Below are 60,948 nucleotides of genomic sequence, written 5' to 3' on the forward strand. Positions count from 1 at the left end.
CTTGTCCTTATGAATCTCTTACACCAAGAAAATCATTGAACGTGTTTAAAGTTTCAGCATTTTATCATTGAAGATTTGAAGGTACCTGGAGTATATGTTGGCTAACATATCCCAAATTTTTTTGCTACAATGTCATTTTTAAATTTTAAAGGTGATGGGTCATAGGGACACCTAAAAAAACTTGACTAAAATCTATTCTCGCTCTTCAATTATGGAGTATATATGTTCTTCCCTCATTCCTATATTTGACAAAAGAATCACTATTAAGGCTTTGTTTAGTTCATTATATTTTACTTATTTCAAATCATATTAGAAAAAATAATTTCAAATAATATCATATTAAATAAGTTAAGATCATTTTAGAAAAAATAACTTCAGACATTAATTTTGTAATTAAAAAAGTTATAAAAATTACATAAAAATAAAATATACATTATTTCGAGTCTAACAAGATGCAACTTGATACAAGTATATTTTTTCATGATAGACTATTGTACACATAAAGTCAAAGTTTGGTCAAATTAAACAATTAGTTCATACCAGATTGGATCACATCAGATTAGATCAGGTAAGTTTAGATCAGATCATATAAGTAAAAATAAGGTGAAATGTACCGAGTACATCTAATGAAATTTCATTTTATCTATATGGATTATATTCTTAAATTCCTCTTTTTAAACAAAAAATATATAAATAAATAAAAAACCCTTAAATATAAGAAAAATATGAAGTGAGAAGTTTTCTTGTTTAATATTATATAATGTCAAGCAGAGAGGACGAAAAAAAAAGAGGTTGGAGAAAAACCATTCTATAGTAATAATAATAATAATAATAATAATAATAATAATAATAATATTATTACTATTATTATTATTATTATTATTATTATTATTATTTGAAAGAAATCATTCTATTATTTTTAGGGCATGTTCACATTTATTGAACTGATTGGAGCTGAATTGAACTGAACAAAGTAGAACTAAAATGAATATTTTACGAGAGAAGGAAATTATGAGCTGAATTGAATTGAACTGAACTGAATTGAACTGATTGGAGCTGAACTGAACTAAAAGAAATTAAGGTGAAGTGAACAGACCCTTAATACTACATAAATTTCCACCGTACACCTAATAAAATGTTCTATGCATTCAATATATAAAATATTTCTTTTACCTAAAAAAATATAGTATAATCAATACATCATATAATATCATAATATATATATATATATATATATATATATATATATATATATATAAATCACATACTACATTGATAAAATGAATTTTACAACCATTTTATAATTGAAATTGAACCTAAAAAAGGGCCCTAGTTGTCTAATATCTAAAATGCACAAAAAAGGCCACCATTAATATGCATGAATTGTAACTATTAACCTAATTAACTATTAAGTTGCCTCTCTCCCACGTGACATACAAGCTCATGTCCTAAAAATAGTTCAATAGTATTAGTTGCACAGTTTATTAACATGGAAATGATTGGTCCATATTTTAGATGGCGATGTTATTAATTAGTCTAATCAACAATTAGTGAGAAAAGTCGTTTTCTAATCCTTTTACGCAACAAATAAAGTCAGGAACACGTGAAGATCACAATTTTATGATCTCAAACACAGGGTGCTTATATTAATTTGTCCCTATGAAAGACATAGGTCAAGCGTAAATGTTTATGGGTGTGGACCACACCTTGTATGAATTATCAGATATGCATAAATAATAATTAGGCGAGTTACAAACGATCCGAGTCGAGTTCTAGCCTGTTCAATTTAGACTAAGTTTGATAAGAAATACAAGTATTAGTATTTGAACTATCTCGAGCTTTTGAAAAATCATATTCGAGTTTGGCTCATTAAGGATTTAGCTTGTTCGAGCTTTTTTCACAAATGTGCATGTTTGTATTTCGAGTTTAAGCTAACGACTAATTTAACATTATACTATATTAAAAAGTGATTTAAGTTTGAATTCATCCATTTTATTTTCATATAGAAAAGGGTAAATTCGGAATTTTCATGCCTATATAGGATGAAATAATTTGTAGTTTTTACAAACATGCAAGAGTAAAATATTATGAATATGCTAAAGTATTTTTAATAATAGATATTTTTCGAGCTAGAGCAAGCTTTGGCTGAGTTATAATTGAGCGTGAACAAACTTATAAATGAACTTAAACAAGTTGTTCGAGAGCATTATAGAGTTGAAGATGTTGTTCGAGCTTTGGTCATTTATTTGGTGAGCTTAAGACTTTTATTTAAGCTTGTTTGTTACTTAACAAGCGAGTATTTTTCGAGTTTGTTCACAAGAGTATCGGTTCATTTACAACCCTATGCATAATGAATGAAGATTTTGTTTGCCACTCATTTAGGTTGTTCACCGGCCCAAGACTGGATTGGAATAAAAGTTCGACATGGAAAACTAAGTTTAAGATCCGTAAAAATAATACCGATTGTGCTAGGGTTGGACCAATTTGGAACAATTTTAGATTTTTTTTCTATGTTTCTAAAATTCTTACAATAATATATATATATATATATATATATATATATATATATATATATATATATATATATATATATATATATATATATATATAATAAATGTAGAAGAAAAAGATGGAAACGGTTTCCTATGAAGTTAACTAAAAGTTGGAAAAAAATGCTTAATACTACTTTTGTCAACAACTTTTATTAAATCTGGATCAACATTATGGTTGGTCCACTAGGTTAGAGAAATTAATTCAATATTGTAAAAGCTTTTCAAATAAGGTAATGAAGCAAGTATTTAAAAACGGTTGAAAAAAGAAAGTGGAGCAAGTATTTAAAAATGGAGAGTATTAAGTAAAAATAATTCCAGTTCAGTAAAAAATAAGTTCAGTTCAGTAAAAATAATTTCATATTAGTAAAAATAAGTTCGGTTCAATGAAAATAATTTCAGTTCAGTTCAGTAAAATTCAGTAACTATAAAGATGAAATATAATTGAAAATCAGTAAAAATAATTTCAGTTCAGCAAAAATAATTTCACTTAGTAAAATTAATTTCAGTTCAGTAAAGTTAATTTCAGTTCAGTAAAAATAATTTAATTTTAGCAAAAATAATTTTATTTTAGTAAAAATAAGGTGAAGTGAACGGAGCCTAAATAAATGAGTCCGCCAGGCTTCTCTAAAAACAAAATAAAGTTATTTATTTTATTTTTTATTTATTTATTTTTTAATTTTTTTTTCAAGGAATTAGATACGTTACTAAATTAGTGGCCTAGTGGCGTGTACGCTATGCAACGGTATGATTCTTGTACTAATCTTTAATTCTTTACCATGAAAAATAAATTTGTGGTAAATTAGAAAAGTTTGATTCAAAAAAAAGAAAAGAAAAGTCTGCTTCATGTAATTATTAGCACTCTCAACTCTCTCATCTTCATTATCTTGTTTAACTTCAAGGTACTGTTTTTCTATTTTCTTTCTGCAATAAATGATTTTTTTTTTTTTTTTGAAGACTGCAATAATGGATTGATACTGTATTTTTTCTTGTTAAAATTATTTATTTATTTACTCCTGTTATTTTGTTGTAAATTATTTCACCCCAAAAAATGTTGTAGTTTATTTAACCCACTAGCTGTATGTATCAATTATATTCTGGGTATATTAAAAATTGAAAAGTTATTATATTTGAGTACCAATTCAATATTTGCTGTAGTTGGTTGATTAATTATATGGACGATTGCAATTTTTCTACTAATTTTTGCTACTAATTATTGGTTTTAGCTTTAAAATCATGGAATGTTACCCACTTAAATTAGTTTGTAGCAGTGATTTGTTAATGGGCATGTGAAAAATTCTTGCTTTTTTTGAGTTAAGATTGATTCTCTTACACTCTTTCTAAATGAATTTTAGCATCAATTGGTAATTTGTTGGGTAATTAGGTTTTGCTTTGTACCTGTAATTTTTTGATTTTTTGCATGGAAAAAACAATACTGATGTTAAGAAATTGGTTCTTTGATAGACTTGAAACACAAACTAGTGATTTTTTTTCCACCAAAAAAAATTAGTTATTTTTGATTTAAATTGGCAGTTTGTTTTAGTATAAGGCCAAAAAAAAAAAAAAAAAAAAATGTTTAAGCTCAGATTGGTTATTTGATACACTTACTAAGTGAATTTTAGCACCAATTGGTAGATTGTTGGGTAAATGGGTTTGGCTAGAATTGGGGGTTAGGGAGCGATCACCGGGATATAGTTCATCATTCTAATTGATCAGTAACCATAAATTCATAGATTAGCTCCTACTTGATGGGAAATCAGGCATCTGTTATATAAGATAGTGAGGATACGTTTTTCCAATTTAATCCCCTTCTTGTGCAGGAATTTCTATGTCCATCACTCACAGCCTCAAAGGCAAGCAACTGCCTACGTTTATAGCTGACAACTTCAACTCTCTGGATGAGGTTTATATTGTTTTTCTTTGATAATTCTTCATATTTGGCCTCCCTTTTTTTTTTCCTGGTATTATATCCAAGTAATTTTATCCTACCTTTTAAGTTCTAAGAGCACTTGGCCACTTGTGCTTCATAGCATGTTCACCATATTTAGTAGGTTGAATGCCTTCTATTATGAAATCACGTACTTCCTCCAATTTATATTAGTTGACAGTTGACACGTTCATTTAAATATGTTTGTCAACACATAAATTCAAATACGCAAAACCTATAAATATGCAAAAATTATAAAAACATTGGTATTTTAAAATAAACGTTGAGAAGAATCTGACAATACCCCACATGACCTTTTTTTTTTCTTAATTATAAATCGCAAAAGTAAGTCAAGTAACTTATGTGAATAGTGCACAAAGTCACAATATGTCAACTAAAAAGAAACGGAGGATGTATAATCATAGTGTTGCTAGTAGCATTAACATATGATTCCTCTTTTAATTTGATTTTCTAACATGTCTTATATAATATGCTTCTAGAATGAAATGAGATGTCATGCTCTGATTTCCAGGTCACAGCGGCTCTGAGAGAAGCTGGCCTCGAGTCATCAAATTTGATACTTGGTATTGATTTCACAAAGAGCAACGAATGGTCGGGTAATTGTCTTATTTAGCACAATGCTTTAATAAGTTACTATTTCAATTTATGTACTGCTAAATGACATATTAATCTTGAACAACTCAAGGAAAGTATTCATTCAACCGAAGAAGCCTTCACGCAGTTGGTCGTGATCCAAATCCCTATGAGAAAGCTATTTCTGTAATTGGCCGAACTTTATCTCCTTTTGACGATGACAACTTGATACCTTGTTTTGGATTTGGTGACGGTTGGTTTTCATCAGAGTTGCTATATTAGTTCTTCTATCTTTTTATCATATTAATATGTTTGATTGCTAACTGCTGCTTTTCCTCTAAATTCTTGGTGTTTTCAGCAACAACCCGTGACAGAAGTGTTTTTAGCTTCTATCCTAATCATCGTCCTTGCAATGGTTTTGAGGAGGTGCTTGCACGATACAAAGAGATTGTTCCGTACATCAGGTTATCAGGTTTGTCAGAATCTTAGTTTATTCCCATTGCCATCTAATGGTAGTATAAACATGAGACCTGTGCAAATTAATTAGAAGATAAAACACATAATTTCCTTCCTGACCAAGTTCTCATTGTGCCCCTTTGTCTGATCAACCTTCTAGAATTGTATCCATTACAGCAAAGCCAATTTGAATTATAATTTTTTTTAAAGTTGAAAAGAGTTTTCACTGCCATCCTCTTCCTCTGGCCAAGCTGACTGTTGAACAATAAAGAATTTGTGGTGTTTCCTCCCTCCTGTCCCATGCTCTCCAGAAAACCCCTCTAAATTAAGTTTTTGTGGGCCGAGGAAACAATTCAATGAGAATGGCAGTGTTGGATATGAAAATTTTGCAGAGTCATAGGTTTTGTCTTTCTAATAATAATTGTTTGAGTTGATCTCCTACACCAAACGAGCTCTAACCATGATGTAGGAAGAGAAGAGAGGGGTCTTAGGGTGTCTTAAATATTTCTCTAGCATAGCTGTAAAAGATCTCTAACATAGCCAGCCTAGACCACATTTGACTTGTTAACATATTTTACTAAATAATTAATATCGTGTTGTGAAAGTGGTGATTATCAAGTGAGAGAATGAAATAAATGCTATTAAGCAGAGTCAAGTAGAGCGATATTATTCACCTTTAAAGAATTGGTTCTTACTTACAAGTCCTGGTAAGGTTAGTAAGCTCAATTCACACTCTAAAGTTGGTTTGGATATGTTCAGAGAAGGAACTAATAAGTTATATATGAGTTTAGATTAGACCTATAAATTCTGAGAAGTTCAGTTCACTTCAGATTAGTCTCAGGTGTACTGTTGCCTATATGTAGGACAGAGAGCAAGGAAAATAACATGTTCCCTACCAATCTCACTCTTATACCATCTTATGCAACTTATCTAAGGATTGATATGCATTTTGACACACATTTTGACATATTAGAATATGTATAGCAGTTAGTTCCCACTGCATGTGATTTCCAGAAGTTTACCTCTTTATCTGCTCTTGAACTTTTATTTCTTAGGCTTTCTTGGAACTTGCAAGGACTGGATGATATTTAGACTATGAGCTTATTTCTCATACAAATTCTTTTTCTTTGCAGGACCTACCTCATTTTCCCCTATCGTAGATGCGGCAATTGACATAGTGCAAAGCAGCAATATGCAATATCATGTCCTGGTGATCATCGCAGATGGGCAGGTCTTTACAATACTTATCATTCCTTGAATAGTTAACTTAGAGAACAAATTTGCCATCATGTTTTATTTTATTTTATTTTATTTATTTATTTTTTAATCATAATCCATATAGGTAACCAGTACTCCTGATTTACAACCTGGAAAGCTTAGTCCCCAAGAACAAGCAACAGTCAATTCTATTGTTCTTGCCAGGTAAAAATGTGACATCTTCCCACAACCACTAAACCCATAACTACTACCTTGTAACTCTTCTGTTGTCATCGTGATCAGCAATTATCCACTTTCCATTGTTCTGGTTGGTGTTGGTGATGGACCCTGGGATGCCATGCAAAAGTTTGATGACAATATTCCTCATCGGGCATTTGACAATTTTCAGGTATCCAAATGCTGCATTTCTATGCAGTTTTTTTTTTTCTTTGTCTTTTTTTACTTACTTCTTACTCGGATAGTCGGATGAACTGAAGACCAATTTAGGTTTCCTTGACAAACTGGCTATGGGTTGTTTCAAACTCTTCTCTATCCCTCTTTTGGGAGCTTAGGTGTGTGTGTTTGTGTGTGTGTGTTGCGATTGTCTCTGATGTCCTTTTCCTTGTGATTTATATCTTTGATATGAGCAGTTAAAACAATGGTTGATATATGGCCAGCAACAATAATTTAAGTATGCCCAACTGTAGAAGCACAATATATCTAGTATTGTAACAGTGGTTGATTTATGTATTTGGTTTTTGTATACTAGTCATAATTTGACTCTCTTATTGCTACCTGCCTGTTAATTCATTTTGATGGAAAGGATGTATGTGCTTACCTCAGTCTTGTGAAGAAAGAATGGGATGGAACTAGGTGTGTTGCATCATGTGATGGAGCTTCTTTGCCATTGCATCAACTATTAGCTTTGTGGGAGGATGATCATTATTGATTCGTTTGAGATAACTTTTTTTTAAGAAAAAATAAATACAAACACTGTAATTCATTGATTTCCAGAACCTTCCCTAAGAGCTGTGACTTTTTGTTATGTAGTTTGTGAATTTCACTAAGATAATGTCGGAGAAGAAGGATATGTCAAAGAAAGAAGCAGCATTTGCTCTTGCTGCATTAATGGAAATCCCATTTCAGTACAGAGCCACCCAACAGCTTGAATTTAACAAGAGGTATGACTTGAATTTTATCTTCTAAAATTTGGTAACAACTGACAAAAACATACCCCAAATCTGAAATTTTGTTTGCAGTAAGCATTTGAATGATGGTCCTCGAAATAAGCCGCTTCCTCCTCCGCATGAAGTGATAGATCATGATAATTCGATCAAACAGGCTGCTCACACTTCTTCCTCTGCAGAACCAGTGGATTTTAATGTTCCTTTGGAGCAGGTAGTGTTCTCATAAATCTTCATAAGAGTCTATATGTTTGTATGCAAAGTTTACTCAGACCTGACTTTTTTCTCTTAGTGCTGCCCAATTTGCCTGACAAATCCGAGAAACATGGCGTTTGGATGTGGTCATTTGGTATGCTTTTCTTCTGCCTCATTAATAGCATTTTCCCCCCCTTTTTCTTGCTTGGAAGTATCATTGACTTATTAATTTTATCACTATTTCAAGACATGCAAGGATTGTGGTGAAACACTTTCGACATGTCCACTGTGTAAGCAGCCCATCACAACACGCGTGAGACTGTATAGTTGAAAATTTCATCGATGTAGCAGAATCCATCACAATAATAATGTGAAGCGTAGTATGGTTTGTATCTGTAATATTTGTTTTATTTATAGTAATTGGAAATTATGTTATTTGTTGTGATCATTGAAATTCTTGATATGTCAATACCAGACATTGTAAATTTGTAATACTGTGTGAGCTTTATGCAGCTTATAATGATTCCCAAATATATATATCACACTATGCGTCGTTCTGAATTAAATTTCTCTCTGAACAGCTTTGAATGGTACTCGTATTTAGTGTATGATGCTAAAAATGTACTATTCCGAAACTTGAAAATCTTGGCTCACTTGTACCCGACAAACCATAATAACACAAACTTAAAAACATGACTTCATGAGCATTTTATTTTACACTGAAGACAGCCAGCCTTACAAAGATTGCGATAAAACATACGGACTGGACAACAGAGTACTTCATTTCATTAACTGCCCTTGTACATTTAGTTACAGTGCTACACAACTCTAATGATCCAAAATAAAAATACATCATGTACAAAAAGAAAACAGCAGTTTCCTTGAAGCATTATACTAATTCTATGGATAATTAAAATGGTGGTCGGTACCGCAACCATATACTAAACATCAAACTTAAAATCTGTCCAACTCAGAAAAAAACCCTACTGCTATTTGATGTTACAACGTAAGGTATCTCACCCCTTTTGTAACACTGGCACAATGCAGAAGCATGTAGACTCCTTTATCCTTTCTTCTTGTAGATCCTAATTCTGAACAGGCACTGCAGGATACCAAAACAAGCGCTTGACATTTTCTCAGGGGCCATAGAACTTTAAGTCATACTTAAGCGACCATTGAGATATCCAGCATTCTGAACAATTTGATCAATTTCCACTCGTTGCAAAGCAATCTTCATTTAAACTGCTCCAACAAACATTTGTCGTGTTCTTCCAGTGCGCAGCCATAAACACAATACATTAAGGTAACTGTACAGTGTAGCAACACTCTTATTCAGAAGCTCCACCTATCTAGCTGAAGCTTGGCTTCACCCATGTCTTTTTGCGCTTTCTTTCTTCGATAAAATATCGGGCAATCACGACTGAAAGAAAAGGAAAAGACAATATGAGGATGCTATAATATATACAAGTCAGTCAAGAGAAGCATCAGAGCTACATGACAATGATAACTTGAAAAGGACCCATGTACATCAGGTTAGTGTTTGACAAGTGATGAGCTAAAAAGGTCAGAATAACCAAGTGGTTAGAGGAGGGGTGGGGGGTGGAGAAAGCCAAAAGCATCAGAGGCATAACAGCTCATATACCTTGTACAAAGCACATCCTGGTGAAGGGAACCCTGGCACTCCTGGCATTGTGTCCATAGCTTCCCAAAAAGGGTTTCAAAATCGGACACTGTAAGGAAACAACATTTTCTGACAGTAAGCACCCTAAAGTTAAAAGAACATGCTAAAAGGATATATGAGATATTTTACACACCATTAGCTACAGTCTTGCAATAAAGTTCAGCTTCTCTTCCCTTGCAATGTGAGCAAAGGGTTTTGTTGGAGCCACTAGTTCAAAATCAAAGTAAATATGTCAAAAAAGGAATCAAAATACTGAAGTTGCTCACACACCCACACACCCAAAAAAAAAAAAAAAAAAAAAAGAAAAAGAGAGAGAGAAAGAGAAAGAGCACATAGTCAGAAACAAAAGTAAAGTAAGGGTCAAATTTTGGAATAGGATGTGTGATGGGGTAAAACAACTTAAAAAAGATGCAAATTTGATGATCATGCAGTATGGCATAGCCAAGCCAATTAAGGAGAAAAAAAAAAAAAGTTGAAGCTATAGTAAGCATGTTTGCACTAGCAATTATCAGCCTACACAGAAGACAGAACCACTAAAATTTTCCTGGGTTCACTGCTCATCTTGCAGACTAATAGGACGAATTGAGATTCCAGTCAGTACCAGCCTACCAGGTATCCTAATGCCTCTCTTCATCCAGACTGAAAATAAATCGCAGTACAATAAATTCACCAATAAAATCACTGCCACACAATACATTTGGTGCACTTAGCTCCACATAGTCCATACTATCCTTCCCAGCATCTGACCCACATCACATCAAATACAGGGAATCCTTTTTTTCCACCCATGGGACTATGGGAGTGAGGGAGGTCACCCAGGAGACATTTTAAACAGAGTCTGATTTTAAAAAGGGAAAACAGGATGTGGCAAAACACTACCTAATCACTGCTTTGCAGCCAATGCACGTGAGTTGTTTCTTGGCAAATTTCATGATGCCACTATTTGAAGGAGTAGATATGGAAATAGATCTAGTGTGACTTCCATGAAGCAACTCTCTGCTTGCATTTTTCAAAATCGGTTCAAAGATCCTCAATATGGGCTACAAAATAAGCAAATCCATCAGAAGCAAGATCATGGAAGATATAAGATTTGACAATAAAAAAGAATCAAGCTAAAGCATGACTTACTTTGGTAATTTGATTTTCAAGGTAGTATTGAGGGTCTATCGGTATATTATTTTCCAGCACATAGATTGGATCCTCTGATTTTTCATATGCCTGAAAATAATATTCAGCAATTTGAAAACCTGCAATTTAGAGCCTACATTCTTTATAAACAACAGAGGAGCTACCAATTACCTTGGCACCTTTGGCAGCTTTTACAATGACATAAGGTACTCTATCACCAACATTGGGAGCAGTGGCAGCATCTCGCTGTCAAATTTAAGAGAAAAAGAGATTAGATATTTCATATATTTTTTATTTTGGAAGTCTAATACTAAGAAGATGAACCACCTCAGCCGACTTGTATCTGCATTCAGAAGAAATGAACATGACTGATAAAATGTCAATGATTCAGAAGTGTATGTGTTTCATATAGAAGGCACTCAATAGAGTAAAAGCTTAGCAAAAGATTAACATGGACAAATGGTAATGTGATGTGCAGACTGAATCACAGAACTCTCATATATTCCCTAGCTGATAAATCTCAATCTGATTTCCATTTATAAAGTCAACCAAAACACAAAAAAAAATTGAACTTGTTCAGTTGTTCTAGATAATGAAGTGTAAAATAATTAACATGACATCACCTTTCTCTTCAAAATCTATGTATATCAGTATATGATATTTTGATACTTCCTCTGTTTAACTTAAATTAGAAAGATGTGTGCTTCTAATAAGAGTATACCAAGATGGAAAAATTCAAAATTTAGTGATTTACGAGGCAGGCTTGTCAACTATAAAAAGAGGGGAAGATGTAAGGTGATAATCATGATACTTAAATGGTCACAACAGAAATAAGGAATTAGATGCCCTAATGATGAGGTGGGAAGAAATTAGAAGGGGAAATAAGAAGGCCTACGGGATGGACTTGAATCCATACACTTTCCAGAAGCTCCTCCTATCAGTATCCGTCACATGAGAGAGTTCATTTTTCTTGATATTTATACATCTCAACAGCCAAGGGAAGACCCAAACCAGATCTTGTTGTTATCAACTATTATCATTAGCTATTATCAATGTAAGAGATAACTTGCTAGGATGCTAAGTCACTAAAACTCTACAGCACCACCGAGGACAAGATCATAATATAATAAAAAGATTACACACCTTGCGCATACGTTCAGCAAGTTCAACATGAGCTGCTTTTACTTCATAATTTTCTCCTGTTTTTGTCAGGCCCTATAAGAAACAGATATTAGCTTCAGCAGACAGAAAGATTAAGAGAACTTTCAGAAAACACTAAAATAAAATAATAGAGTAGGCAAGCTTCATGAAAATATCATAGCATATTACAGTTAAATTTTTCCCACCTTAGTAATGACCAATAATGACAGATCCAGACGATTCATTAACAGATCTGAGATAGTATTCTTCACAAACTGGACAGCTCCGGGGACATCTCTATCTATAAGTATCTTATGCAGGCATTCATTAACCAAGTTTTTAACCAGCAAGCAATTGTCTCTCCTTACTGTCTCAATACCTGTCAATGACAATAGATAAATGGGGCAACAAGAATAAGTAATTCAACTAAATTGCAACCACATGTAGGAAACTTCAAGAAAGACTAAACAGGAAATCCCAGATTTCACCTTTAGTATCCATCTTATCATATTTGTCAGGGTTTGTCCAGTAAAGGCCAGCATACCTCTTCTTGCTAATCAGCAAATATGGAAAATAAACCTTCTCAAACTCTAGTTTGATGGGCTGCATATGACATACACAAAAATCCCTAAGAACAAACAGCAGTACAAGAGAGACAACAGAAAGAAATCACGGTAATATAGTATTTTTGTAGCATAGTATTCAGCTACTCAGCTTTCAACAAACCACTGAAAATATGAAGTTTTAACTTTATCACTCCATTTTATGCTATTAGTTAAACACATCATTAAAATGAGAGTATTGGCATATATTCTGGATCATCAGTGATATTCTATAAAATTGTTTCAGTCCCATTAACTTTGACAAGTTTGGTTCATTGGTTGTGCGCTTGAGTCTTTAAGGCTGCTTTTGATGAATATAACAAGTTATATTAAATATATATATATATATATATATATATATATATATATATATATATATATATATATATATATATAAGAAAACAGAAAGAAAAGTACAACTAGACTAAACTTTATAAACAGATATGCCTCACACTTGCAGCAATTTCTCTAGTCAGTCAATGACTCTACCAGAAAGCAAATGAGAATTTGGCTCAGTAACTTTCTTTGTAAAAGAAGTGAGTTCTGGAGATGCTTCCAGTTGATAAAAAAATTCTCAATATTTTCTTCCTATAGTTGTTTTAGGGTAGAGATAGGATAAAGGAGAGCCCTGTAGAAAATTAAAAAAGATAAAGCCTCTAAAAATTAGATATTAACGTTTTTTTTTCCCCAGTTTTGCTATACATAGCCCTACATTAAATAAATTTCCTAAAATGTTATTAATTTAGAAGTTCATGAAAAAATCATGCATTGATCAATGTTATTTAAGTTTAATTATTGCTTGATGTTTCTACTTTTAGCAAATTTCTAGCATTATACACGAAGTGAGCAAACGCAAAATTGAAAGTTTCATAGTGTCAAGTCTCTTTTTGCAGGGAAACCTTTCAATGTGTATGTAGTTTATTCAGTCAGGACCAAGATCGTGTGAATGAAGGGGCTTATCAATTCTAAAACCAAGGAACTTGCCTACCACAATACAGAATCACAAATGTGAGTGTTTAAAAATAATCAAGTGCATATACAAACTAAAATACTACTTTAGTTTTAAGAGTCAAAATCATAACGATGTCTCTGACTCCAAATATCTTCTTGTAAGCTTTTGGCATGGAGATCAAGAAAGTGATTAAATTTGAATTCAAATCATGCAGGTGGATGCAGAAAAAGTAATTAAAAAACTGTTGGAACTGTGAAAGAAAAATGCGTTGGTGTGATGGAGAGAAAAGGTTATAAGTGAAATTTGGGACCATTTTTCTCCTTTCATTTAAACAAAAAAAAAATAATTAATAGAAAATTAAGGTCACTAAAAGATCTTTTGAGGATATCCCAAAAATGATGACAGATCTTAGGGAAAGAGGGAGACAGGGAGTGCAACATGTAAATTATCATGATTTCCAAATATCCAAAAAAATATCTAGGAACTGTTCTTGACACTATACATGGAAAATTATTAATAATACCTTTGTGAAAGTGCCACTTATAAAGTCAGCAGCTTCCCTTCCTAATTTCATTGCTTTTTCAACAGTAGAAGCACCAAATTGTACCATAACTGAATCTGTGTCTCCATAGATAATCTGAGTTGACAAGATGCAACTATATAAGATTGCATATTAGAAAGAGAAAGAAGTCCAATGAACAATTACAAGCTCGAAAAATTTTGTTAATCACAAGAAAAAACATTTTATTGAACATAAGACCCGAAATTTCAAAAAAAATAAAATTGTAGCATAATCTGTGACATCAATTCAGAAAGTAATTAATTCCCCTACTTCAAGATATAGGGTGTTTAAGGTTCTAGTCTATGTTACATGAACACGGGTACGAGTATGATATGGGTATGGAGCCGAAAGTCCAATACATCATTTTCAAAATGTTAGGACACGGGGACACTGTCTTAACTTTGGGTTAGAGGGTAAGTAAATGCCACATAATGTCAAAATATTATAACTTAACACGAACCTAAGCCTCTTCACTAAACATGTTGAACATACAAATGTACATACACCTCACATATTTTTACTCCCATGACAGTGTTCACAGAAAATGACTTCAAGAAGAGCTGTAATTAGACTAATTACCTCAGCATTATGCTCATAACCTCCAACAACAGTAAATTTGTCTTCCACAAGCTTTTTTGTATGTTCAATCATTTGGCGACCTATATAATGGAAGAAACGTCATAATCACAGATAAGCAAAAAATAATCTCATACACAGTACATATTGAAAAGAAGAAAATCAACAGAAACACAACCAAATGCCTAATTTAAAAATAAAATCCAGAAGAATAATAGAATCCACAAGCAATATGGCTCTGCACCATAACCCTATGTCTTTTGAGTCCAACACTTGGGTCCTGTCACCAATATTTTATAGCTTCAACATCTAGAAAAAGTCAGAGGAAGCAAACAAAAAAAAAAAAAAACACCAAAAAAAAAAAAAGTAGTCAAGAGGAGAGTTCTAATAATATTGGAAATAAATTTTATTAGCATGGAAGCCAACAAAAACGCCATCCGACCATTGGTACATTCTCAAAATAGCTAAAAGTTTTGCTACCGGGCATCTTGCTCAGGTTCTACTAAAAAATTAAATATTGACCTATTGTCCTCCAATAGTCCCATTAGTTGTTGTGGGGTAGCAAAAGTGTATGCATCTCCAAACTCCAATATCATCCAATTGGAACAAACTCTATGCAATTACAAGGGTAAGGCGCAAGACTGAGTATATTTCCAAACATTCCATACCATTCTTAGGTTGCCCCCTATAAGAAGTTCAAACCACTCAATACCATGCTTAGGTTCCCCCCTAAAAGAAGCACTTGGGTCACAATATGGTATGCTATTACATTCAAGAAAAATTATTACAAAACCATCTTCACCACTTCCCCTTAAAAGTCGTAATTCTAATCATTTCTCTGACCCTGCATTTCCATTTCTCATCTGAAAACCTAAATGAAATTGCAAGAAAATGTTAAACACAAATTCATGCATAAATAATTTATTACCATAGCTTGTGACACTCGAAGAAATCTCTAAACATGGTAACTGGCCAACAGAGGCTCCTGTAAACCCATAAACTGAATTTGCGCTTATCTGAAAGAGGGGAAAAATATTAAGAAGCTTAAAATGACCAATACTAAGAGCCATAAATTCTCTATCAAGATATAAGGACTGAAAACTGCAAAAACTCTGAAAGACATTATTCAAAAATTATAATAATTTATTAATATATAAACAACCAGCAGCAGTTCGCAGCAGCTAATCCTACATAGCATAGATTAGAAGGAAAAGCATACCTTCAAGGCCAGCTGACGACCATCGAGGACAGCCTTCACCAGAGGATCTTTAGCTTCCTGTGGTCGAACAACATGATCATTAGTGAATAAAAAGAATACTGCATAAGCATTTAACAGGGACAATAAACAATCAAAGGATTTTAATCAAGTTTAGAGAACAGGGACACCTTTAAATCTGCTTTAGCCCTTTTCCGAGCAGTTATGAGCTCTTCAAGAATTTCTGGAAGTATTCCCTAATATAATGAATATATATATATATCAGATTTTTACAATGCCTATAGTCTGATATATTTCAGGTCAAGGTTAAAAACAGACCCAAAGACATTAAACACACAAGGAAACAAGATTACCTTCTGGAGTTCTGGCTTGACAAAGGTTTCGCCAGAAGGAGTTTTGTTAACACATTCTGGAGGTATGTTGAGTTTACGAATGTCTTCTGGTGTAACCTTAACAATCAAAAGTACAAGTTCAAGAAGCAAGTTGAATTCTATGTACTACGACTTAATTTTTTTTTAAAAACAAATTGAAGATATATGGGTGTAAGGAAAAGGTGGATGGGTATTAAAATAAGGTAGATAAAGTAGAGAGATAGTGTAACGGTATAATATTGTGCGGTAAGAGGGTAAGATAGTAAAGGGTAAAGAAGAAGTGAGTAGGACCACCAAAAAAAGGATATATATGATCACAAGATTTATGATGCCTGATTTTCAACTAATCAAATTTACCAGTGTACAATAGCACAAATTATATGCCATCATAATAGATGGATAAAGAGAAGCAAAATCCAGTGTTGCAATTGGCTTCTCATAAAACCCTGCTCTGGCCTCTAGCACCTGCATCACATAGAACAAAAGAAAAAGGAATATTTCAAAACTAACAGTTGAAAGAAAATTTGTCGAGTAAAACATCAAAAGCAATGTTTTCAGTAGTATTTTTCACAAATCTAATCAAGTAGCAGCCTAATCACAAGATCATAGCTGACAAAAGAAAAAAACATATTCAAAAACTACGCATTCTGACAAAATTTGTGATTTCCCTGAAATTCACCCAAATTCCATTGTCAAATTCAAAGGTGCAAAAAGATATTTGTCCATTTGTTGTTTATCCATATAAAGAACTTATCTTAAATGTATGAATTAGCCTGTCCAATCAGACCAAAGAACATTCATATAATCACATGGATCAAACAAAGAAAATCTTACAGTTGCTCCTTCATAAGTTCCTTGCTCAGATCCAGCATGTTTGGCATTCGGTATAACAAGATTCTTCTGTTTGGATTTCCTCAGAAGTTGAGAAAGAACCTGCAGTATAGTAACACAAAGAATTAACTCTAGCATGAGATTGGACAAAATTATTTTGGCATATATCTATAAACATATAACCTTAATACTTTGTCCCCTGGAGAGGAGAAAAGATATAGGAACTCCTGTCACTCTGGCCATTTCAACATAATTGTAAATGAACATCAGCTTGTCCATCAATCGCTGAGGAAGGTATGCATCCTGAAAATCATCAAAGACACCATATCCACCATGTTAATGAATGTGTTGCCAGTACTCCCTCATAATAACTAAACTGACAAATCAAGAACTTGAGGACAGATTTGTGCATAAGGAGCGAGGAAAATTGAAAAACTTTGTACAAATATATTAAATAGTTGTGTTTGGGAATCAAACTTAGTTTTTAAGTCAGTTGTTGGAAAGAAAAATCACTGGAAAAATTGAATAATATGAGCAAACCATATTCTCAACGATTTAAAACCCTATTTTCCCTATAAGAACAAATCAAACAAGTGATTTCTATAAAATACTATAAATTTAATTTTCTGCAGATTTATAAAGTTTTAATGCTTTTACATTTCATCATATTACAGGCAAAACCCTAATTCTAATAATTTTAAAGACACCTTATGCAAACAAACCTTCCCAACAAATGTCTGTCTGCGTATATGAACACAGGCACAGAGACGTACCTTTAAACAGTAAACAGCAAGACGCCTCCTGGTTTCTGCATTCCCATTTTGTAGGTCAGATATTATTGAATGGTGAACATCCTCTTTCTGCAAAAGATAATGATACCGGATGCATTATTTGAAAATACAGTGGTAAATAGAATAATTTTGCAATTCAACCAAGAAAGATCAATGTATAAATCAGTACAAGATGTCAAGTTTCCGAAGTACATATGCAATTTTTTTAATATAGGGCAATTGCGAAATGTAGCCTTAAGGGGCTATGAATAAGAAGCTAAAAGTAGATACACTAAATAATTTATAACACCAAACTAATCATAATAAATAAAAATTTTACAACTAAATAATCCATAGTGCTTAACACATTGAAACACAATGCATCATTAAGTCCATAATCACAGTAAATTAACACAATAACGTGGATATTACTAATATAAATATGTGAACTGTATAAATAAAAAATAACATGAACAAGATTTTTTTTTCATATATATATATATATATATATATATATATATATATATATATATATATATATATATATATATATATAAACATTTACCTGCTCGCCAAGAAAATGCGCTGATACAGAATTTAAAGAATATGAACTTAATTTGTAGTCTCTTTGCATAGCCTGCAGCAGAAGATTTTAACAAGATTATACAACCAAAGCAAGTGTCAAGTTTAGCAGACAAGGACAAAGCAGTACCTGAAGCAAATCAAATTGTAGTCTCCCCTCAATCGCGACTTCCTTGCTTTCCCTTATTCCGTACTGCCTGTAAAACAACAAAATGTCTATAGTCATTTATTTCATTCAAATTTGAAGTCCTAAAAAAAAGGCAAATAATCAGAATAAGAGCAGATGATATGCCAATTGGGCCACCCAATGATCCTCAAAGTCGCAAACTAACAAACTAAAGGTGCCTCGACAATATCTTCACTGGCAAAAAAGCTAATTTAACTTATCCGCACAAGGATTACATAGTCAGTATATCTTCCACTACCATAAGATATAGAATGAACAAGCCAGACTCTTGTTCTCCAGATCATTTTTACTACCCCACTTACCCTGATATTAAATTATTCTAGCCATATTTATTTTTATCCAGCTAGAGACCAAAGAAAACTTCTCTCAAGCCAAAGCTTACACCTAGAATAGTTGTAACGCTTATAAAAAATTTTCTGGCCCTGCTTTAGTTTTTCAAAAGGACGGATATTGAAACATAGCTTTTAAGTGACCAAGGCCCTAAAAAAGAGGAGGGGGGAAGGGGATCTACACTTTTGTACTAATAATTATCCTGCAAATCTCTGTGCTTTTCAACATACAAAGTATAATGCAACGAGAAGCACAATTATGAACCAATGCCCCCTATGTGATAAGGAGAGTAGGAGACAAATGACAAGATGGTTTGCAAGTAAAGGCATCAAAGAGTGTATAAACACAATTACAAACACAAACTTCAAGAGCTGTTTATATCCGGTGGTTTCAAATAGATAATATCCTGAGTACTATACCATAGTGAATGCTGAAAATATTTGTTAGTTGCTGGAAACACAGAGGTCAGTACTAAAATAATCTCTGTAGCCATGCACTTCTTAGAATGTTTGGTGAATGTAGGACATGTAAACAATATGGATGGAAGAAGTATTATAGAAAAATACGAAATACCTCAAAATAAATATTTGCCTTGACAATCCAAAATGGAATAACATGCAAAATTGCAAACAATATAACAGCAAGAATATTGCACAAAAATACATTATTTATCAAAACAGAATATTCACCTTGAAGAAAATGTCGTATCTTTAACACGAACCCTGCTGCTCCTTATACGACCAAGGATAGGAAACTCAGCAATTCCCAGTGCAGTTGCTCTCTGTCATAAAACCAAGGTCATTCGTCTTAACGAAGGCCTTTGAAGTTTAAACAAACACAACCAGCTAGGAAATAAAAGAAAATTCCAGAGCTTTATGGCTTTTCCTATGGCATCACATGCACACTGACGACATGTGAAAGTCCATTTATATATACATCTGTTCGTCAATGTGACTAGAGAACTCGCAAAGACAAAGAAGAGATTACCTGGATAAGATATGGTAAATCAAAATTGCAGATGTTGTATCCAATAATTATGTCAGGATCTACTTCTCGAATTAAATCCTGCAAATTGAGCATAGTAAACTGAATTCACGTAGCAAAAGAACTCGGGATGTAATCATATTGACACTTGATGCCCATTTACATTAAAACAGAAGTATAATATAAGCTACCACTAATGCAACATTTATAAAGCAGGTAACTGTCATAAAACACACTGATTGACTTTGTTCACTGCACACCTTCTTTCAAATAGCAACCAGTAAAGAAACACAAAGTAGAAAAGAATTTCAGCCTAATTCAAATCTTATATACTTCACAATACCAACACAAGCTAGCAAAATGCAATCCACATTTAAGGTGACCCCAGTATTTACAACTCATGTCACTCAGATCCTTCAGAAGTGTGAGACTTAATTAGCAGTACCTTGCAAGAATGTCACAAGTTTCCAGTACCTTTCTATCACTCCTCAAGAAGTTGTGCCTAAAGTATTCAAATTCAACATATGTAACAGATTCAAAGCTAAAAGAGGATCTTTTATACTTTCCACCATTATAGGAAAAAAAGGGCAAGGGATACTACTGTAATCAGAGATACAGAATTTTGTCAGTAATAGAGCTAGTAAGGTGATCTCCTATAATCAGGAAAACTATTCAGACAGATAACAAGTAATGCAACCACCAACAGAAAAAGAACAAGAAATTGTACTTAAACAGCTTTACCCTCCAAGCAAGCAATACTTCTTTCTCACTGTCAAAGGACATAACATCAACTCCAACAATAGGAGCACATGACTTAAGGGTCATGACATTTTGAACAAGTGGCTTATCTTCACCTTGTACTGTTACCAAATTCGCCACCTGACAATATAAGAAAAACTCTTGACTTAGCTTACCGAACAGGAACAGTCAAGCCACCAACTATAAGTGGTTCTAGAATAGGTTGGCAAGTAAATAATATGTTTCACCTGGATGACAGGATCATGAGTGGGCTCAGGAAAAAGACCTTTGCGGCCAGCACACTCAATGTCAAAACTTAGAATGCGAAATGGAGCCATCTTTGAGAATTCTCCTTCTGGATCATGGCTAATCAAGTCCGAATATCTAATAGCACAGTCAAGGAAATCCACGATAAAAGAAAAGTAAATAAATTTGCCTTTAGTTCTCAAATTATGTCCCCCCATATCAAATGAGGAAAGTAATTGACGAATATAGTTCATAAAAAAAATTTATCATAAACCCACAACTCCACAAGTGGGGAAAAGAAAATTTAAATAAAGAGGATACAAGCAATCAAATTCCAGCTGGCAAGAGGACAAGTTCTTGCCAGTCGCCCTATATTTTCCAACAGGAACCTCAATCCAGTTCCCACCAACAATATTACAATCAATCATGAAACGGAGAGCAAAGAGGACATTGCTTTCATATGTCATGAAACTCTTGGTTCCAAGGCCATCAATTTGTATGCCTCTATCAAGAATCCCTGGCATTTACAACACAACACAAATTAAGCTACACATGACCGTAATTAAATAAAGTTGTAGAAGGAAACAAGCAAAAAAGTATTTGACCCATCACTCCAGCAATAAGTCAAACACCTACAAAATAGACAGTCAGACCGCCCCAAAAGAAATCATTCCCATCTTTTTCTTAGAAGAGGGTGAGAGGATGAGAGAGGACAGCTGAAAAAATTACCACGACAAGTAGCAACCATAGAAGGCAATGCAACCACAATTTTCAGAAAAGGATGAGAGCTTTGCTGTTGATAGTACATTATGCTCCTTTTCTGCACTAACTGAATACGTCGAACAAATTGGGGAACCTTAGTGTTCCTATTTGCCTCCCTCATTCGCGCCTAAAACACAGAAAAATAGACGTGTCAATTTAACCATGGCTGTATAGAGTCGATGGTTTCATATACCAGCCCACATGACTCCTGGGGGCATAAACTTTCAGCAGTGTTAAAATGAAAAGCCACTAATGAAGGCAAAACTTAATACCTCCAGGATTTGATGAAAATGGGATATATCGTCTGGACCCATCCCTGAAGGGCAACTTATGTAAAAGTAGGGTTCAAATCCATGAACATTGCAGCAAACGCTGTGCCCTAAAAAAAAAAACTTAAATTAGACTCACATAAATAATTCAACTGCCTGATATCATGCACCAAGAGTGCAAACATAATGATAAGTCCCTCAGACCATAAAAGAGGAGGGGTGGGGGGGGGGGGGGGGGGGGGGGGGGGGGGGAGGATATAATCTGGATCTATAAATCACATGATAAAAACTGACAAATTAATCAGGTTCCATCAAAAACATTGACAGCTCCATTATATTCTAAACTTGTTTTTCTAAAAGACATCTCCATTATTTTCTAAACTTGTTATTCTGCAACACTTCCCATTTCGAGTAATATCCAAATGATATGTGTGACAGCAATGAGCGCATGACTTGTGCAGGGTATTTCACTTGGAAGCAATGTGAACGGCCATGTTTTAGTAAGAAGTGACCCAAAACTTAGCATTTACTGGGATGGAAAGTTTCCTAACACATAGCTCATAGAGCAAGTAATTTTCTCAACCAATTCAAGTTGAAATACAACAAGAATCAGCATGCTTACAGATAAGTAGAAAACCACTAGGGAGACTTCATACACTGAAATAGAGCATGTTGTAGGCACATCATATTTTGTTTTCTTCATCAAGTTAAAGTCTAGTATAACTTCCATAGCGTGCTAGACACTTCAAAGAAAAAGGAGGATATCTTTACTAGCCCTTGGGATCCAAAGTATGACCATACAAAAATCAACAGAAAACTAAAAACGAACACAACCCAGCAACTCAAACATTCATTTTTTTATATGGTTGAAATTTAGATCTTAACTTCAAATTTTATTTCATCTTCTCCTTGCAGACACTTCACATGGATTCTCCATTTCTCCTAAAGCACCCTCATTTCGATTGTTTGGAGGGCAATCGCAAAGCCACTGAATGCTAGCAATCTAGCATGACAACTGACCATTAAGATTCAAACTTTGGAAAGGGTGAGTCCAACACTCCAACACAAAAGACTGTACCCTACCCGGACACTAAAACTAAGTTCGGAGTATGTAATTAGGAAACAAATTGCCAAAATATTTAGCACTTCCATTTGTATCTTCTAAGAAGATGTATCATTTTACATTTTTACCATTGTACACCAAAATCAAGCAAACCAAAGAAATGCATGTTCAAGCAAAAAGATTTCTCTTTTAACAAAATTTTACTCTTTTAAGTCTTTTCAGAAACCAAAATAGAGAAACAACATATTTGCAATCAGAAAAACAAAAAGGTAAACCAAAAAAGAGTGAGAGAGTAAAGCTTAACCTTCACGAGTAACCCCAAAAATCCGAATAATCGCAGCAGAACCACTCCGATTAGACAAAAACTCCTTATGACATTCTCCAATCACATAATCAATCTCCAATTGCTGAAAAACTACAAAACAACAAACCCTAAAAATCAATTCCACCCCCAAATCACAAAAACCCTCCTCTAAACCCTAAAATTCCATCAAATTATAAATTTACCAATACTCTGAGACTGTGATTTGTATGATTGAGAAAGCTCAGGTCGAGCCCACTTAGAAAGACGAGCCAGCTTAGCAGAACGCTCATCAATGTCGCGAAGAATTTGGGAGTCTTCGTCCATGAGGTCGTCTTGTAAGTAAAAATCTTCATCGAAGTCGTCTTCTTCCGTCGTAGCAAGGTGCTTTGGCGGCTCCGGTGACGGTTGTTGCGGCGGCGCTTTGCGTTTCCTGGAATTCCCGCCGTTCATGGCTGCAGCTGTAGTTTCAGAGGTTACAAGAGATTGAAGATTTTCCCGCCAATTTTTATGGTTTTAAGCGCCCAGCTTTTGCTTTTGTAAGTTGGGCTTCTGTATATATACCATACCGGCAAGGCGGTGACGAATCCCTTCGGTTTGTCGTGTTTTATTTGACTTATTTTGACTCTCACATTTTAAATTTATATTTTACCGTATAAATTATATATTTGTGCATAAGTAAACTCTCATACTTTTAATCTATTTTACTTAAACTTCGTTCTTTTTTTAAATGCATCACTTTAACTGACATATTTGTTGAAACACAACTTAAACTAGGGGTGAGCGTAGCAAGGTACCCTGTAAAAATATCAGGACCCGGAACCGGAACCTGTTGCAACAGGTTCCTAAAAATAGGAACCAGAACCTGTTGCAACAGGTTTCTAAGAATTGAGAACCGGAACCGGAACCTGCAGGTTCCGGTTCCTAAACAGAGTACCTTGTCTGTCAAAGTAAGTTTAATAGTTACTTGATAAATTGTGACAAATTTATTTTTTTTAAAATAGATGATCACAATAAAAGCTTACGACTTTAGTATAGTACTTCAAATATAACAAACCAACACTAATTGTCTAGAACTTTTAATACCATATAGGTTCCGGTTTCATGTACCCTATAGGGAACCTGTACTAACAGGGTACCCTACAGGTTCTAGATCCAAAATTTTATTACCCGGAACCGGAACCTGTTTCCTAATTTTATTACCCGGAACCGGAACCTGATAAATAGGTTCCGGGTTTGGAACCTGCGGTTCCGAACAGGTTCCGGTTCCATATCTGGGTACCCTGAATTTTTGCTCACCCCTAACTTAAACCATTAATATCTTTAATTGGCTATTACTAAAAAATTGTAACAAAATTACATTACGAAACTACGACATTATAACTAATCTAATGATATATTTATATAATAACATTTATTTATTTTATAGAGGTGAAAAAACTAAGTCAACTAGTATATATAAATAGTGTAAAAGTAAAGTGGTGCATTTTTTATAAAAAAAACGGAGGAAATACAACCTTTATTTTGTAATTTATTCTTGTGCAAAATGCCAAAATCTATATATTAGGCATGGTTGGACTTAATTAGGTAGGGTGTCTTGTGAGAATTGTGATGGGATGATTGCTTAAACAATTCATGCAATTTATAGCTAGATATTGTTCTTATTGGATTTCTATTAGAGTTGGTAATTTAAATACGAAAGCGAAAAAACAATAGCTGAAAGGAAAATCGTGTTTTGATACAAAATACGTACTCTTAGGCCCTGTTTGATTCACCTTAATTTTGCTGAACTGAAATTATTTTTACTGAACTGAACTTATTTTTACTGAACTGAACTTATTTTTACTAAACTGAACTTAATTTTACTGAACTGAAATTATTTTTAGTGAACTTAAATTATTTTTACTGAACTTAAATTATTTTTACTTTTTTTCTATTATAATTCTTCTTTAAGAAAACTGAATTTAACTAAACTGAACTTATTTTTACTGAACTGAAATTATTTTTACTGAACTGAAATTAATTTTACTGAACTGAAAATATTTTTACTTAATATTATTTTTTTAAGGTGAATCAAACAGGCCTTAGTATTCAACATCAATTAACGAAAATAATACTCCAAATGAAGTTATATGTGAGATTTTGTTTTGTTCACATGATCGTCATGCTAGAAGTTATGTCTATAATAATTTACTTCCTCCAATCATTTGTGTTTGGCCTGTCTTTGTATTAGGAAGGAAGTTCTTCTTTGATATTTTTACTTTTTGACGGGTTATTTTATATTTTTCTAGACATGTTTAAAAAATTATTATCAACTTTTCCTGTATTTATCTCATTAACTGGTAAACATGCTAAAAAAAAAAAATTATTTTTCTGTAATCCGTAAAAACAATTTCCCCTAAACGAAATTCTTAATACTCCGTACATGATTTCAATATGAAATCAGAATTCTATCTTTTCAATCGCCATATTAATGATCTTGTCCCATTTTTTGCCTTTTTTTAAAAAATTATTTTTCACTCTTATTAAGATATAATTTTTTTATTAAGTCCCTAACACCGAAATGGAAGAACAAATTAGATCGTACTAAGTGTTAAATAGTGTTCATAATAAGACATATGTGTCATGTCACATGTCATTCCACTTAAGCACGGTGAAGGTATTGATAGGTGTTCCTAATAAGATACATGTAACATAACACGTGTTGTTCCATCTAAGCACGATAAATATAACATATCACCACTCACGAGTCATCTCTTTAGTTTGGTAGGGTGTTCTGTAAGAACTAAGAAGTTTGGAAGGTGATCATAAGACTAATCAATTATTCAATCAATTTATAGAGCTTGGTGAATTGTGTTTATTTTATATAATTGTGTTTATTTTAGAACTAACAGTTTTAACTGTAACAGTGGAGACGCAATGTGTGCAGAGGGAAATACAGGGTCTGTAAGTCTGTTAATAAATTTTCGACATCAAGTTATCAACCAACGAAGAGTCGTGTAGCACATTGCTGTGTTCACATGGACACATGGTAACCCCTCTGCTTGAAAATATAATTCCTGTTATTTCAATCTTCCCATACAATAAATGAATTCAAACTTCAAGAATTTTGACCTTTCACTTGGCATTGATGTGTTCACATGGACACATGGTAACCCCTCTGCTTGAAAATATAATTCCTGTTATTTCAATCTTCTCATACAATAAATGAATTCAAACTTCAAGAATTTTGACCTTTCACTTGGCATTTTATGTAATACCATTTGTTTCAGGCAACAAAGCAATAAAAGAATGTACAGTATGCATTAGCCACATTTTTCAGAACAGTATATATACTATGAAGTAACTAGGCAGTAAACAAACTTTATTCTTGGGCTTGGGTGTAATTGTGTAAATGCTTGAGAAGCTAGTTCTGGTAATGGTTTCCATTACTGATTTTATCAAGCGGGTTCTGGGTCAAAAATTGGAGAATCTGGACTAGATTAGCAACAGATAACAGATTTTGGGATTTAAAACAGGTTCTGCCAAAGCCGGAGAGTCTGGACTTGTCGGATCCCAAGTGATTCAGGATCTGAAACCAGGTATGTTTATGCATCTGAGATTTTTGTTCACCCCTACATACAATGATAAACTCCTAGATAAATTACCTTTTATGTACTGCACTATAGCTTCAAAGAAAGAGTTTTAAGTAAAGCATCTCAGATCCTTTCTGAAACTTCCTCTAATTCAGCAAGTTCTCTGGTCATTTACCTGAAAGAATTGGTTACAAAGTTAGAACACCTGATTTTGGAAAACTAAAAGTTTATATTCTTAAAAATAAAAGATTGTAGGTATCCACTTTTTAAGTTGTTTTATTACCCACATTTGTTTCCTAAAGACATCAATGCTGTTCATGCACATATAATCAGACCCTTAGGACAGCTCCTCGTGTTGGCTGGTAATACATGAAGACCGAACACCTCTTAGTCATCATGGCGAGGTATTAATAAATGCAATCAGAAATTCACAATCGAGAATTTGCAATGACATTCAACCAAAATAAGATTATGCAATAGCAACCAAAGAGGATAACAGACTGCAAAATATAATCTTCAGATTTTAAGTAATTATGATACAATTTGACAAAAAGTTATAGATGTGCAAGGCCTGATACAATCAGATTTCTATATCTGTGAACAAAAGGAAATCTCTAACTAAAGGATGGTCAAACAACTACTGCTGATCTCAGAGTCAAAGGTAGCCAATGTTAAACTGACAAAGCTTTAAAAAATATACTACGTATATACTCAAATTGCGGCCAATATCTACACCACCAGTAGCAACTTACTGAACAGGGAAAGGGAGAGAAGGAAAAAGAGGGAAGAGAAAGGGAGGTCAGGGGCGGGAGAGAGTGGGCTTCCATTTTTCTTTCGAAAATCTCCAACGATGGGAGGGATTTGGTTTATTAAAATGGGAAAGAAAACGGATCCCTCCAATAGGAATTATATCCTTTCCTTTCCCATCCAAATATTCCTATCCAAACATAGTGCAAGTACTTTATCAATTGCAAGAAATTTTCTCCTCCACTCCACCTATCTGGTTTTAGAACTGAAAAAAGAAACAAAGCTTATAATGACATAATTAAAATTACCTCGTGTAATTTAGAATTTATAGCCAACTTGTAACATCAAGTGCCGATAGTAGCGACCTCGGAATAATCTTTGCCACAGAAAACGCAGGGAGGCAAACCAGTTCATCTGTAGTTGCTCCTGGACAAGCCTTCAGTGATCAAACATAAAGTCAGTACATTTACCAATTCATATTTACAGAAAATTGCATGAAATTCTACTCCCTCCGTTATTTTTTTTTTATAGTGCTACTCTTTACTATAGCAGCCTCTTTTTTTTAAGTGCTACACATCCCAAATTGGACACTTTCGGCTTTTATAATTATCTCTCTCCTCCCTTAGTCCCCACTACTACATTCTTAATTAATTCTCTCCTCATAGTCCCCATTCCTAATTTCTTTATTATTTCTCTCCTCACATCCTCCATTTTTGAATAAACTATTAACACACTATCACTTTCTCACAATATTTAAATCTCGAACAAATCCCATCTGCATAATAGTTTAATCCACCTAAATAAGGCTCCTAATACTTTGTGCCAACTATAGTGTAGCACTTAAAAAGTAGCAGAGTACTTCGTAAGTTCGTATAATGTAAAGCCTTGTCATGGATGAAAGGAATAAATCATCGTTTCGTGTTGGCAAAATTTATCAACCATTAATTAACTCACCATCTCACCAGGCATCTTTGCATACCACGAGACACTGGACGAATGAAGGATGGATCTCGTTGAGCATAAAGCACACCCACCTGAATCAAGGTTATATCATACAGAAGCAGAGCTTTAATTAAATGCAGTCTTGGAAATAATGCAAGGATAAGGAATCAGAACACACGTGATTAAAATACAGCCAAAAAAAATGACTCAAGAGTTGGCCACACTGAAGAACATATTGACTCCTTACCCCCACCATAGATGGGAGTGTCTACTTATGGCATTGTGGATGTTAACATTGTGGATCAATGTCCATCGTGTTTTGCAAGCTATGGTATATCTTTGCACTTGATCTAAATGAAAAAAAAAAAAAAAGAAAAAAAAGAAAAAAAAAACCTCGACAATGTCCAAGTAGATCATTTTTTCCATCCTCAAGGTTGCAAAACGGGCTTGTGAAAGCTTATGTCATTAAAATAAAGATAGAACTGAAGAAGTGAAGATACCTCTAACAATGCTACAGCTGAAGGATCATCAAATATTTCAAGGCTGCAATCAGCAAAATAGTTAAGCTGCATCAACAAATAACAAAAAGTTTGGTAAGGCTATACTCTAAATGAGAACCAGGGCAGCAAATATATTTCTTCAGCAATGAAAGCATAGCGATTACTTCGATAAAGGATTATATAAAAAAGATAAAAGCTGCATCATGCATGAATTGGAAGAGAAGAGGACTGATTGCAAAAGAAACTGTACATGAAATCCTCATTAAAGACCTTACAATAAGATTAAACAAACAAATAGGCTTACACTGTTACATATATGATAGTTAATGACGCAATAGTTCTAGACGAGAGCAAAATAGCACCTCACTATATTCACTACCTTAAATTTTCCAACAGATGCCCTAAAGAAGTTCAAGAACAGCTACAATGAGATGAAACCTATGCTATCAATTAACATAGCTTGAACTGAAATAAGAGAAAGAAATAGATGAGCTTTGTTTTGACAGACTGGAATAGCAGAAAATAGAAGAAAAACACAAGCATTTAAGAGCTTAGTTCTCTCCCGAAATAGATAAGAAAATGTAACGAACTCACTCAATTTCTTCCTCTTTATGCTAATCCTAGCCAACTACTAATGCAATACCCAAACTTAGTAATTTAATTGTAAGTTATGTCTGATTCTTATTCTATGGCATAAAGGCATACGTGATAGTATGATCATTGATCAACTATCAATACACCAGCTGGTGCACAAAGGCCATAAATAAGTCTGGCTAGAACACCTTAACTGTGAAATCAGAATAAAGCTTTCCATTCAAACCTTAATTAATGCATCAACAAAATTGCACAGGCAGATGGAACAGATGAAAAGCAGAGCATAGTCAATTAAAACATTCCAAGTAGAAAAGATTGATACCCTATCTAGGCCAGCATGTAAATGATCTAAAGCTATAACCCTGGAGAATAAGATAGACATTGGAATGTATCAACAAGGCAAAATTAAAACCATCAGCTCACCAAAGTAAGCTCTCACCTATAGCAACCTGAGGATTTCAATATTTTTTATTGATCAATCATGCTATGAAACAGAGAAACTATGAATAACAAGAAGACAGAGGATTACCCCAAATTCAGTATTAACCAATGACTGCACGAAATCCATAAGTTGAACCTTTGCCCACTCCAAACGAAGACTTGGATCATCTGTGCGCGGAGGATGCCTCCAAGGAGCACCAAAACGTAATTTATCTTTTGGTATCTTTCCATTGAGTGCATCAAGAGCAAATTTTTGCAGAAGTGACAAAGCTTTGTCCATGGCTGGATTCACCACAGTAATCTACAGATAAACAGTAAAAGAATCCTAATAAATAACATAACATAAGGACAATTCTGAAGCACAAAACACTACAGATTAGAAGAAAATACGATTCCTCAACAAGAAACGCAATCACTAAGAACCATAATTTTCTGTGCGGCTTCTTTAATAGAAATATTAGATGGGATATCTCAAATATCATGTGGGATAGAGGGAGCAATTGACAATTTGTCATTATGATTTCCTGCAACAAAATTTCATAAGATATACTTGTACTTCATATAATTTAATGTCAATATGTCATATTGTCATACAAAATGCTTACATATGGAATAAACCCTAACCCCTGTGATGTGTAGTGCTACCATAAAACATCAGAGCTCTCCCCCAATCAAAAGCTACCAGTCACACTTGCATGACCCTTTTGAAAACTTCCAATAAGTGAATCCATAACAAACTAACAAGCCTACCTGTAGATATGCCAAATATGCATCCACTATATCCTCAAAGGTGCTGCGTGTATGATCTATCATGCTGCAGAAAAAAGAAGGCATGCTCAGCAAATTGAATTAATATAAATAGGTTAAATTTCGTAAGTAAACATCAAATTGAAAATAGCCTCAAATGATGATCATAGGACATTATAGAGAATAGATCAGCAAAAAAAAATCATTAAACCATACTTGAGATATTGGTTGCTTTCTTTGAGTGCGTGAAGTTCGAATAAATGACGTGAATTTGCACCAAGCACTTCAGTAACTATTGTCCACTGGAAAGTACACCATGATTTAGCATAATCAGCATTTAAAACAAAAGGGGGGACTGAATGGCAATATGGCAATCTTGACGTCCCTTTCAAAGACTAATTTGAAAAAAGTAAAATAATAGATAAATAAAATAATAAATTACTTCCTAGCATAAAGCATACACATACACGTGATAGAGAGAGCTTAAGTTGTGAAATGGCTCACCTCTGAGCCACTGAAGTAGTCAGGAAACATATGTAATTTGCCTTCATTGGGCGTCCAACCGAAGGTCTACGATTCAAAACACAATATTATTAACATATAAGATATATGCAGACATCCAGGTATAGGCAAAAAGAGAGAGAAACTGAATTTTTTTTTTGTAGGTCCCTCAGGCCTTGTGAGCCATATTTTCTTACATTTTCCCATTATCCATTAGACACATAGAAGCAGACACTCAATCTTCAAGTATTAACAACTTTCCATACCTACTGCCAGAAACCAACCCTTACTTGATAAGTTTGTAGAGAGTATAAGTAAAGCCTCTATTGGATAATTATGTTCAGAACCTCATTGATAGGAAGGGGAAGATTATGATTACAACACTCTCAAAAGTCATACATAAAGGAAGTAATCAAGCAACAAAGGATGAAAAGAGTTGGAAATTACATGTAACAACATTATGGGACAAGTCAGACAACAAACTACATCCATCCCCTAAAAAAGACCTTTTGAGCTGTTGTCTGCAGTAACGCAGCATAATATCTTATTATTGATGCTCCCTAACAATTTTTGGCTGACCTAATAATAAATTTTACTTCGGTTTACATGCATTCATTGCCGAAGGCTTATTTATAAAATGGGTGTCGTTGTGAAGAGAGACATATATTTCAAATTGAAATATAAATGACACATAATTTCTAGAGTACTAGAGTAACTGAACTCCAGTCCTGGACTTATCAGATACATTTCCTTTAGGCTCTTTCTATTTCATTCAGTGTTTGGAGGACAGGAGTGGCACAAGATGACCATTAAAAATTCAATCAAGATTTTCTATCCACTTAAAAGGTGCATAGTGATACAAGACATTCCTTAAAATTTGAATTTCAATAGCCTCTTACAGCTTCAGTTACAATATTAAATCATGGCCTGTGCAATCAGGAAACGTATAATAATAATTATTATAACATTGCATACATTAGCAATAGAAAAATCATCAGACCTAAGAATATGAAAAGTACATGAAGGAGAAAGTAACAAGATCCAGTTCTTACCTCACGGGATATAAAAATGTCTGGAAAACCAAAATCGATGTACGCATGATACGAATAGTAGCTGAAAGGTACCACGACTATTAGATTGTAAAACATACAGCAGGCCATAAGCAACTAGAAGGCACAATATTGCAAGAGATAGAACTGCTTAATCCCTATTTTGCAAACTCAAGAGATAAAGGGTAGAAAACATGTTTAAGCCGTATACTACGGCCCTGTTCTATTCAATCTTGTCTAAATTATATAGGTGCCAGAAGCATCATTACTTGGCTAAACAAGTGACTTTTTATGAGATTTAACTATAGAAATTACAAGGCAAAGGCAAAAATTATCCAATTGTTTCAGGAAGATGTCTGTCGAATATCATAAGAAGGTAGAGTGGGGAGCTCTCTGCCTGCTAAGAATCATACATAGCCTCAAGCCATTGACTTCTTATATATATATCCAGTGGATCAGCTATATTGTGTGATCCTGAGAGTACAAAGGCTGATAGCTGTACATGGGACCTTTTTTGAGAAGATGGAACAGATCTTAGCTATCCAAGGAGGGGGAAATTACAGCTAGAATCAACAACTTACAAAAATGGAATAGATAACTAGAAAATTGAGATTGATTTAATAATGACTGAGGTGGTCTGAGATATTAATGATGATAGACACCAGACGTAACACAAATGTCACTTTACCCATCACAAAACTACCATCAACATTCACTTTCTAATAAACATTCACCTTACTAAAAAATAAGTGATAAGAAGACACCACTTACCTATCGGATGTTACAAAAATGATGGGAAGACACATCTCATTTGCCCCCAAAGATATAATTCTCCATATTAAACTATCATGGTAAGTTGGTGCAGAAACTGTAGAATCATTTGTCGAAATAGCATTCTTCAGGAGTTCTATATTATTAATCACGAGCTTTGGCTGTTGTGAAAATATTCCAGTTATTGCCAATAGTTAGAGAATCAAACTCATGGATAGATAATTACAAAAGCTGCACAGCCAATAGCCTAAAAACCTTAAGCTTGTGGCATGAAACAAAACATTCCAACATATGAGACAATTCTTAAGCCATTACAAAATTGCCAGGGCCATAATTATAACATAACAATAGTGTGATTTGGCATTAAGCCTCATAATTAAAAACAGCCACATAACCATTGTAAGCTCTCAATATGAAACAAAACATTGTAACACATGAATGCTCATAAATACAGCAAATGTTCACCTTAATTACACTTATTTTATCAATAAAATGTTCAAATAAGTTCATGTATAGTGTTCAAGTTCTGAAAAGATAAGTTCAGGAAATATATGGGCTACCCGAGTTCAAGTTATTCATACAAGTTCAGTTAAGTTCCAATAAGTAAAATTCATGTGAATCGCGTGCACCCCTACAACGTAGTCAATGACATAAACAAATTACAGTCAATGATAAGATATACAAAAGTATACCTGAAAATGATCCATTTCAGAAGCTGAAGACAACAATTCTAGCAACAAATACGGCCAATCAGTAGCCGACATCGCCAGTGATCTCGAAAACCCACCAGTCCTATTCAAATCACCAACAGCTTTAGCCCTCCACTGCTGCTGAACCCTTATAACCTCCTTTGCCAATCTCAAAGCAACCACAGCCTCTTTCAAGTAAGACCTCTCCTCAACAGTCAACCCCTTTTTACCTCCCTCCAACCCAACAACCCCCTCAATCTCCTTACTATTCAACTTACCAGAATAAGCAAAAACAGCCTTATCCCACAACACAGAAGCCGAAACCTTACTCGAAATCGCCCCAATTTTCGAGCTCGAATTCGAAGACGATTTCAAAATGTGCCTGAGGGTATGACTAATCCCATGCCACTTATTAAGGGTAGTAAAAATTTGATGCGAATTAATTTGTCCCAACTCAATCCCCCTTTCAGCCATTGATTCTAGACATTTCTCCAAATGGGTACTCAATAAAGAGAGAGAAGGAAGAGTTACAGAGCAGGAATTCCAAGAACACCATGGAAATGAAGCATTGTGAGATGGGTGGTACTCCTTAATGGGTTGCGCAAAATCAATGTATCCTGTAAGATGGGGTCCTTTGTTCCAATTCTCCATTAAACCTGCAAATGAAGATTGAAGATGAGATTAGAGAGAGAAAGTAGGGAGAGAAAGGGGAAAAGGGGAGTTACGTTCGAGGATGACGGTGGTTTTGCCGACGCCGCGAGGGCCGTGGAGGATGAGAGGTTGATGAACACGGTGATGTTGGACATGGTTGTTGAGAACAGTTTCGAGTAAAGGTCTTGGGATGATTCTCCATGCTTTGTTGCTTGAGTTCAGCATTTGATCGAACACTTAGCACAAGCTTTGCAGCAGACTAGCAGTAGCAGTTTATTTGGGGAAAGAAATTGGCGACATTGAGAAAGAGGCTTGATTTCGAGTTTTTGGCAAACATTGGCTCAAATCATGGAACTCTTTGTGAAAAAATAGGGAAATACTCTTTTGTACTATCGTTTTATTTTTATTTTTTTTGTGAAAAAAAATTACTACCTCGAGTTTGTTCACTTTAGTTTAATTTCATTTCAATTCAATTCAATCCTAATTTTCTTCTCTCATAAACTATTTATTTCAACTCTACGGTGTATTCAGTTCAGTTCAGCTCCAATCAGTTCAGTCAATTCAATTCATTTCAGCTCAGTTTAATAAATGTGAACAGACTCGTACTACTTTGACAATTTTCTATGAAAAAATCTCAAATTCTCCACCGTATACAATAATTATTAAAATAATGGCTTAGTATTAAATTTAATAATTATAAACAAAAATTAATTTGTTCATTGACCGTTAAAATACATATATAATGTTTCTACACAACTTTATTTTTTTCTTCCTATAAAGTAGAAATAAAATGACCCATTTTCACTAACTTTCTATTTTCTCGTTGCAGTAATTAGTAAGATTAAAGAAGGAAAGGGAACATATTAGATTAACAACCACATGACCTTGACAAATTCTCATTCATTCTATTATTTTAATTATTACACTTCCTATAATCGATCGTTTTTTTTTTTTGGTAACATTTTCTTAAATGATAGTATTATTCACTATTTTTTTTATCTCCAATCTCGATCCCCAACTTATACCCAATTCACACCATTGTTTCAAAAAAAAAAATCCTTCTGACATCCTTTACTTTAACATAAACATACACCGACGACTTATAGGACGTTTGATTTATTTAGTTGTCACTAGGCCGGACTTGGCCTATTTTGTGCATATTTTATCTCAATTTATGCAGAGCCCGGAGTAGAACATTGGGATGCTGCTTTGCGCGTTGTGAGATATATGAAGAAGAGTCCAGGTCAGGGTATTCTGCTAAGGTCTAATAGTGCTCTACGATTGGAAGGATGGTGTGATTCGGATTGGGCGAGTTGTCCATTATCTCGGCGTTCGTTGACAGGTTGGTTTGTGTTTCTAGGTTTATCTCCCGTGTCATGGAAGACCAAGAAACAACCCACGATTGCTATGAGCTCTACTGAGGCAGAGTACAGATCGATGTCTGCTTGTACTCGTGAGCTCAAGTGGCTAAAGTGGCTTCTAAGAGATTTAGGTGTGCGACATGACAGTGGCATGCACCTATATTGTGATAATCAGTCAGCATTGTACATTGCGAAAAATCCGGTGTTTCATGAGCGAACGAAACATATTGAAGCTGATTGTCATTTTGTCAGAGATACAGAGGGTCTAATTACTCCGTCATATGTGCCTATGACGCTTCAATTGGCTGACATTTTCACAAAGGCTTTGGGAAAAGTCAAGTTTGAATTTTTACTCCGCAAGTTGGGCATATATGATCCGTATGCTCCAACTTGAGGGGGGTATTGAGATATTCTAGTGTACCTAGGATATTAGCGTGATATTATTGTGCATATTTTAGGAAATATATCTTGTGAAAAGATATGATAGAATATTTTAGGGTATTGTTATCTTAGCATTATATATACATGTATTGTGGCCTTTGTGATTAATGAGAAGAAGATACAGGGAATTGTTTTCATAATTTGCCTTTGATTTAACAACATTCACCCACTTTTATTTTTTTAATTATTTTTAAATCCTCCAATAAACCTTAGACGCATTAATGTTTTAACAGATAGGATCAACCACATAGAATCCCGTGTCAGTCAAAGTATTGCGATTGAAATAAAAACAATAGGAGTACATACATGTTATAATTTGGTGGGTGCTCTTGAAATTTTGGTAATAAATCATGTTTTTGTCCCATAGTATTGTGTCTTCACTAGCACGTTTAAATTGTCAATTCTTAAAGAAATCTAGTAAGACCAAGCATTTAGCTATAAATTGCTCTAATACTTAGAATAATTAACCTAGTTTAAAATTCTTATTAAAACACCCTACCTAATTAAATCCAACCCTATCTACTAGGGATACTAACCACAAAAATGATAAGAGAGATATTACAATATGAGAATTTTAAAAATATATAGAAAAACCTATATGATATGTGTCATATGTCTTTTGAAGAATACAACATGGAGTACAGTCAAACCGGGGGGGGGGGGGGGGAAGAATACCCATAAGTAAAAAATGATTATTGTAATATGAAAGAGTATATAAACCGGTCTTCATCATCTTACACTTATTTATATCATATAAAAATCTTATATTAACTATTTAATTTTATTCAGTGTGTTATACTCATTTGCAATTTATTACACGGTCTCTGATGCACAACTTTGACTACATATGACTAAATCATTAACCAGATTTAATAAGGCCAAATAATTTCAATCGGACATGTAAGAATAAATCTTCCCCTTAATCAAAAACTTAAATTATTGTAGGCTACAATGTATCCTTATTTTGATATGGATAATTATTTAGCAATGGTCTCTATTTTCAAGCGAAAGGGTAAAAATGATATATAAAAAAGGAAAGTTTGTCAGGAACTACACGCTTAATAGGGGTATTTGGAAACAACTACCCACTAAAAAATTTTATCAAAAAAACTACCCCCTAAATTTAAAAAGTTAGAGTAGCACTACTCATTTGCATTTTCCGGCGAGAATGTCCGGCGCATGGGCCCACTTTTTCAATTTTTCTCTGAAAAGACATGATGCAATGACAAATTAGACCTTAATTCGTAATCATAAGATAAGCAATTTGAATTAAAAGCAATAAATTCAACCAATTTTAAATTATCCCCAATTTATAAGAACCCTAATTTTTCTAATCGTTACACCCTAACATCAAAATTCATAATTAATGAATTAAAAGAGAAGAATTACTTATGAATTGCATACCCTACTTGTTTTCACTTCTTCAATTAGGAATTTTCAGAAGAAAAATTTAAAAAGTGGGCCCCATATGCCGGACTTTCTCGTCGAAAAATGCAAATGGGTAGTGCAACTCTAACTTTTTCAATTTAGGGTAGTTTTTTTGATAAATTTTTTTAGTGGGTAGTTGTTTCCAAATACCCCTATTTAGCATGTAGTTCCTGACAATTTTTCCTATAAAAAATTCTACAAATGATTAAAAAGACTAGAGTAATGTAAATGTGTGATTTATTTCAATGAATTTATGGTAACAACGTAAGGATCAATGACATTTATTTGAATAAATGAACGTGCTTTAAAAAAGCCTCCAATATATAATGGTTGTAGGCTTTGTAGCTAGTGACTTGCTTACAATTTAAAAAAATCTCTAGCTACTAGATTGACCATTGGAACTAAAAAAATACAATTAGCTTAGAGCCTTGGACTAGCTAATTAGCTTGAGGAATAAGTTTCAAAATTTTGGAAATTAACATATTAAAATATAAATAAATTAATAAAGTTAATTGAGAAAGTCAAGCTTATATAAATAGCAAGGTAGCAACTAATCATTGGGGCACAAAATAGCTACAAAGAGGATGAACTTGAAATCATACTTCGTATGTGGCATACTGGCATACTAACATTGTAAGGTAATTTATTAATTTAATAATTAGCTCACCATTAGAGATACTCTTAATTAGCACCATATTAATTATTTATTCTTTTCTAAAATACAATTTTTTTTTAATGTAGTATTTTGACTTTTGAACCTACATAAGTATGATTGAAAAGTATGATGCATACTAATCTATGCAAGTTTTTTCTTCCATGATAAAACGTTGTTTGGTTATTTATCAGAATCAATATCAAAATTCAAGATGTTAGTTTAATTAATTTACACTATAAATTTTGTTCCTTATTCAAAAAGCCAATAATTTCACAACCTACATTTTTTGTTGGATAAATTTTTCGGGTTTTTTCAACAATAATATAAGATCATGATTCATGAGAGGTATCATGATCTTTTTAAAGGGCCACCTTAATATGAAGAGATGTTATGTTGTATAATAAGTTGTAATAAAATCTTAATAGATTAAAGATGGGGACTTAATTTAATAATTAAATACTTGTGTATTATATCTTTTAAAAAAGTTGTGTATTATCTGAGATACACTATTTATGTATTTATTTATTCAATTGACCCAACCACTATTTATTGCAAAGACTTAAAGACAAGAGACTTAATTTCAATAACTAAAAAATAAAAAATCAAATTATATACATTTATTATATAATTGTGAGAGAGAGGGATAACTCAAGTGATCAAAGCTTCTCTCCCTGTTTTAGGTAATCTTGGGATCTATTTTCATCACTCGCCATTGTGGTTCTTTAAACACCAAAAAATTATATAATTGTAGATTTTTTTACCAACTTTTCACCACATCACTCTAAAACCCCAATCCCTTACTTTTGTGCACTTTTTTTTAGCTTTACCAAAATGTGCTCGCCTCTTTCCTTGTCCTTACATCCTAAGTCAATACATAGATTTCATGGGTGCCAAAAAGGTGCTAAAATGCATCAAATCACGAACAAAACTCGTGAAGCATGGGGGACACAAAAATTGCATAAAATTAGAGTAATTAATGAACTTGATGTCAAGTTATCATGAAAACAAGGTTCAACACTATCTAAATCATACCAAACTAGCTAAGTTGTCACACACGTCACTGAAATACGTATGTAGCCTACCCTTTTTGGAGAGACGATCATCTAACAATTTGTACGTTGTAACCGTATGGATGATTATTATATGATTCGCTTGAACGTATTTGAGAATTCGACAACTGTTGCAATTTCGAACAATTTTTTACCACAAAATTGATAGTATGACAAAAGATGCATACTTTTTTTTATAAACCCTAACACACAGACCCTAATGAAAAACAAACAACTAAAGGCTTATTTGGCATCATTTTTGTAAACTGAGTTTTTGAAAACAGTAAACCTAAAACAAGAAACAAGAAAAATGGTGTTTTCACTTTTTAATTGTCAATTTTCAAAATTATCATAATTTTAATAAGGTTGACCAATTTTTAATTCATTATATGATATATATATCTTATGATTTTGATAAACAAATACCCCCCCCAAAAAAAACCCCATAGTGATACCAAACGAATCATAAACTATCAACAACTATCGGATCCACCACAAGGAGACGTGCAAACATCTGCACTACTTGTGTACATGTAATGGAACTTAAAAAGCAAAGCTATAGAAAAACAAGAGAAATAGTTGAAAATAGTCTAATTATCTATACTTCTATATCTATACTTCTATCTATACTTAGTATTTAAAAACACAAACCACATACGAAATATTTTTCACATAACACATGTCATCACAAGTCACTCATTACCCCACATGCCACATGTTATATCTTTTAATATTTTTGTTTAAGTCTTAATGCATTTTATAACTTAGCAAATTTAAAAAGGAAAATGAAGTGTTTCATTTCCACTATAATTAGTACACATTACATAAACATATGAATTATAATAAAAATTGTATTTTCATCTCTTAGACTTAAAATATAACTTAAACTAATATGTCATTTTATATCCTACAATCTTCATTATATACCTAACCAAATTCCTTCATATTCTTTCACATTCCTATTCTGACTCTTTTTTTTCTTTAGCAATGAAACAATTACTTTGTATATAATGTCAAAAGTTTCAACTTTTAAACAGCATACCAATATATGAAAATAATTAATCCAAGTAACAACCCGTGCATTGAATTGGTGTTAATTAAGAGGGATCCTCCATTCATCTTGATGATAAAGAAAATTTGTTTATCTAATGACATTTTCGTAAATTTATCAACAAATCATCCCAGTCAGCATGACATTTTTGTAAATAAGTGAACAACTTTTATTAATATGCGGGTCCCACAAATGTTGACTTATTTACAAAAATTCCATGCTAGCTGGGATTTTTTTGTTGATTTATTTACAAAAATGCCATTAGATAAACAATATTATTTATCATCATGATAAACTTGCATTTTCTCGTTAATTATTATATATAACAACAATTCAATTCATTTGTTCTCTTTTACTTTATTATTATTTAGTTATTTATTCCCCCTACACATGTTACTAACTTTAACTTGATTTTAAACTAAACACATTTAATAATAGTAGTAGTAGATGTCTTATAAATTAAATTCACTGGTCAAAATCACATAAATACTAGTATTAAACTTTCATACATCAACCACCATACGACGCATGCATATAGAGCTAGTCAGTAGAGCACTACAAATCTAATATATAAGTGAGTTTTTTCTCGAGTTTTTAGAGCCACGTAGGATTTAATCTTTTCAGCGCGCCACGTAGGATAATAAATTTTAATGGTAGTCAATTAAATATGAGATTATTACAAATAAACAATTTAAATGACACGTAAGCAAAATTGGCGAATGAGATTTTTCAATTTAAAATAATTAAATATAAAATATTATCTTTAGATATCAGGAATTTTATCTACATATATAACAAATTTTAGCACATGAATATACATATAAAAAAATTATTTTAAAAAATTTAAACTAACCGTGTATCGCACGAGCTTTATCTATTTTTAATCTTATACAGGTCAAAGCACCAAAATAAAAAAGGGAGTACACCTCAATGTGAAAGGATATACAAATATAATGCACTAAAAAAAAACCTAGTCCCTATATGCATATCGTGCTCTCGAATGCACAATGTAATACGAAATATATTTTGCTACGTATTTCACATGTTTGGAACCGTATTTATACCAAAAATCAACATAGCCACATATACAATCAATCTTGCAACTCTTTCATGTTTTTTTTTTCTCCTTTTTTTTTCTCATATACAAACAAACATTAAAGTGTAGACACTAGACAACAAATAAAGCAACCTACCAGAAAGTGGATATGAGCCCAAATAAAACACAAATTTATTCAATTCAAAATTCTTGGAAAACATAAAGAGCGCAAAAATAGAAATTAAAGGGCCAAAAATTACTTTACTTGAATTTAAAACGAAAAAAAAGTACAAAATTCAAGCACACGTCATTCATACGTTCGTTAACAGAAGCCCTAACGTACTAAATTTTCCAGAACTTCACTCAATTTTTTAATTTCCCCAAAATCTCAAATTTCGAATTTCCCCCAATTTTTCGTCTTCGTGACCTAATTTTCTCTCTCCTGATGAATGCGCGGAAATTGCTGTTGCGCCAGAAAGTTGAGGTTAGTGTTTGATGTTCTCGAGTTTCCGATTTCGCAATCTTCGTTTTGATATGTATATATTTTAAATTATGTGATTTGAATCTGTTAACGCTACCAGTCGATCGATTTGAGTGATGAAAAAATGCCGTATTTTTTTAGATTTTTTTTGAAAATTTTTAGTTCGAATTTGTTCTTGAATTGGTTAATTGATTGAAATTGGTTGTATATTTTCGTTCGGTGGTAGTCGAAGTTATGTTATATTTTGATTCAATTTAGGGTTTTAGTGTAGATTAGTGCCGAATCGAGCAATTAATTTTCGTTAAAGGGTTTATGTAAGGAAGAGGAACAAAAAATTAGGTTTACTGTGCATTATCTAAAGCAATTTCGTGTATAAGTTTCAATTTGGGACACGAAATTTTGATAAATGTCGCAATTGTTGTTATGTTGGTAACAAAATTTGTAAGCGAAAGTAAAGATTGGAGGAGGGGGTGAAGGGGAGGTGCTAGATTGTTAGGGTAACTGATACGCGAATACTTCACTTCCACAGTTTGATATAGTGAGTTAGGGTAGTAAAGTAAGGATGTGTTTGTTTATCGATGACAGTTTTTTAGTAGGCGGGGAATAGTACAATTATCTTACGAAAGATATGAAGGAAATGTTTCCTTTGTTCATTATGGGTTTGGGGGCCAAAGTTTATCCTTATCCCCTCATATTTCGTTGCTGCTTATTCAATTGTCGTATGGGTGAATGGAGTGTATCTCAATGTCCAGTAAGTCCAGTTTAACAGTACATGAATGATTTCATGTTTTGTGCTTCCACTGTTGATTTGGATGAAACTTTTATGCCTTCCCTTTTCTACATGTCTTCACGTTTATATTTGCAGTTTTCTGATAATCAGTAATTTATAGCACTCTATGGTTTTTTGTTGTATATCTATATTTTTTTTACTCTTCTATCTTTTCTATGTGATGGAAATTATATTTTGAGTCTTTGATATTGGCTATGCTTTGAAATTCAGATAATAATTTAGTTGTTGGTGGATATATCATAATTGCCAGTAGATTGAATTAGAAATGCACATCTAAGACAGATGATTTGAAATGTTTATTTTCTTGTGGTTGTTAGGTGCGGCAACTTGAGGAAGGTTTGGGGGGGTCATGGCACCCTGGAGTAGTTGTTGGTGTCTTAGACTCATGTCGCAAGGTCGAATATGATGACTTGCTGTGCGAATCAGGAAGTTCCAAGCTCATAGAGTCAATACCTGTCACCGGGGCAATTGAGGGTCTTTACCAGCGTCCTTGTGTCAAATTTAATTACCGTGGTCGTATAAGACCCATACCTCCTCTTCCAAGAAGTATGAGTGCTTCAGATGCAAAGTTAACTTTTGGAGTCTGTGTTGATGTTATGTTTAAGGAAGCATGGTGGGAGGGAGTGATTTTTGATTGTGATGAGGGTGCTAAGGAGCGACATGTTTATTTCCCTGATGAAGGTGATGAGCGTGCATTCAAATTGACTGATTTGCGTGTCACTTCTGATTGGGATGAATTTACTGGTCAATGGAGAGAAAGGGGTGTTTGGAAGTTGGTGGATCTAGTCAAGGAGCACAAAATAGACAAACATGTATTCCATTTTGTTAGGCGTGTTTGGTCCCGCTTGAAAGTAAATTATGGTTTTCAGAAAATGATATCAGAGTGGACATGTGGTGCATATTGTGTGTGGAAAGAATACTTTATGGAAGTTATCTATAACATGACTACTAAACCAGGAAGAAAGGTTTCTTTTCCTACTAATACTCAGATACACGCAGTGAAGAAAAGAAAAGGCAGAACCAAGAGGTCTCGCGTGAGCTTTGTAGATGCTTCTGTCCTAACTAGGTCAATGCAGAAACGAAAGGACAAAGAACTTAGTCTTAGGGTAAAAACAAGGCGTATGTGTCTGAGTGAAGCGGAGGATTCCTTTATTGCTGTTGCAGACAATAGAGGCTATATGACTGATGGTGACTGCATGCGAAGTCAACCGGCAAATGCTGATGCTTCCTTAAATATTGAGGTTTCAAAGGCTAGTGACAATAGTGAGGCTGAACAGGTTCCTAGTCAGATCTGTAGTCTGGCAAATGCCAGAGCTCTAAAAAAAGGAGTTCATCTCATGAGGACCTCTCAAAATGATGGTGCTCCCTCTGTAAATCCTAGCATGTCTGAAAAGAATTTAAATATGAATATGTCTCCAAATGTTTGTTTTAGAAAGAAATGGCAGTCGGCTGAAGACAAATTGACACCTAGGAAACTGACGCCTTCCCCACTACATGGTAATAAATTAGGACGACACAAAAGCCGTGACTCCAGATTAACAAGGCATGTGCTTGATTCAGTGCCCTTACAGTTTCAAGATAATAATCCCGTTTACAATAGGAGAGAAGTGATGTTATTAAAACAAAAGAAGGTTGGCATTAGTGCTAGATATTCCGTTCATAGAAAAGAGAGACGGATTAGAATTTCTAGACGCAGCATTGGGAAGAAAAGAAGTCCCAAGAGGATCAAAAAATTATATCCAAGGAAGACTCAGGAGGCTAGCGTTATATCTAAACCCACACTGAAGAAGGAACTGGAGGTATCAAAATCTAAACAAAAAGAAGCCAGTCTATTGGGCAGTGGTTGCGAAGGGTTTCAACCTGTCACAACTTCTTGTCAAGAGTCTGAACATCAAGAAACTGTAGATAGTCCTCGTAAGCAAAAGGTTAGGAAGGGTAGATGCCGTGACTCAGTTTGCTTAATCTGTCAGCATGGAGGCGAATTACTTCATTGTGATCATTGCTTGTCTTCATACCATTTGACCTGCATTGAACTTCAGGTGAAGCTTCCATTTTTTGAATTATGTACCTAATTAAAGAACGACTTCAGCAATCAGCTGTTTATTTTGTTTGATTCATGCCATCCTACTATCTATGTGTCTTTTGTGGTTTGGGTGGGCGCAAAAGATAACTTGTCTTACTTTTATCCTATTTATTTATGTAAAATCATTTTCTTAATGTGGTGCAAAACTAAATTAGGATGCAAAAGTGGATACAGTTTTACAAATATTAAAGTGTTCCAGACTTCACTATATAAGCTAGGTGCCTAGGTTTAAGCATGTCTTACTTAAGTTACTCTAATATTATGACGAGGTGTAGTCTTATGCCAATTAGCCAATTGATAACCTGAAGTTGTAGGTATAGGAAAACATTACATTGAAAAACTAGTATGCAGCGGTAATACTAGAGCTTCAATGATTCCAATTGCTTCTTTAATTATCCCTGTTTTCTTTAGTAATTTATGGCTTTCCGAATAAGAAGCTTGGAAGTCAGCAGCAGGAAAAAACTCCTATTCTATTTTTTGGTCCATAGTAAAGGATTGTAAAGTAGGATTAGTAGCTAAATTTTCTTTACACTCTAGAACAGCCTGTATACCTGTCAAGGTACTCTTAGCTTCTGAGTTGAGTGTCTTCTTTTTTTGGAAGGCCTTCTTCATTCATCCAGCCTTGGGCTGATACTCTGATAGCATGTTTTTGGTGGAGTTTACCTGACAGCTTCTCTCTTTCTCTCTCTCTCTCTTAATTTTTATGATAATAATTTCTTTTACATCAATCATTTTGTATTTTCAGTCATATAGAATAAGCAAGTTAGAAGTTTGACTTGACGAGGTTGTCTAAATCAAAAGTACCAATAAATGTGTTTTCAGTACTAAGGTTCTGTGTAAGAGTCATGACCACTTTTAGGTATTTTTATTTTTCTACTCTGGCAGAGGACTGGTAGTAGTTGTATTTTCTTGCTTGATACAATTCCCTAGATCTGACTATATGGTTAATAAGTGATATTACAGGTGGCCTTCTTCTACGCTTTCCTGTTGTTTTGATTCTGAAGTTCTGAACTGCTTTAGCTGAGTACAAGATTTGAACTCAATGCATCAAGAATTTAACTTACAGATACATTTTATTGTGGCAATTCAGGAAATTCCTGACGGAGAATCATTTTGCCCATCTTGTCAATGTGGCTTATGTGGCTTGGAACATTCTGCCAACGGGGATCAACTATTTACTCAAGTGTGTTACCAATGCAGCCGCCAATGTTTGTTTCTGCCTTCGAATCAATTTCTCAGTCATCCATATTGTTGTATAGCTTAACTTTCCGTTCCTTGACCATAGTTTATGTTTGCTTTGTAGATCACGTGGCTTGCCTTAACAAAGCAGGAGCATCAGTCTCTGATGACTCATTCCTTGACAAATTCTGTAGCAGAAGCTGTTTTGAGATATGTGCTCGTCTTCATGAACTCTTGCAAATTTCAAATCCAACAAAGATGGAAGGCTTAACCTGGACTATTACAAGATCTAGAAGAAATGATTGTAACGTACACAATGAACGAGTTCATCCGCTCGTTCCGGTGTCTCAAGCTCTAAATGTTTTTCATGAGTGCTTTGAACCTATACTTGAGCCCCACACTGGGAGGGATCTAGTTGCTGATATTGTTTACAATTCTGGGTGAGACTCCTTTATTCCTTTTAGTAGCTGTGTTATCCAGTTTTAATATTTTCACGCTGCTAGGATTTTTTATTTATATTGTTAATTGGAATTATATGTTGAGTCTGTTAGGAAACTTAGGATACTTTCTTTTCTGTTTGCTTTGACATTTAAGGCTTTTGGCACGTTGGGTTTTAGATGAATCTCCTAAGGTGTTTTGCTTCTTGCTGGCTTTAGTGAAATGGCACAACATCTTCATTATTTCATGCATGGTTTATGAACTTTATGCCTGATAGTTTTTTTATTCCTTCCTTCCTACCTCTTATACTCCCTCTTGCCCCTATTTACTAGAGACGCTTTGACTTTTAGCTTTACTTTGACCATCTTTTTACTTAAAAAAATGTATGTAAGATATTGGATTTGTATTTATATATACTCTCAAGAAGTATACTTCCTCCGTTCTTTTAATATTGCACAACATACCTTTTAAGGAAATTTCACAAATATTGCACCTTTTTATTTTAGGACAAAAAATATCTATGTTCACTCTGCAAATACCCAACATACCCTTACTTTTTCGCACTTATTATATAGTCTATGTTACATCACATGGATACTTTTGTATTTTTACCTTTCTCTCTCTTCATTTTTCTCACTACCAAAATTATTGCACCAAACTTGTATGGTGCAATAATAAAAAAACAGAGGAAGTATGTATTTTAAACTTGTTACAAATAGATAATTATAAAAAATCCAAGATCAAAGTTGTGCAAAAACTTTAAGTATGTCAACTGTCAAGTTTATAAGGACGGAGGGAGTACATAAGTTCCTACATAAACCTGCCTTATTTGTAATTACTTACATTTAATTAAAAAATTGATTGCCTGCAAGCAGTGTTAGATATTGAAAATTTTAACATTGTAAGCACAGTTGCTATTGGTTTGTGATGGTCACTAAATAGCATTTATGCTTAATCTGAAGAGTGAAGACATTGAAGGGCCATTTTCCTGTGGGAGGACCAGGAGATTTTTCCATGTATATTGCTGTATCATGATGAGTATATACTATTTTGTTTATTAGTTGCCTATTTGGACCTTGATGAAAAGCTGTAGAACTGTTGCTAAAGAATAAGGAGGACTTTTTCCCAAGTCCATGATATATTTTTTAAAAAACAAATATTTCTAGACATTTATGCAATTATGCTCCCTCCTTTTCTTTTTGATAATCTTATTAAAAATCTTGCAACTATTCACAATTTTAGGAAATTCTTTAAATTAGTCCCAATATATAATTAGAGTTATGTGAGGTCTTGTTTAATTTGTCTTAATGATTTTTTTAGAATAGTAATAATGTTTGCTTTTACATAATTAGATGTATTAATGGTCAAAGATATGCACTGGCAAGTGTGCATAGTCAAATTAAGTTCATAAAAAAGAAACAAAGGGATTATTTGATAAATGATAAAGAAATATACGAGATAGACACCAGGGTGTTGTCACCCAAATACAAATAGAGGTACAAGGAAAAAGAACCGTCCTGCTTTTGAGCTATCATGAAGCAATTTAACTAGAAAATTGTGACATAAGAATCGCCTTAAACCTAGTGCTTGACTCCAGCCAGAAGCCTAGAAGTAGGAACCAAAAATCTTGATGATGGGAAGCTATATCCACAAAAATCCATTGGTGTCTTTCCTTTTAATTGTGTGTCTGTCTGATATTTAAAGAGTACTTTAGCTTTCTTTCTGTTGGTTCTTCTCAATGGGGGTTTTTCAGAGCCCCTTTGGGCCATTATTTTCTTTGTTGTAAGATTACTCCTTGTCCTTTGTAATAAAACTCTTTTTATTCTTGTCAATTGAAATTTCCATTATTTAACACTTGAAATCATATACCAAGATACTAGATAATCAATCTTCCTAATGCAACTTGCTGGACAATGATTACGAATGCAGACTGTATCTGGCTTCACTGTACCTGTTTATGCAGAGCTCAAACTGTCTACTGATGACAATCTGTACAAAGTTGATCTCATCTTTTTTCTCATGATGGATGTGTTATTAATCTCTGTTACCAAAAAATGCTAAGAATTGCTCATATTTTGTTTAATCCTCATGTCTTGAATGGTTGAATCTATGTTTTGCATGACAGAAAAGAAAAAGTCACGCCCCATAAATAACGCTCCCCACCACGCGCGTTTTTTGGGAATCCCAAAACGAGCCCCTGTTTTCATATACTAGTCTTCCCCAACCGCAGTATCTGAAGGGTCGTCAAGCCCCACCAAGGCACCAACCACTATCTCGCCGCACCCAGCTGTTCCCTCTCTAATTCGTGGATGATTCCACTACCTTGCTGCTTCCCCCCAGTAGCCGCGACCTTTACTTTTTACTGCCCTAAGCTGTAGATCGTGGTAGTCTCTTTCTATTCCTTTCGCTGGTGGAGGTTTTCCCCTTTCGGGATTGCTTGAGTTCTCCTTGTTCTACTGGTTTCTTAGTTTCTTCTTAAAAAAAAAAAACTTAAAGAAGGATACTTTTCCTCCTTCTACTATGCTTTGCCTCTTCTTGTGTTTTTTTTAAAGTCTTGTCTTTTGGTGTATTATGGATTGTCAGCCTTTCTTATCGGCTTAACGCCTTGATGTTTATTCACTTGAATGACGAATATGATGAAAGTATTGTGAACTTTGCTACTAATAACTAGAAGTGTCAATTCGGATGATCGGATCGAGTTTGAGGAGGTCGGATCGGGTTAGGTCAATTTTTAAAGTTGAGTCATGCTAAATTATTATGTAAACGCAAGTTCAAATCTGAATCGGATATATTTTGGATCGGTTTCCAATCGGATACAAAGGTTTTGATGCCTCTACTAATAACTGCCCTCTAAATATCTTTAATCAAGGCAATAGTTTGAAGGACGAGGGTGACTTGTGCTATAAACATTAAACATGGTGAGTTTACTGTGCTCGAGGGTTGAAATTTTGTGCTTTGGTTTACCAAGGAATAAGGAAGATTGTGCTTTTCTATGGAGCCTTGCTATTGCTTTGGAATTGAATCTCGCAAATTATGAACAAACTACAGAATCTTGCTCCTTAGTCATCGATTTTGATAGTAGCAATGCTAAAGCTCTTTACGGAAGGGCTTTAGCAGAAATCAAGCTTAACCAATTGAAAGAGGTTTATGAGGACCTTAGCAAGGTAGCTAGGTCGGAGCCTAATAATTAGGGTATCCTGTGGAGAAAGTGAAGGGCCTAAGTTGTGTGGCAAGCAATACCCTTGATAAGTGGGGTGCTGAAAATTTTGTCATGGGACTACAACAAAAAGGGGAAAAATCAGTGAGTCAATTGCGAGTCTAGTGTAAGGCCCAATTTCTCAAAGCGATAACCAGTCCTCTGATAGTAAGACGGAGGGTCCTTGGAAAATGAGGAAGTTGGTTCAAAGTGCCCCCTAAATGATCAAGAATCATGACAAGTCATGGATCTTGAAAAAATCCATTGTTTCTCTAATGGAATGAAAAGAAACAAGTCCCTTACGATTTCCTTCTTGTCCTATTCGAATCTCAAGCGCGGGAGGACTTTGAGTCTCTTCAATGATTGTATGAATGAAGGAAAAGACTACTCAAGATAGGCATTAAAAATTTACATGGATACAGATTCCAAAGGCCCATGTCCATGCCTATTAAGAAGATGAGTCCAGGTAGGAGGAGACGCAACAAGAAGTTCAAAAAGAAAAAGGTCATGCCCCCTCCTAGTCTAGAAGTGGTCAATAATGTTGTTGGGTTTGGAAAACCCTACACTATTGTTGTTGAGAAGTTAGATGAGCCTATGTCTTTAGACGTAACTCATAATGGCGATGAAGGTTCATAGAATGGGAGTGAAGGTCCAGCGAGAGACTATACTACCGCTGACCTTGTTGAATTGGAATCCGTTGGATCCAATAAAGATGACCCCATGACTTTTGAACCCGACTTGGTGCAGTCCATCCTAGCACCCACTACCTTCAAGTTATCTGCCGTGACGAGGAAACATAGTAGGCCGCACGTGTCAAGGGAGAAGATTAAGAAAGGTAATCTTTATTCCAGGTATTGTTTTTGCAGGTCCAAGAAGCAAAAAGGAACAAACTCTGATCATCTTATGGCAAGAGTTTATGACAGAGCCTGTCAATCCCCATATTTGTATCCCATAGCAAGTCATGAAAGTTGTACCCCCATTCTCCGATATAGTTCTTGTGTTAGTATGGTTAAGAGATCTAAACCCTTTCCTTGTTTTACTTGTAGTCTTGAGTCAGTTGGGAGCTAGCCTCCTTTTGGAAAGCCAAAACAAAAAAAAAAAAAAGAAAGAATAGTTAAATCTTTAAACATGCTCCTAATGTTTTTCTCTTACATAATTGTTTGGTAAGAGCTATTAAAGCAATTTTTTTTTTTTTTTTTTTTTTGGATTGGTCTTTAGTTTCCTATCAAGATTGATAACCAGTACCAGGATACCAAAACATGGACTGACAGCAAGGTTCAAGGTTGTTGCATTTTAACTGTTTTTATCTGATGAATGTGCTTAAGCCAATCCATCACACTGATGATATAAATGAATTATGCTGCATAAAAATATGGAACTCTCAACTTTTCTGGGTTTCTTTTGGTCTTCTTTTTCTTGTCATCGATGCACTTTCCCTGTAGGATCACATATTATCTATGAAGTTGGCTGTGCTATTCTGTCTTAGGTTTGCATAATATTGTTAAGGTAACTGCCTAATAGAACAATATGTATAAATTGGCATGATAGGAAGTTTAGTGTTTAAGGATATCACGTACATTGAGGATATTGTTTTATGGTTAGCAGGACCCAATAGTATTATCAGTGGTGGGTGATGGCACTATGACGCAATATTGCTAAACTGCATTGCTTAAATTGGGAAATTTAAGGTTGAGCATTTTGAAGTCTTGTGATTGATCTGTTTAGTCGAAATGCAGACATCTCTTGATTCTTATGGACATATACTCACTTTTTGTTGACTTTTCTTATTTATAGGTCAAAATTCAGGAGACTGGATTTCCATGGGTTTTACGTAATAGCTTTGGTTAATGGCGAGGAGCTTGTTTGTGTTGCTACTATCAGGTAACCCAGTTGGATTGCGAAGTGTCTTTATGTTCTGAATATTTAATAAAATGACTGATCATTCATTTTGAATTCGGTACTTTGTTTTGCTTTCAGAATTCATGGTCAGAAAGTGGCGGAGATGCCACTTGTAGCTACACCTTTCAAGTATCGTCGAAAGGGTATGTGCCGGCTTCTTGTGGAAGAGTTGGAGAAGGTAGTTTATATTAACAATATTGCTTTTCTTACTGCTACGGAGTAATTACATAATACGTTTATGGTTAAATAATTACTGAGTACTTATTTGAGACATTTGGCTTTGGCTTGGGGTTTCTTTTTATTTTTGTTTTAGTCAGTTAATTTTCTTGTACTTGTGAATTTATGAAGTGTTCAATGGCAAGTACCTTTCTCTTGTTTTGCAGATGCTTGTTGAAATGGGTGTTGAAAGATTGGTCTTGCCAGCTATAGCTCAGCTGAGTGATACCTGGGTTTCGTCATTTGGTTTTGCAGAGATGCCAGCACTGTTAAGGAGAGAATTGTTGGGGTATCCATTTGTTCTTTTTAAGGGAACTACTATGTTTCAGAAAATTCCCAGAAGAACGACTCCATTAGGTAAGTAGCTAGCTGAAAATAAAAGGCATATCAAATAGCATATTGCATTAATGATTTAATGCCGTTGAAGTCTTCAGATGTTTTAACTTTGTCATTAGCTTTTCATTGCTATATTTGACACTTTATTTTCTACTAGTTTTAAACTCGTGCTATACACAAGGCAAATAATGAAGATTTAATTTTTTTTTTAAAAAATACTTGGTTGGATAGCCATATGATATGTGTATCTGACCTGGCAGATAGGTCATTTGGGTCGGGTCATTTCGGGTCAGCTAACATTTGGGTCGGATCAAATTGGGTTTCGAGTCTGACTTGGGTCAAGAATCGGGTCGAGTTTGAGTCGGGTCAATATCGGGTCGGGTATGTTCTGGTCAATACTATTTTTGGGTCGAGTATGTTCAGGTCAAAAATGGGTCAAGTCATGATCGTGTTTTTCCATTTGTGGATCAAGCTCAAATCAATAATTTTATATTTTGTTAGTTATAATAAGAAGGAAAATTTCACATTTGCTACCGGGGAAAGCACCCGTGTTCACATTTGCTACCCCTTTAATTTTTTATTTTATATTACTACCACACAAACACACCTACTGTTAAAATCACTACCACTTAACGGAATCCGTTAGGATTTCCGTTAAGTTTATTAAAAAAAATAAAAAATATATAAAAAAAATTAAAAAAAAATAAATAAAAAACAAAAAATAAAAACCAACCACCCAAAAAACCCTAGCCCTCCCCGCCAGCCACCCTCCCCACTCCCCCTGCCGGCGGCCAGCGCCCAAAGATGCGGCGGCCGGCGTCGGAATCGGACCCCTCCCCTTCCCCACCCAAAACCGACAACCCTAACCCTTATTTCCCTACCCGAAACCACCCTAAACGAGTTTTAGGGTTTCGCTTAGGGTGGTTTTGGGTGGCAGGGAATTCCTTCGTCGCGGCCAGAAAAGGGATTGGGGGACGAGGGGCTGGGATGGGGTTTTCGAGGGGAGAGGGGCTGGGAACGAGGGGGTTTTCGAGGGGAGAGGGGCTGGGATCGAGGAGGTTTTCGAGGGAGGAGAGGGGGCTGGAAACGCGACGCCGGCGCCGACGGGGTGGGTGGTTGGAGTCGCGGGTCGGGGCTGCGAGAACGGGGAAAGGGATGGGGGGTTTGATGTGGTGGCTGGTCGGCAGCAAGAAAGGGGTTCGCTGGTGGTTGGTTTGGTCGGAGTGACGGGCACGGGGGAGTGGCTGGACGGTGAGTGGTGGTTGCGGTGGTTTGATGTTGAACAGCGGCGGTGGATTGACAGCTTGTGAGTGAGAAGAAGTGGTGGGTGGGAAGGAGTGGTGGCTGTACGGTGGTTGGGTGGTGGTAACGGGAATAGTAACGGTGTCTGTCAAGTGGTAGTGATTTTTATAAAACTCTGATTTAGGTGGTAGCAATTTAAAGGGGTAGCAAATGTGAACACAGGTGCTTTCCCTGGTAGCAAATGTGAAATTTTCCTAATAAGAACTATCAATTCAAGTTATGAGCTTGGGTTAGAGCTTAGAGATGAACAAATCGATTTATTTTTGGCATCAAATATTTTTAATTCAATTATAAGGTAATTTTAATTCGGGACGTTTTGGGCGTCTGGTCTGTTCGGGTCAAACACTTCGAATCAACTTTAGGTCGGGTACAATCGGGTCGGGTTTGTTCGGGTGTTGGGTCAACTCCATTTTTGGGTCGGTTATGATTCAGATCATTCGGGTCGGATCATCGGGTCTGGGTAATAATTGTTAGGTCATATCTTACTTGGTATGAGGACTATATTTTTTTGGATTATGTGTAAAATCTTACTTGGTATGAGGACTATACATGTATCATAACTTTATATATATCTGTTATCTTCACTGCAAAACTCTAAAATATTAATTTACCAATCACTCATTAACTTTGTCATTCAATGTGTAAACACTGAAATATTTCCTAAGCTGAAAATTGACATGACAATCATATGCGGCGCATCTTCCTATATTATATTCCAAGTTAGTTCAAATATATAACATGGATTTTTATCTTTCATTTGAAATTGAGCTTGTCTGTGTTTGGTATGTACTGTGTAGATTCTTTGGAAGCAACAAGAAAGCTGGAAAGGACTAGACCCAGACAGGTTCTTCCTCAAACTCTGGAAATTCATCTTTTTCTTGTGATAATTCTCTAGCTTTACTTATCTATTTCTCATGATTATCATGTGATGATATAACTAGCTTAGTCATTCAAGCAAAACGAGAATTATGTCCCCTCTCCCCCCCCCCCCCTTCATGCCCCAAGGGGCTCTGTTAATGAATTACATTTTTAGACTGCTAATCTTCATTTTTTTTGGCTAATCTTCACCATAATAGCAAAAGATTGTAGTAAACAATCCTCTTAATAGTTTTTTGTGAGACCAAGATGACTTGTTTTAATTTTAGTATTAATTATTTAAATATTTTGCTATTTATTTGTTTTATTAGAATTGATCTACCTCTTGATATATTAATGGCATGACTGCCCCGTCCACATCACTTTAAGTGTATCAAGAACTTAGGTTCCTCCAACAAAAATGTTCTTTAGCTTGAGATGGGGTTTAGAACTTGAATTTTATTCAAAATTATGTGGCCTAGATCTAAAATATTTCATTTCACTTGTACTCTGACTCTGACATTTTTTTTAAGACTTCAATTTAGAAGCCATGTCTCAAACACACCTTTCTAAGGAGGACACTGCTGTTACTGTTTTGAATGAAAGCATTTTGAATTTAGTTATATCTTCTCTGGATAAGGTATTACAGCTGTGTTAAACTTCAGTTTTGCGTAAATGAAGATATGTTATTAGCACTGCACCAGTAGATGTAGATGTATTTCAAGCAGCACAAGGTGTCCTCAGCTAGTCAGCTCCTTATGAAAAGACAGAAATTTAGAGCTACAAGTTAGCCCAATCCTTTTGTATTTCTCTGATAGAGTAATTTTGGAAAGCCTTGGCTGCCTAAGCAGAAATTAATTTCTACCTTTATGGTTTTCTTATAGAGAAATAACTGAGAGAAAGAGAGAGAGAGAGAGGGGGGGGGGGGGGAGGTGGAGGAAAGTTAGTACGGTAAGGCATGTTGTGGAATGTGACATTTACATTCTTTTTTTAATAAAAATCAGTCACCCTTTTGGGAGTTTCACTTGCTGATTGGCTGCGAAGCCCAATATTTTTAAAGAAAGGGATCAACACCACCACTATTATTTTCTCCTTTAGAAACCAAACAGATGCCGAATATGTCAAGGAGGGAGAGTGATGCAAGTGCTGGTATTTTCAACTCAGCAAAATACTCTCTCCTTAAGACACCAAAATTTCCAATTACCCCCTCCCCTTTTTTGGAGGGGTCTCTCTTTGTTATTCTGTATATGTTGTTGGACTGATATACCTGTTTTAACCATCTCTTATCTAGAATTTTGTCCATCTCTTTAGCCCCATTGCAAATAAACTTCTTCGTGTTCTTGCATGTCCTTAAAATGTATTCTTTTCCTTTCTTGCTGCAGGAATTTCACCCAAAAGATAGGTTCAGTCTACAGTACAAGAGAAGAGGAAAAGAATCAGAAATGGATGTATCAGACAAGAACCAGACCACATTCAAGTGTGTGTACAAGCGGCGGAGGGTTCAAGCAAGCAAAAACTGTAAGACAGTGATGGATGGATCAGATAAGAACCAATCCACATACAAGTGCGTGTACAAGCGGCAAAGGATTCAGGCTAGCAGAGATTCTATCATGAGCCAATAGTTGGCACCCTAGCTAAAATTGTACATTAGTATAGGCATTAGTCCTCATGCAGGCTGGCCTTTGTCCTTCAACTTTTTAGAAGAAGGCGAGGGGGATAATTGAGAGAGAGTATGCGTTAGGCATCGTTATTTTTTGCCCAAGTAGACCCAAATTAATTAACCATAGCTCTGAAACTAATTTCACTAAGAAGGTTGGTGGGAGATGATTTTCACAATGTAAGTATGTAACTAATTTGAAACACTTCATGTAAAGCAAAAAATAAGTCCTAACCAAGTTACATTCATTTCATTATTGCTCCATGATTCTCATCCCTCAGTATCCTTTTGGTGTTAATGAAGGCAAGATATTGTCCTCATCGACGACTAATCTTCATTAGCAGTCCTTTGTTTTTCTCCCTGTTTTTTTCCAAGTTTGAAAGCCCTTGTTTAGTTCTAACACCTTATATTTTGCAGAAGATCACCCTTTTTATTTATTTTTTTGCACAAGTATATAGAAAACACATGATTACTGTAGTCAATATAAGAGTAAATACTACCTCTGTTTTCGCTTTTCTTGTTTAGTGTAATGCAGTTTGCTATCTAAATTTCAAGTGTAGTTATTTTATGCATAGATTTGAAAAAAATTATGAAAATTTAATATTTTGAAAATATATATTCGACGATTGGTACAAGAGTGTATGGGAGCCAAATATTGGTGAGACTATCAATGAGCTACATTGCACAATTTTTTACTAAATTGCACAATATTTGTTATGGATATTATATATAAGTAAAGACTATTGAACGTCAAAATCCATTTCTTTATAAAATAATTTAGTGGCGGGCAGAAGCTAGTGAGTTTTAAGACTTTTAACTGTGGGTCTAATATCTCTAATCGGCTCTTTGGTCTTTTTCAGTCTTTCTCACTTTATTTGATTTAGTTAGTTTTTAGTTAACAGCTTAAGATACGACTCCCCACCTTTTTTTTTTTTTTTTATTTTTATTTTTTTATTTTTTAATAATTTTTTTATTTTAAAAAAAAATTGGTAGATTTTCTTAGACGGATAGTAATGTTGTAATACAATTATACTATTTTCATCTTTTATTTGATGAAATGTATTGATTGATCATTGTGAAATTTAGTGTATGATTGATATTGATTTTGACATAGATTTTTTTTTTCAAGGGACTTGTATATATCAATAGTTATAGGCATATATTATCTCTTGATTAGTCTAGTCTATGAACAATTTGTGGGCCAAAAATTTAAAACGAGCATGTGCTTGACCTCTTTTTCTGATCGAAATAGATTACAATACAATTACTAAAATCTTCACACGTAGTAATACACAAACTTTAATTATTAATATTTTTAATAAATTATCCTATAAAATTGTAGTGGTTGTACGTTGATAATAAAATGAATCTCAAAAATACAATGAAAATCCAAAGAGAACCTACCAAAATAAACAGTTTTGAACGCAAACAAAATTCATTTGTCTCAACATTGTACCAATTAATTTTGTTGTTGTGACAAGACCGGAGCTGTTGTGGCCCAGTGTGGACAAGCCCCTATATTCTAGTGCACGAGTGTTGATTATTTATCAATGTTATTGTCTCATTGTAGAAACATGTCCTTATCACTCATCAATGTAGGTAAATCTACTTACTCAATTTTACTATGGAGTTGTTATATATATGAGATTTCAATGGATAAGAGCAAAGACTCAACGAGGAGTCCGACCGTAGCCTTTTTGCCCCGAACCTCTAAATTGAGTGTAGGATCTGAGCTGATTCGAAAAGGTCTAAATTTGATCACCCTTTTTCTTGAGTATTATTTGAATAAGAAAGATAAATTGTACGGAGTATTAAGGAGTAAAGAGTGATATCTAAGACCTGAGATCAAATCTTGTCTATTTTATTATCCTTACCACTCTCTTCACACCAACATAATATCTACTATTTTCACTCTATTATATACTTCGTATCTAATCTACATCTACTTGTTAATTACAATATTTATCATATATGTTTGCAAGTTAACCCTAAATAAAACTTTCTCCAAGCCTCCAATATTAAAAGAACCCCTAAAAATTGGATGATAAGCTTAATTAATTAACCACGTGGGGGACGTGATGATAAACCTCTACCACATATTGAATATTCTTGTTTTTATGAGAAAGAATGTACAAAGTATTTACTACCTCCGTTAATTGTTATCTGCAACTTTAGAATATTTTATATCTCTCAAGTAATACCCCAAAGTTGCGAATAACAATTAACGGAGGTAGTATTATATTTTGAGATAGTTGCATTGGTTAGAAAATTCTTACAGTACTACATAACTAATTGGTTTTATGTTGTCTCCAATTTTGCTAGTTTTGTTTCTTCAAAGACATTATTATCACTTATCAATTTAATTAGATGGACCTTTTTTAGGGTTATTTTTCCCTCTATGACAATTGTTTTTTCCAAAAATATCCAATAATTTTTTTTTATTATTTTTATTTATTTATTTATTTATTTTTATTTTTTAAAAAAAAAACAATTATTCCCCTCCCCCCCTATCTAGTACAAAGAATTACTTAGTGTAAATATGGTTTAAATAGCTTCACCTTTTTAGTAAGTGGATAGAAAGCATTAAATTGATGGAACATAATGTATATACAATTATATAGACAAAGTGCTAAATATATGCATCTACTGTATTTGATTTTGTTCAATTGCTTCAATTTGCCTATTATGTAAAATTATCGCTCACTGTGAAAAACAAAAGAACAAAGTTAATCAACAAGAACACATTAAATAAACTCTAAAGTAGAGTAACTAGAGTTTATCACGTCACAATATCATATTATCATATATATGAGAAAACAATAGGTCAAAAATTAGTCGGCCATTAAGCCCAATAATATAGGCATTTTCTTTAGCCAATCAAAAACAATACTAACATTGACCAATCATTTCCCATGTATGTACCACAAATTATATTTTACATTACTTGGTAATTGATTAAGGTGCTTGACTGATTGAGTAATTAAACATGAACTTAAAAAAAAAAAAAAGAAAAAAAAAGCACAAGCTAGGTAGGTACAATTTTTTTTGCCTGACTTTCATGAGATGGAGATTAAGATGAGATTCGATTTCAAATCTTGTACTCCCTCCGCCCACAATTATCTGCAACAAAGGATTATTTTACATCTCACAAATAATACTCTCGAGATACTCTCGGCTTCCACCTTGGTGATCTAGCTAGCCAGATTGTTAAACATCTTGACAATAGACATAATATATTACAAGCAAGTTATTCAAATTCCATGGGAAAAACTAGCTAATTAAGCTAGCTATTACTTGCTTACTCCAAGAGCACCCATAATGATGTTGTTCTTGGTCTTGCCACGTGGCGGAGGGAGATTGGAGAAGGAATCGCCACCTGGCCTTGGGCAGTTGCCGCCACCATTTCCTCCACCATTTCCTGCATTCATTTTTTAGAGTGTGATTTTAGTTAGCTCACTTTTTTCTCTCTTCTTTGAAAAGGGTGTTTTTAGCATTTTAATTAAATTTGCTAATTTGGTAGGCAGTTTATATAGTTTGAGAAAGAGTGACCCCACCCCACTTGCTTGATGACATCATCAGATAAAGTTAGCATGATGTCATGGAATTAATTTATAATCTATATAATTATCACTTAGTTTTGCGATTATTAAGAAACGAAGGGAATATAAATTTAAATTCTGGATTTCAATTATGCATATTGAAATGAAAATAAGGTATCTAACATAAACTTTTGGTTGAGTGGTTAGAGGACAATTATAGCTACATGACTTGATAGTTAGGGGTTCAAATCTCATTAATTCTTTATGGTCATAAAGATTGAGAGAATTAGAATATACTCTTTTACAGATATCACGTACTTCCCTCAATTATCAAGAAATACAATTAAGGAATGTTAATTATATCTTTGTCATTTTGTCAATAATGTTTTATCAGAACCCTTCATAGCAATTTAGCATCATTGCTTATCTTTTAAAGATAATTTGCCAACGATCAATTTTGCGATTAATAACAACTAGTTGATAAGTTTCTAATTTGGCTCTTAAGTAATTAATTATATCGAGTTTAGGGTAATTAGCCGCCGATGAAAGCACCTATAAGTAGAGTAATTTTTTTTTAATGTTCTACCCAGTTTACCGCTGGGCTAATTTTGAATTCGGGTATCAGTTATGGGTGGTTAGGTTTTAGTCACCTTCCAATTATTGTTGCGGGGGATCGATCACATGTCCTCTCTACCGAGTATAGTCCCAATCACCACTACACCAACATCCAATTGATACCCAAACGTAGAGTAATGGTTATAAGAGATGAGTAGTTTATTATCCTCATTCATGTAAACACTAATTAATCACCAAGGTGTAACACTAATGGAGTACTAAATAAGTGGTCCACACTGTTATGGCATGTGAGTGAATTTGACATATAAAATACTTGGTATAGTTATATACATTTAGTTTCCAGCTAGCAACAACTTTATGACAATGACAATTAATTATAATTAAATTACTCGTAATTATATTCTTAAGATCACTATATAAGACCCAACTCTAAATCTCTCAATAATAGACTATTCTGAATGGATAAGAATAGAATTTTAACGGTGGTTATATTTCCACATGTACACTTAACTACACTAGCAAGCTAGAACATATAATATTTTATTTATGGATCAAAAGCTACTTGTAGAAAATATTATATATCACGTTTACATTTAATAAGAAATTAAATTAATGAGAATGCTAATTAAGAAGAAACAAATTTGTATTTTTTTAATTAGTATTTCGGTAAAAAATGAGCTAACCGGGCCTTGAAGGGGTGCCCGAGAAGTGAGAACCTCGAATTTGGGCCTTGAATGGACCTGCAAAACGAACCCCGAGCCCCGGGGGTGGACTCCAGGG

General features: G+C 34.1%; 4 protein-coding genes across 7 annotated transcripts; 2 read left to right on the top strand and 2 right to left on the bottom strand.

Annotated features, from left to right (window-relative positions):
• Nucleotides 1-3,283: 3,283 nt before the first annotated feature.
• Nucleotides 3,284-8,668, top strand: LOC110701271 (E3 ubiquitin-protein ligase RGLG3-like). Its single transcript, XM_021878892.1, has 12 exons — nucleotides 3,284-3,451; nucleotides 4,370-4,452; nucleotides 5,009-5,093; nucleotides 5,183-5,323; nucleotides 5,429-5,542; nucleotides 6,660-6,757; nucleotides 6,869-6,948; nucleotides 7,027-7,132; nucleotides 7,774-7,904; nucleotides 7,983-8,121; nucleotides 8,200-8,256; nucleotides 8,350-8,668. Exons 2-12 carry the CDS (start codon nucleotides 4,378-4,380, stop codon nucleotides 8,431-8,433), a joined length of 1,110 nt encoding a protein of 369 aa, XP_021734584.1. The 5' UTR covers nucleotides 3,284-3,451; nucleotides 4,370-4,377; the 3' UTR covers nucleotides 8,434-8,668.
• A 146-nt stretch (nucleotides 8,669-8,814) lies between these two features.
• On the bottom strand, nucleotides 8,815-23,937 carry LOC110701270 (DNA polymerase delta catalytic subunit-like). Its single transcript, XM_021878891.1, has 30 exons — nucleotides 23,600-23,937; nucleotides 23,397-23,507; nucleotides 22,033-22,139; nucleotides 21,728-21,887; nucleotides 21,320-21,515; nucleotides 21,001-21,136; nucleotides 20,756-20,893; nucleotides 20,018-20,095; nucleotides 19,720-19,811; nucleotides 18,644-18,710; nucleotides 18,497-18,568; nucleotides 17,935-18,021; nucleotides 17,345-17,464; nucleotides 17,165-17,263; nucleotides 16,688-16,795; nucleotides 16,313-16,408; nucleotides 16,130-16,195; nucleotides 15,963-16,019; nucleotides 15,672-15,759; nucleotides 14,747-14,826; nucleotides 14,129-14,242; nucleotides 12,540-12,654; nucleotides 12,258-12,430; nucleotides 12,055-12,126; nucleotides 11,083-11,157; nucleotides 10,912-11,001; nucleotides 10,663-10,823; nucleotides 9,917-9,990; nucleotides 9,745-9,832; nucleotides 8,815-9,522 (listed from the first exon to the last, which is right to left on the bottom strand). Exons 1-30 carry the CDS (start codon nucleotides 23,844-23,846, stop codon nucleotides 9,435-9,437), a joined length of 3,255 nt encoding a protein of 1,084 aa, XP_021734583.1. The 5' UTR covers nucleotides 23,847-23,937; the 3' UTR covers nucleotides 8,815-9,434.
• Nucleotides 23,938-26,554: 2,617 nt separating this feature from the next.
• LOC110701273 lies at nucleotides 26,555-35,003 on the bottom strand. Of its 4 annotated transcripts, XR_002507334.1 has the most exons (14): nucleotides 34,675-35,003; nucleotides 33,953-34,605; nucleotides 33,261-33,421; nucleotides 32,493-32,553; nucleotides 31,444-31,509; nucleotides 31,156-31,241; nucleotides 30,943-31,006; nucleotides 30,281-30,493; nucleotides 29,158-29,223; nucleotides 28,670-28,749; nucleotides 28,024-28,151; nucleotides 27,256-27,327; nucleotides 27,041-27,143; nucleotides 26,555-26,964 (listed from the first exon to the last, which is right to left on the bottom strand). XR_002507334.1 is itself a non-coding variant. In XM_021878893.1 (12 exons), the coding sequence occupies exons 1-11, from the start codon at nucleotides 34,823-34,825 to the stop codon at nucleotides 28,034-28,036; spliced, it is 1,719 nt and encodes a 572-aa protein (XP_021734585.1). In that variant the 5' UTR covers nucleotides 34,826-35,003; the 3' UTR covers nucleotides 26,555-27,143; nucleotides 28,024-28,033. The 4 variants fall into 4 exon arrangements, 1 of the variants encoding a protein (XP_021734585.1); XR_002507332.1 differs by having other exon boundaries at nucleotides 26,555-27,143; XR_002507333.1 differs by having other exon boundaries at nucleotides 26,555-27,143; nucleotides 27,252-27,327.
• A 6,709-nt stretch (nucleotides 35,004-41,712) lies between these two features.
• Nucleotides 41,713-56,371, top strand: LOC110701274. The gene is made up of 9 exons (XM_021878894.1): nucleotides 41,713-42,105; nucleotides 43,210-44,931; nucleotides 46,066-46,183; nucleotides 46,279-46,594; nucleotides 51,583-51,669; nucleotides 51,766-51,865; nucleotides 52,071-52,260; nucleotides 54,339-54,385; nucleotides 55,779-56,371. The coding sequence occupies exons 1-9, from the start codon at nucleotides 42,067-42,069 to the stop codon at nucleotides 56,016-56,018; spliced, it is 2,859 nt and encodes a 952-aa protein (XP_021734586.1). The 5' UTR covers nucleotides 41,713-42,066; the 3' UTR covers nucleotides 56,019-56,371.
• The last annotated feature ends 4,577 nt before the right edge of the window (nucleotides 56,372-60,948 follow it).

Source organism: Chenopodium quinoa, unplaced genomic scaffold, assembly GCF_001683475.1.
Source record: "Chenopodium quinoa cultivar QQ74 unplaced genomic scaffold, ASM168347v1, whole genome shotgun sequence".
In the NCBI taxonomy this organism is placed as follows: Eukaryota; Viridiplantae; Streptophyta; class Magnoliopsida; order Caryophyllales; family Amaranthaceae; genus Chenopodium; species Chenopodium quinoa.

What these genes read in the sequence shown, in the direction of transcription:
- LOC110701273 (XM_021878893.1), bottom strand. Translation starts at nt 34,825, where the DNA reads ATGCTGAACTCAAGCAACAAAGCATGGAGAATCATCCCAAGACCTTTA. An exon ending in ATTTTTGTAACATCCGATAG is followed by an intron (nt 32,554 to 33,260) that starts GTAAGTGGTGTC and finishes GGTACCTTTCAG; the next exon opens with CTACTATTCGTATCATGCGT. An exon ending in CATATTTGGCATATCTACAG is followed by an intron (nt 30,494 to 30,942) that starts GTAGGCTTGTTA and finishes GTTTATCTGTAG; the next exon opens with ATTACTGTGGTGAATCCAGC.
- LOC110701271 (XM_021878892.1), top strand. Translation starts at nt 4,378, where the DNA reads ATGTCCATCACTCACAGCCTCAAAGGCAAGCAACTGCCTACGTTTATA. An exon ending in ACTTCAACTCTCTGGATGAG is followed by an intron (nt 4,453 to 5,008) that starts GTTTATATTGTT and finishes TCTGATTTCCAG; the next exon opens with GTCACAGCGGCTCTGAGAGA. An exon ending in GGGCATTTGACAATTTTCAG is followed by an intron (nt 7,133 to 7,773) that starts GTATCCAAATGC and finishes TTTGTTATGTAG; the next exon opens with TTTGTGAATTTCACTAAGAT.
- LOC110701274 (XM_021878894.1), top strand. Translation starts at nt 42,067, where the DNA reads ATGAATGCGCGGAAATTGCTGTTGCGCCAGAAAGTTGAG. An exon ending in TGACCTGCATTGAACTTCAG is followed by an intron (nt 44,932 to 46,065) that starts GTGAAGCTTCCA and finishes GTGGCAATTCAG; the next exon opens with GAAATTCCTGACGGAGAATC. An exon ending in AAAGGACTAGACCCAGACAG is followed by an intron (nt 54,386 to 55,778) that starts GTTCTTCCTCAA and finishes TTCTTGCTGCAG; the next exon opens with GAATTTCACCCAAAAGATAG.
- LOC110701270 (XM_021878891.1), bottom strand. Translation starts at nt 23,846, where the DNA reads ATGAACGGCGGGAATTCCAGGAAACGCAAAGCGCCGCCGCAACAACCG. An exon ending in GAACTTATGAAGGAGCAACT is followed by an intron (nt 16,796 to 17,164) that starts GTAAGATTTTCT and finishes TATGTGATGCAG; the next exon opens with GTGCTAGAGGCCAGAGCAGG. An exon ending in GTCGTCAGCTGGCCTTGAAG is followed by an intron (nt 15,760 to 15,962) that starts GTATGCTTTTCC and finishes CCCCTCTTTCAG; the next exon opens with ATAAGCGCAAATTCAGTTTA.